Here is a 72,089-nt window from a genome sequence, read left to right as displayed (position 1 = left end):
ATGAGGTGACTCCTGGTAGGGTGGGGTTCTAATTGGGTGAGCATTACCTGTGTCAATGGAGTGGTATGCCCGTTCGGTCCGTCCTGGAGTGGCTGAGAAAATTGGTGCAAAGCTTGCGCACAGCTCCTTGATCTGCTGTCGCTGCAGACGTCCAAGGGTCATGGAGAGGTTCACCTCTTCCACACCACCATTCCTTTTTCCTTCATAGTAGACACCTTCAGGCCACTCCGCGTCATCTGTTTCCTGGGCTGTAAACTGGCAAACGTTTAATTCTCTGGAATAAAAGGGCTTAAGAGAATTAACATGGTATACCTTAGGCTTTATGTGGGAGGTGGGGGAGGCTATGAGATAGTTAACAGCTCCTAGGCGCTCCTGGACCGTGAATGGTCCTTCCCACAACGCTTCCATTTTATGGGCCTGGAGCGCCTTTAAGACCATGACTTGGTCTCCTACTTTGAAGGACCGTTCTCTGGAATGTTTATCATACCAGGCCTTTTGCTCTTCCTGAGCATCCTTTAGGTTTTCTTTAGCAAGGGCTAAAGAGTGTCGGAGGGTGCTTTGTAGGTTGCTTACAAAGTCTAGAATGTTAGTTCCTGGAGAAGGCGTAAACCCCTCCCATTGCTGCTTCACCAACTGTAATGGCCCCTTAACCTCGCGGCCATACACAAGTTCAAATGGTGAAAACCCTAAACTGGGATGTGGTACAGCCCTGTAGGCAAAAAGCAACTGCTGCAACACTAGGTCCCAATCATTGGAGTGTTCATTTACGAATTTACGTATCATGGCCCCCAAAGTTCCATTAAACCTCTCTCTTGTGGGCCCCCTCTTTGGCTTTTTCTTCTCTTTCTCTCAGCTCTATCTCTTTTTCTTTCAGCTCCATAGCTCTCTTGTGGGCCTCCTCTTTGGCTTTTTCTTCTTTTGTAGTAATTTTCCTGTTTTCTTGTGCTGGGTCACACCCCTCTGCAGTTGACTGAAACTGGGATGCACTCAGCTCTGGCTGCTGCTGAGTTAACAGAGACTTTCTAACTAGCTACTTCCGAGGATGTAAAAAGAAAAAAAAACAATTCAGCTTGTAAATTACCTTTACCAGATCAAAGTTTGCTCACTTATTGAACCGTTCTCTTAACAAAGGACCTTGTTAAAAAAACTTAACACCTCTGCCTTCAGGCAAGGAGAGATAAGATATGCATCTACCTTCAGCTCTGCTTTCCAAGCAGCTAGAAGGAAAAAAAAATCGTACTGGCTTTTGGGTTTAAAATGTTTCCCACCGCTATGCCACCATGTCAAGGCTGTATCCCCACTTTGAACTTTAGGGTACAACTGTGGGGGCCTGCATGAAGACTTCTAAGCTTAACTACCAGCTTAGATCTGGTCCGCTGCCACCATTCCCAAAGCTAATTCCCTTCCCTGGGAAGCCTTGAGAAACCTTTCACCAATTCCCTGGTGAATACAGATCCAAACCCCTGGGATTTTAAGACAAGGAGAAATTAACCATCCCCCTCCTTTCTCCCACCAACTCCTGGTGAATACAGATCCAACCCCCTTGGATCTAAAACAAGGAAAGATCAATCAGGTTCTTAAAAAGAAGGCTTTTAATTAAAGAAAAAGGTAAAAATCATCTCTGTAAAATCAGTATGGAAAATAACTTTACAGGGTAATCAAACTTAAAGAGCTCAGAGGACTCCCCTCTAGTCTTAGGTTCAAAGTACAGCAAACAAAGATAAACACTCTAGTAAAAGGTACATTTACAAGTTGAGAAAACAAAGTAAAACTAAGACGCCTTGCCTGGCTTTTTACTTACAAGTTTGAAATATGAGAGGCTTGTTTAGAAAGATGGGGAGAACCTGGATTGATGTCTGGTCCCTCTCAGTCCCAAGAGCGAACAACCCCCTAAACAAAGAGCACAAACAAAAGCCTTCCCCCCCCCCCAAGATTTGAAAGTATCTTGTCCCCTTATTGGTCCTTTGGGTCAGGTGTCAGCCAGGTTACCCGAGCTTCTTAACCCTTTACAGGTAAAAGGATTTTGGAGTCTCTGGCCAGGAGGGATTTTATAGTACTGTACACAGGAGAGCTGTTACCCTTCCCTTTATAGTTATGACAGACAGTGATTGAAATGACAACTTCCAATAGATCACAGAATGCTCAGATAGTATGAGCTGTCTCCGTTTGGTAGTTAAAGGATAAAAAAGCTCACCATCTGCAATCGCCTCAGGATCCATTCAATATTGCTGCTATTCCCAATGTTGAAATTCACCTGAGCTTTTAAAAATGTTTCTCATCTGCCACTTTACACGCTAACACTTATTTCCTATTTCCTGTTAGTAAAACCATGCTGGTTATCTAGAAAATCCAAGTTATCATTTACTCAGAGCAAAACAAACACATGATAAACCACAATGATATATTCTATGTAAAGCTTTTTACTCAGAAGAGCTAAAAGTCTGCTGTTTTTCATCATGAGCAATGCAATTATAAGCAGGTAATGCTAGGACTACTTTACGAAAATGTATCTACTAGATCAGATAATGTTACCAGTCTTACCTACTCGCACTTCTCAATCAGCAAAAACTGATTATTATCTGCAATGTTTTATTAGGGATATTTTGTCTTTTTTTATTGATTTGCATGATACACCATACATCCTTTGTTTGGAGATGACTCAAAGGGGTGGGAAGTTCAGTTCATCAGGGTGCAAATAGTTATTACATGACAATGCATTTTATTAAATATTTAGCCAGTTCAGGCTGTTTGAATATATTAAAGTCTATGCCAATGACAGACCTACTCATTACACATGAGTTAAAGAGATATTAATGCACTATGTAAAATTGGGAGATTTATTAATTCTGAATTTTAGTAATATACCAGATCAAACAAAAATTGTGTCAGTGTCAAATAAATTGTGTGGATACTTTCCCTACCCTGGAACCCCAGTTCACAGGAGCAGTCTCCCTGACTTCAAGGGTATTACTAATTTACTACTTTTTCTTTTCTTCAGATTTAAGTTATCTGCAAGTGTCCATCCCCCGAATTAAAATACACGGTACTGCTGTGTCTTTGGCCCCGGCAGTTAGTCAGAATTCAGGGCCTTGCAGGGTTGTTTCCATCTGGAGGAGAAATCGATGATGCAGGTCAGGTATATTGTTGGTGTGCCAGTCCTATTTCCCTGACAACTGGAGAAACAACCAACAGCAAAGAGTTCAGAAATCCCCATGTCTGCTACTCCAGCAAGTTTAGTGCCTGAGGAGCCGTGGCTCTTTGCTTCCTGTCAGGTTCACACTCATCACAACTCTGTCTCCTAGCTTTCTGCCTCCAGACACGCAGCCTGCAATCAATATCCTAGTGACGTCCCTGTGTTTGCAACCAGGGAAACCACTCAATCCGCAGGGCTTAGCTCTGACCTGCCATGTGCCTATTGCCTTGGGCGGTCATCCCCATGTTCTGCAGCTGTTTGTACTACACAAAGGGGCTTGATTGCTCCTTCTGTTGAACCTGAAAGAGTGCTTGGGACTCTTCATTCATTTAACAAGGCCCAGGATTGTCTTTGGCTCCATGACTCAGGTACTGGCAGTCATTAGCAACTTTCAGTGTAACAGTACTATGCTATACTATACAGGACTGCCATACATAAGTGAGCATCTACTGAATCCCTGAGACCCTCAGCTCACCCACCACCTTCTCAGAAGCCAGAGGAAACATTTTTGGCATTGCAACATACCAGGGAAGATTAAAAAAATCTGGACAGTGACAGACCAAAGGAGGAAGCTAGTTCCAAAGGCCACCATCAGGGAGCACACCTTGCCGTCAGCTCCCTCTTGTTTACATCGACCTGGATTCAGCTCAAGCACTTCCATTGACCATGGCTGTGGTAGGAGCACCCAGGGAGAGAAGTGACCTCTCAAGCAGGAGTCCCAGACCATTTAGGGCTTTCAACCTTCATGTACAGGCCCCAAACCCTGCTGGTATAAATTGGAGGAATGCCATTGACCTCAGTGGAGTTACACCAGTTTATACTCTTTGAGGATCTCGCCCCGGCACGTATGTCAGGATTGCTCTGATGAGTGGAGAATGCAGGGTCAAACAGTATGATTTCATTTAGAGTTTTCATCAGGGTTTTCTCCCCCTTGCAATTCTCTTATTTGCCACCATTTACTGAATCCCAATCATACTGCAAGTCAGCTTTGGAGAGGACAAAATAACTGGCCTCCAAGCAGAACCTCAGTCTACAATTATAGCGTGCAGCCCACAGATGACGACAATGTGAATTGCTGCCCAATGCCCACAGTAGCTTCAGACACTGCATTATTCCAAAATGACTTAGCTCAAACCACCAGTCAGATCCGTAACAGAAATCCAGCTCAGTGGGGCTGATGTAGCTGGAGCCAGGTTCTTAAGGAGTCACCATTAAAGCCAGTTGAAATTTAACAGGAAAAAATGGGATTTTCTGACTAGCTCTAATTACCACCTAAACCAGAACCCTCATCATCAAACCAAGAGACCAAGATTTTGAAAAAAACAGGGGTCTAAAGTTAGGCTGCTAAGGACATGTTTAGGCATTTCAGTGCTGGGTACTCAGCACTTGTCCAAGTCAGGCCACTGTGCACATCAAAAATATCTAAAATGCAGGAAATTGCACCAGCATTTCACAGGTGTCCAGGGATGGGCCATCCCCACAGCAGCTCTTTTGCAGCAGACATACACCCGAGTCCCCTCTGTCCTGCATCCTGTCTCATCATTTGCACCTGTGCCAGGTGTAAAATGTTAGCATATGAGAATGACAGCATTTTACACCGACTTCGGTGCTCACCTTGCCCAGGGTATGTGATGATCACAAGGTGCAGAGATGCAGGGCTAGGGTGTCTATAAATGCTTTTCCTCTAATGCCATGGAGAGATGGGGATAATTTCATATCCTCTCTTGAGTCTCTGAAGTATTGGTATGGAATTTCAGGAAACACATGGCATGCCTCCAAGTGTGGAATAGGGTTACCAACCGTTCCTTATTACAAGGGATGTCCCTTATTTTTTCCATCTCTGTACAACAAGGTCAGGAGTTGCTGAATGCTGCAAAAAGCAGCAAGAAATACCCCTGGTGAATGTAGGTGAGTACTGCTTATTATTAATAATGATGACAATAATAAATAATAATAATAATGGGAGGAGGGCTGGGGTGGGAGTGCTAAGAAAATAGTCCGCTTTTTTAAAAATACAATGTTGGCAACCCTAAATAACAGGCAAAGCAGTTCAGAGAACCTGTCCCATCACACTTTCTCTGACAGATTTAATTCAGGCCACATGCTGCTCTGCACAGCTATGGAAACAGCGTTGCTATGTTAACAGAGAAACAGTCCCATTAATATCTATGTACTGAGAGCCTGCCCTCCAAACCTTACACACACTGAGTAGTGCTTATGTGCCAGAATAGATTGTAACTCTCCACTCTGCCCGGACTGAGGGATGGCACGTAGCTGCTTCATGCCAGTTGCAGTGCAGAGAATGAGTTGTAGAGTCACAATTCTTCCCCTGTTTGTGTGGAGCCATTTATCACACCCTCTTAGACACAGTGCTGTGTCCCATCTGCCCCATCCCATTTGCTCACAGGGAGAACTATCATCCAAGTAGGTTCTACTGTCCCTCTCTCTTTCTGTCCCAGGGCCCGAGTTACAACCTTAGCAGGGCCAAGTAAGAGACTAAAGGGGGCCCCTATTCCCCTGCATAGCCAAGCAAGGGCTATGCCAATTTAGCCCGCTGTGAGTAGTGCCACTGAATTCACTGGGACGACCCACATGAGTAAGGGCTGCAGAACCGAGCCCCACAGGAGGCCCTAGCGCATTGGAGTCTTCCCTGTACTTTTTAAAACCAGAGTTTGTACATGAGGTTGCCAATGAACAAGGTCACTGCTGGGGTAATGGGATCACTAACAGATTTTCATTGTTTACTTTGGCAACAATAGAAACTCTCTATAAGCCAGAGTCCTATGACATCATTCCCTTTGTCTGCTGATTGGAAACAGCTCACTCCCTTCTAGTCCAGAAACAGAGGAGCATGGGTGGGAAGGAGACATGGGTGGGTTCAACTCAGCTCTGCTTGTCGTGATAAAGCAACATACATTCCAGGCCTGTGTTTTTTCTGCCTTCTTTTAGAAGCAGCACTGAGAAAAGTCAGGACTGTAATATGGATGAAGGATTTCTGGCTGTGTAATGTGAACCAGGCCCAGGCTGATGTGGCGATTTTAGAGCCTCATTCTTCACGGACAGTTTTGCATTCCCCAAATATCTGCAGAGACTGTCCCTCCCAGGAACAGGCTGCATTCGGCACCCAAAGCACTAGATCTGTTCTGCATGACAGCGCTGCCAGGCCCGCCAAAAACAGAGGGCCCAATCCAGCTCTCACTTGCACCTGTTTGACACAAGTGCAACTCCACTGAGCTCAGCCCCGTCTATCCTGATTTACACCAGTGTAACTGTAAGGAGAAGCAGAGCCCTTAGATCTCTCCCCTTCCCAAATCTTATATATGTTGATTAATATTTGGTGCATAAACCTAGCCTTAGCAAAATTTCCTCTGTCAAAATGTAGAAAGGAAAAGCAAACTCAGATAGCAAATTAACCTTGTTTTAGGAGGCTATTGACTCTGGGTCAGTCTGCAATGCATTATAAACCTGGGTCTCTGGGACCCAGGCTTGTGGACTCGGGTTCCCAAGCCTGTGCTTGAGTGTCCAACACGGCACTGTAAACCTGGGCTTACAATTGTGGGACGTGGGCCGCATAACCATGCCAATGCTTCCACACTGCACTTCGCAGACCTTTTGACTTGGGACTGTGGGTTGGGCATTTTTATTCATGACCTGGAAGAAAACATGAACACATCAGTGATAAAGCTGGCAGACAACACAAAAATTGTGGGAGTGATAAATAATGAAGAAGACAGGGCACTCATTCAGAGTGATGTGGACTGCTAGGTAAACTGAGCGCAATCAAACAATATGCATTTTAGTATGGCTAAAAGTAAACATCCGGGAACAAAGAACATAGGCTTTACTTACAGGATGGGGGCCTCTATCCTGGGGAGCAGTGACTCAAAAGAGATTTGGGGATCGTGGTGGATAATCAGCTGAACATGAGTTCCCAATGTGACACTGTGGCCAAAAGAGCTAATGAAATCATGGGATGCATAAACAAGGGAATCTCGAGTAAGAGTAGAGAGATTATTTTACTCTATATTTGGCACTGCTGGAATTCTGTGTCCAGTTCTGGTGAATTCAAGAAGGATGTTGATAAATTGGAGAGGGTTTCAGAGAGGAGTCACAAGAATGATTAAAGAATTAGAAAACATGCCTTATAATGATGGACTCAAAGCTTAGCCTATTTAGCTTAACAAAAAGAAAGTTCAGCAGTGACTTGAGTACAGTCTATAAGTATCTACTTGAGGAACAAATATTTAATAATGGGCTCTTCAATCTAGCTGAGAAAGACATAACATGGTTCTATGGTTGGAAGTTGAAGCCAGACAAATTCAGCATGGAAATAAAGCATACATTTTAACAGTGAGAGTAATCAAGCATTGGAACAATTTCCAAGGGTCGTGGTGGATTCTCCGTCACTGACAATTTCTAAACCAAGACTGGATGTTTTTCTAAAAGATCTGCTCTAGGAATTATTTCAGGGAAGTTCTCTGGCCTGTGTGATACGGGAGCTCAGATTGATTGATCACAGTGGTCCCTTCTGGCCTTGGAATCTATGAAAACCTGAGCCAGAGCCCAGGTATTATGTTTAATGGAGATAATGAAAGCCCTTACATACTTGTGGCTGAGTTGGTAGTGTTTCATTTACTCCCACCCATGTAAGAAATAGGGGAAAGAGAAGGGAATCAAACCAGAAACAAGAAATACTACATTGTATGTTAATTGCACTTTGGAAGATTATTATAATGGCTTCCACTGTCAAACCACCTGAGGTTGACACTGTGGCATGTCCTATGGAGGGATCAGCAATGCCACATGTACAGTTGTCCATCTGGAGCACAGGCGTTTGATTCTGTACTTGCCAGCTAGGCAGCGGCTGCTCGATTCAGAAGGGAAATCACGCACAGCTGCCACACAGTCAAAGGAACAAGTAGTCCCACTGGGACTAATTATCATCCCCAATAAGCTAATGCTTGAATCAGAACCACTACGCTCAACTTCTCCTACTCCAAAGTGATGAGTCATTTTGAGATTCTCTACCCTTCTTCACATTTCTTACATGGGCAGGAAGAGAAATGGGTATGGCTGGAAATAGAAAGACCACAGATGACTCAGCAAGTTACCCCTTAAACCAGATAGCTGGGAAAGCTTTTGCATGTTCTTTAGCTCTCTCTAGCTCTGTTTCTCTCAGGTTGGCCCCTTGCACTGGTGGTGGCTGAACTTCAGAGGTGTTCATTTGCAGGAGAGCCATCCGCTGACAAAAGCTGCAGGCATAGAAAAGGTCCAGATTCTGTCACTGTGAGTGATGTTACTGTGAGTGTAGTCCCTGAAGGATTCGCAACTATGATGGTGGCCATGGCCATTCACTCTCCCCTGGGATTTTCTCATTTCCTTGACGCTTGAGACTGAAGTGGAGCTTTGTTTCCGACTGACAGCCAGTGAGAATGACCAGGCTCAGATCCAGCCGTGGAATGTTACACACATACATAAAAGGCTAAAAAGAAAGTCAAGACCCATCTTGTGCTTTTACTGTACACGGGAGTGGAGAGGCCTGCACATAAGTTGGGGAAGTCAGTGGGGCTACTCTTATGAGGAAGGTAAGCAGGACCTGGCCCTTGGCTTGGAGAAGACTTCTCCTGGTTTTCGTTTTTAGGGCTGTCAAGCGATTAAAAGAATTAATTGTGATTAATTGCGCGACTTAAAAAATTAATTGAGATTAAGCGCAGTGTTAAACAATAAGAGCATAACATTTATTTAAATATTTTTGGATGTTTTCTACATTTTCAAATATATTGATTTCAATTATAACACAGAATACAAAGTGTACAGTGCTCACTTTATATTTATTTTTGATTACAAGTATTTGCACGGTAAAAAAAACAAAAGAAATAGTATTTTTCAATTCACCTAATTCAAGTACTGTAGTACAACCTCTTTATCATGAAAGTTGAACTTACAAATGTAGCATTATGTACAAAAATAACTGCATTCAAAAAATAAAACAACGTAAAACTTTGGCGCCTGCAAGTCCACTCAGTCCTACTTCTTGTTCAGCCAATCGCTCAGACAAACACGTTTGTTTACATTTGCAGGAGATAATGCTGCCCGCTTCTTATTTACAATATCACCTGAAAGTGAGAACAGGCATTCACATGGCACTGTTGTAGCTGGTGTCTCAAGATACTTACGTGCCAGATGTACTAAAGATTCATATGTCCTTTCAGGCTTCAATCACCATTCCAGGGGACATGCATCCATGCTGATGATGGGTTCTGCTCGATAACAATCCAAACCAGAGCAGACTGACGCATGTTCATTTTCATTAACTTAGTCAGATGCCACCAGCAGAAAGTTGATTTTGTTTTTTGGTGGTTCGGGTTCTGTAGTTTCTGCATCTGTGTGTTGCTCTTTTAAGACTTCCGAAAGCATGCTCCACATCTCGTCCCTCTCAGATTTTGGAAGGCATTTCAGATTCTTAAACCTTGGATCGAGTGCTGTGCTATTTTTAGAAATCTCACATTGGTACCTTCTTTGCGTTTTGTCAAATCTGCATTGAAAGTGTTCTTAAAATGAACATGTGCCGGGTCATCATCCGAGACTGCTATAACATGAAATATATGGCAGAATGTGGGTAAAACAGAGCAGGGGACATACAATTCTCCCCCAAGGAGTTCAGTCACAAATTTAATTAAAGCATTTAACGAGCGTCATCAGCATGGAAGCATGTCCTCTGGAATGGTGGCGGAAGCATGAAGGGGCATATGAAAGTTTAGCATATCTGGCATGTAAATACCTTGCAATGCTGGCTACAAAAGTGCCATGCAAATGCCTGTTCTCACTTTCAGGTGACATTGTAAATAAGAAGAGGGCAGCATTATCTCCTTTAAATATAAACAAACTTGTTTGTCTTAGCGATTGGCTGAACAAGAAGTAGGACTGAGAGGACTTGTAGGCTCTAAATTTTACATTGCACTCAAAAACAAAACAGTTATGTAATAAAATAAAATCTACATTTGTACGTTGCACTTTCACGACAAAGAGATTGCACTACAGTACTTGTATGAGGTGAAGTGGAGAATACTATTTCTTTTGTTTATCATTTTTACAGTGCAAATATTTGTAATCAAAAATAATATTCACTGATTTCAATTACAACACAGAATACAATATCTATGAAAATGTAGAAAAACATCCAAAATATGTAATAAATTTCAATTGGTATTCTATTGTTTAACAGTGTGATTAAAACTGCGATTAATCGCGATTAATTTTTTTAATCACAATTATTTTTTTTGAGTTAATTGCATGAGTAAACTGCAATTAATTGACAGCCCTAATTTTTTTCCATTTGCAATAACAATGTACCAAATGCTAATCCAGGTCCTCTAGTTACCCCCTCATTTCGCACTAGCAAAAGGAGCGGGAGTACCATCACCTGAAATGAGGGTTGTCGTTTCAGCACAGCAGGAACTACAACCCTGCTTGAAAGAAATCCTTGCTACAGATTGAGGAGAAGTTGAATGGTCTAATATTTCCAGTCCACACAGGGGACAAGAAAGAAGACAACAAGCTACACGTACGAGAGTCTGAAATGATCCTTTAATAAAAGACATTCAGTCCGCACTGTGGGATAGATGAAGGAGCGTGTGAAATGCCTGGGATTACAATGAGGGCGTGTCCAGGATATCTGTTTTTGATCCATGTTTTGTTTCAGAACATTTGGAAATAATATTTCTTAGCACAAACACTGCAAAACAATTGACATTTAGTTTCTGGTTCAACAAGCAAATAACTTTAGATGGATAAGTTTTAAAACAGGGTTCTCAACCTTTTTCTTTCTGAGGCCCTTCCCCCCCCCCCCCCACATTATAAAATTTCCACAGCCCACCTGTGCCACAACAACTGTTTGTCTGCATATAAAAAAGCCAGAGACAGTGTTAGGGGGTAGCAGGCAGGGCAACTGCCCAGGGCCCCACGCCACAGGGGGCCTTGTGAAGCTAAGTTGCTCAGGCTTTGGTTTCAGCCCCAGATGGCGGGCCTCAGGGCCCCGGGCTTCAGCTTTCTGCCCTGGGCCCCAGCAAGTCTAATGCCAGCCCTGTTTGGTGGCCCCCCTGAAACCTGCTCATGGCCCCCGCACCCTTGATTGAGAACCACTGTTTTAAAAGACATATTAGGGTTTGGTTGCATGAAGATTCTTAGCCTAGTTTATAGTGGAGTGCTGTAGGGAGAGCTCAGATACTAGGAATTTAATTTCTTCTGTGACTATTCAGGCCTTACAAGAGTCAGAGGTATCATTTCTATGGAGCAAAATTACTTAAATGTTTAATTTTCATCCAGCCAGTGCTTGAAATCAAGTGGGTGTCTTCTATTCTTGATTCTCTTTCCTGACCGTAAGGGGAAATTTTAGGTGAACAATGTCAAAGGAACATACTAAATCCAGGACAACTTGTTAAAGCTGGAGAATTCTTGGGAACCAATTTCTGCTGAAGCTCTAGGTCAGAGGTGGGCAAACTACGGTCCCCGGGCCACATCTGGCCCACGGGACCCTCCTGCCTGGCCCCTGAGCTCCTAGCCCGGGAGGCTAGCCCCTGGCCCCTCCCCTGCTGTTCCCCCTCCCCTGCAGCCTCAGCTCGCCCCGCCGCCAGCGCAATGCTCTGGGTGGCGGGGCTGCGAGCTCCTGGGGCAGCACAGCTGCAGAGCAGCTCTGACCTAGTCTCTGTGCTGCGCGGTGTGTGGCTGTAGCGCCGCCAGTCACCGGTGCTCCAGGCAACGCGGTAAGGGGGCAGGGAGCGGGGGGAGGGGTGGATAGAGGGCAAGGGAGTTCGGGAGGTGGTCATGGGGCAGGGGTGTGGATTGGGGTCAGGGCAGTCAGAGGGCAGGGAACAGGGGGGTTGAATGGGGGCAGGGATCTGGGGGGCAGTCAGGAAGGAGGTGGGGGTTGGATGGGGCAGCAGGGGGCAGTTAAGGGCAGGGGTTCTGGGGGCAGTCAGGGGACAGGGAAAAGGGGTGGTTGGATGGGGCAGGGATCCGGCGGGGAGGCAGTCAGGAAGGAGGGGGGTGTTGGATGGGGCAGCAAGGGGCAGTTAGCGGCGGGGTTCCGGGGGCGGTCAGGGAGCGGGGGGTGTGTGTGAATGGGGTAGGGGTCCCGGGGGGCCGTCAGGGAAGAAGGGGTGGATGGGACAGTAGTCCTGGGGGTGGGCCATCAGGGGGCAAGAAATGGGGGAGGCGGATAGGGGGTGGGGGCTGGGCCACGCCCACCTCCCCTAACTGGCCCTCCATACAATTTTGGAAACCTGATGTGGCCCTCCGGTCAAAAGTTTGCCCGCCCCTGCTCTAGGAATTATTTAAATTACAACAAAACAAAACAAACCCATGCTTTCTCATGCGACAATAAAGACTTGCTCCATGACAATTCCATATGCAAAATGGTACCACCTGGGCAGTTTATTAGACTTAAGACTTAATTACTTTGTTGAAAGTTTAGTATTGAACGTGCAGTGTACACAATGGCCCAGATTCTAGTCTCACTCTGCACCAGGTGTAACTCCACTGACTGTGATGCAGTAACTTCGGATTGGTATTGGTGTAAGCGAGCTCAGAATCAGACCTAAAGTATTCAGAATAGAGGTTGTTAGGTATAACATAAATTAGGCCAGTTTTAATAAGGCTCAAGCTCAGAGCTTTGCACCCAGTTGTATTCCTATAAGCAGCCCAGAAGGCACGCACAGTTCAAAAGCTGTATACAGAGTTTCAAGGCAAGCATCGTATCTTCAGATACTTGGAAGAGTCCAGTGTCGCTCATATAATCGTCGTCAAAATTCACAAACTCAATGTCCCTTCTGTAGTGAATTTTACTCATTTTCCGTATGCAGCGTGTAAACGCATATTTGGCTGCAGTGCTGAAGGCTTCCCAGCTATAAACATGTTCAAAATGCATGTCAAATTTCGGGTAATCCTACAAATTAAAACAACAAGCATTATGTAATCCAAGAGCTGTCAGCCAGCTATGAGAAGTATAGCTATATAAGAAGTCTAGAGCCAATATGCAAGACACATGCTGACTGGTATTTCATATTTATATTACTGTAGCAACCAGAGGCCCCAGTCAAGATTAGGGCCACATTATGCTAGATGATATATCAAACACAGACAAAGGGCTTGTCTACATTACTGGCTGGATCGACGGGCAGCGATCGATCCAACGGGGGTTGATTTATCGCGTCTAGTCTAGACGTGATAAATCGACCGCCGAACGCTCTCCCGTCGACTCCGATACTACACCTGGGCGAAAGGAGCAGGCGGAGTCGACAGGAGTGTGTCAGATGTCGATTTACCACAGTGAAGACACCGCGGTAAGTAGATCTAAGTACGTCGCCTTCAGCTAAGTTATTCATGTAGCTGAAGTTGCGTAATGTAGATCGATCCCCCCCCCCCCCCCCCCAGTGTAGACCAGGCCAAAGATATAGTCTCTGCCCTGAAGAGTTTACCATTTCAGAGAGCGAGATCCTGGGCCCCCATTCCATCTAAGGCAATGCAAACCACCTGGAAAGCTGGGGTTCCCTTGCTGTAGGGGAATCCTCGTGGTGACACGCTGGCATAGCTGGCTCCATATACACCTCTACCCCAATATAACGCGGTCCTCGGGAGGCAAAAAATCTTACCGCGTTATAGGTGAAACCGCGTTATATCGAACTTGCTTTGATCCATGGAGTGCACAGCCCCGCCCCACTGGAACGCGGCTTTACCGCGTTATATCCGAATTCGTGTTATATCGGGGTAGAGGTGTACCTGCTCCTCTTGGTTTAAGGGGGATGGTGGAAGCAGGTTGGGGCAAAAGGGGAGCCAGGGAAGGTGGGACCAGAGCACAGCATGTAATTGTCGCTGAGCCTGCTCTAACTTGCGCTGGAGGCTGGTTTGAGTCCCGTACAGGGCCGGCTCCAGGCACCAGCTTCTCAAGCAGGTGCTTGGGGCGGCGGCTCCGGAGAGGGGCGGCACGTCCAGGTATTCTGCGGCAATTCGGCGGACGGTCCCTCACTCCGCCTGGGAGCGAAGGACCTCCTGTCGAATTGCCGCCGCAGATCGCGATCGCGGCTTTTTTTTTGTTTTGTTTTGTTTTGTTTTGGCTGCTTGGGGCGGCCAAAACCCTGGAGCCGGCCCTGGTCCCGTAGAACCATCTTTGCCTGCCCCCCTCCAGCTGAGGATTTAGACCTAAGGACAGAGTGACATGAAGAGATGGGCAGAAAGTCTTAGACATGTAGTCCAATGCATTGATTTGGGTTACTGCAGATTGTGGGCAGTAAACATATGGTTGATTGTATTCTGAATATTTACATCTGTTGTACGTGCATTGTTTTTTTTTTTTTCTTGTAGGTTTTTTCTTGTAGGTTTTCTTCCTCCATCCAAATGGGCAGAGTGGTGCATTAAATGTTCAAATGTTTCTTATCTTGTCTTCTTCCCCCGCCAAAGCAACCAATCAGTCGAAGTATCTCTTCACAGGCCAGCTGCTGACCAGGGTATGGGCTTTTCAGATCTTTTGAGCTGGAGTAGATTTCACACATGAACACCTGTGGGAAGAGCATGTGCTACCTTGGCTGTTTCCCCAATGAGACTACTTTATTCATGCCAGAAAAATCAATCACCTTTGGTATCTAGGATAAAGCCCAGGACTTAGTTTCTTAGGACAGTCAACACTAACGTGGCCATCCCACAATCTGTTCACCTGTAGGCTACAAATTCTGTTCCCTAGGAGGCCGATAGATCGATCGCTATCCGCCATTCCGGCAGGTAGTGTAGACGTACACTAAGGCACCTCTGAAAGTGGCATTTAGAAGCCAACTTAACTTAAGTGCTTTCGAACGTTTTACCTGGCACCTTGGCATGGAAAGAACTGGAGTGGGGGTGAGAGGCAGGCACACACTGAGATTTCATATTCCAAGACTAATATTCATACCAAAAAATATCTGAAAAGGCCCAACTCTCACCATTGTTAGACACCGCTTTTACCCAAATCAATGCAGCTGAAGTAGGTAACAACTGACAGACCTTTTTTTAATGCTAGGCCTCTCCTTGATAGAAAACCACAGTTAAGCATCTGTGACCCAGCAACCTCTTAGTGCCAACTGGCAGGGGGCACAGTGGGGGTCTATAGGGGTTACGGCCATCTCCGGCGTCTGACACGTGCATTCCAGTTCAAAGAGTGTCATGTGAAGTCTCAAATAAAAGCTGGCGTCACCCTGGTTATTAGCATTGTTGCGAAAGGCCGGCACGGATGTTGTGTAAAGACTTATGTACATACACCGAAAATTATGAGGTCTGTGTTTAGAGACTGGTCACCTGCAAAGGGGAAATCAGGTTTCCTGTCAGACAAGAAATGTTTATCTAGCTGGCTGTTTACATATAAATTACGTATTGTGTAGGCTGAACTGAATGTGTGGATTTCAGACAAACTAATAGGAAGAGAAAAACAGGAAGGGAGGGAAGAGAATCTTATCTGGAGGTCCCCATCAAAGACTTGCTCTACTGTACTTGGTGGATAAAGGAAAGGATACGCACCTTCACCCTTCATGGAGGAAGCAAAAGGACAGTGATTTTGCTTCATGACAAAGGGGTCTCAACCAGGCTTGGCTGGAAAAAATGCTGGAGAGAAATTCGGGTGAGACTTCTGCAGTCAGGAAGTTAACTTGTTAGTTAAATGTAATCTCTAGAAAGCATGTTAGGATTTTGCTTTATATGTAACCATTTGTTTCCAATACTCTTACTCACTATCGCTAGAATCTCTGTTCTTTGATGATATATTTGTAGTGAAAACAAGAATAAGTTTAAGTACTGTGGTGTTCAGCAACGTGCTGGTCCCCAGCCGTATCGTACAAGCTGGTGTGTCCTGTTCCTTTGGGAATAGCAGGCCTAGTGATTCTACGAGCGTTCAGTGAGAAAAGGGCTGGACGCTGCAGGGAATGCTGGAGTTGGTGTGTGCCTAGCACTACCTGTACGGAAAGAGCGAGGCCTGAAAGGCAGTGCTTGTGCTGCCACAGACTGGTGGTTTCTGGGAGCTGATCCACAGCACAGACAAGATTACTTCCTGCTAAGGGCAGGTGGTGGTGAGGTGCCTTACAAGAACCTTCACAGTATCCCCACAAATTATCTGTGAGGTAACCATCACAGAGCAATTCGACTTACTTGCATGGCCTCTTTTCCATCTATCAAGGTTAGATCTTTCAGCAGCCACATACAATCGATTTTGTACTGGATGCTTGTCTTCTTCTCTACAGTAATCAAATAAGTGATTTTCACATCTTTTTCTCTGGTAACTGGGATAGGAAACAACAACAAATAACATTAAATGTAGAACAAAGATAAGTACAAGTATTTAATTTAGTGAACATGGGGAATCTGGATTTTTAGGTGATTTCCCCTTTCAACTAGAGGGATGCATTGGCTGCATAGTGGTTAATGAAATGTGTCTCCACACACTACCGTCAAGCCAGGGTTTAACAAACCAGGTATCTGAACTTGCTTTCCATTTCTGGCATGGAAGGAAAGGGTGTGGTTCTTCTTCTGCCTACACACTGTAAGATAAGAGGATGCCTTTCCGGGGTAGAGATAGTCCACATGGCATCAGCATCTATTATGCACAGGAGCTGGCTGTTCAAACACAGTGAGAAAACTTCCTCACTGATGTAATAACAGCTCCTGTGCAATCTGAAAGCATTTTTACAAAGCTCCCCAAAGTCCTTTACGCGCACCCTCTGGCCCTATATGTATGGAGCCAGACGGACACTTGACCAGCCCAGGGTCAGTGTGGAGTCACACCACCCCATGTTAAGTGCCAGGAAGGATTGGGCTTCCTTCCAGAGCACCCAGGCACTCAAGAAATGGCGTAGCATGCACATTCCCTTGGAGGATGCAGCATGTACCCTCTGAATAGCTAGTTCTGGCATAGAGTAGGGAAGAGGGGCAGACAATCCCCGCCCCCCCCCCCCCCCACGCCTCTTCCTTTGAGTTGCCTAGTAGCCTGGGGTTTCAAGGACAGAATGGTCCCTATGCTCTGCTGAGTGCAAGGACTACAGTGTGCCTGGCTTCTGCATGAGGTCACCTGAGCAACAGTCAGCCACAATCCTACCCTGTAGGAAACACTTCACCCTTGAAATACAGCCAGATCTGGGGCAGGAGGAGACAACCCTATGGGAACCGGTGCACAGCCAGGAACTGCTGGCTACAGGTGAAGGGCAACTCCTGCTGTTACAAAGAGTGCCATGGGAACACTGAATTACATCCAGAACAGACATGACTTAGGTCTTTTAAAGTATCAGCTACATCCTTCCCAACAAAAGTAATGGAACTCAATCGAATGATGCTACTAACTGTGGCTTCCAATACCAGCCTTTTGGTGTTCAACCATCTCTCTTCTTCCTGTCCGCCAGCTTCTCATATGCTGGGCTATTGGTGGTGCTAGAAAACAAGTTCAGCTAAGTGATAAAGTGCACATTGCATGAAGTGAAGGTTATGAGAGGAGTAAGGCAGTCCAGTCACCAAAAGACTGACACCATCCACAGTTCTAGTGGATTTTAAGCAATTAAACACATTCAATTAATGCTGCCTGGTATTAACAAAAACAACCCAGCCATAAATTGCTGTTTATATCTGCTGTTGGAAACATCAAGCTTATTAAACTGTCACAAGATCATAACCTGCTATATAGTCATGTTAATGCAAACCATACCAAGCCTATTTTTACATGCTTGAGATGTTTGGGTATGAATATGGCGCTTGATCCACCTCCCTTCAGTGGTGTAACTTCCATCATCGTTAACAGGAGCTGGACAAGAGCTGGAAGTATGCAGCAAGAATGACACTCTTCTAAGTGGGGAAAACTGTGACTAACGTGCATAATTGGGCCCTTCCTAATGAATAGATGAGCACTGTTCGTGGATAGAGATAAATATTGTGTACATCACTATAACATCTGTCAATGTGCTGGGACTGTCGGCATCACAGGAAGATCACACTGAATGACAGAGGGAAAAAAGCTATTCAGTTATATCACTGAAACCAGTCCCTCCCTGGGACAGGCATAGTCCATAAATGCCTTTGTAGAGCTAGATAAAAGGCAAGTATCCAAGGCTGCCTTAGAGGGAACTGGTTTGCTTTTCTCAGACCCTTTAGTATAATTTTGCTTTTTGCATTTTTATGCATGTTTTTTATATCATCTTGCAGAACATATTGCTGTTTTATATTGATAAAGTAAAAACATTTACTTGTGGGATGGAGCTATTCTGCAGGCTTGTAGGGAAAAACCCCTCTTTGTTCAAAGTACACAGGCCATAATAAACTGGAAAATGATTTTATACCATGCTACATTTGCAATATGTCACTAGTGCTCACAACAGACAAGTGTGACTTGTATTGTATTAGCATGGATTGGGATTTAGCAACCAGTAATTGGTAACATTAGCCCAATTAGAAATAGGCTGTGCCTCAAATTTATACATCTTTAAAACCATTATTGTGTGATAATTCATGTGCATTACATATCAGTGTGTTTTATTAATCATGAATATAAAATAGCTGAGGAAAGAACATCTTTAGGATTAAATTATTGCTTTAATTTCACCTTTTAAGTATTCAAAAAACAACCCACCCCATCCAAAAAGCCCACCCCCTAGCATCAAATACTGCATTTTTCAATTAAAGTCAAAACCTGGCTGACATTGAAGATAGTTGGGAGCTTTAAGTAAATGCACATAGATTTCATTGAATTCTGTTCTGTGTTACTAAACTTTTGGTTTTTTCCCCTCCTCCCATTATCTTCTAGCAAATCTTCACTCTCTTTGGGTAGATGAATACACGAGATACAACTTTTAACACTAACTTTTTTTATCATCTTCTAAGGGTGGAGTATGTTTGCCTGGAACATTGCCAATAGTGAGGTTATTGAGAACCCTGAAAATAATTAGTTATGTTTGAAAAGACCAGGGAGCAGAATGGTGGATGCAGAGAGCTTTGATATTGCTACTCTAAATCGGCTTTGAGTAGTGGACAGGGAATTAATTTTAAATGCATTTTTTTAAATAAAAGACCACTTTCATAAGAATTGCCACCAGAGTCTTCTCATTATGAAGAATTTATCAGTAGCAATATGGAGAGTCAAAAGGTATTTGCCAGCTTAAACATAATGCTTTTCGTATTCACTCCAGAATGAAAATATATTCTCGCAGAGGTGAAGCAAGTAATTGGAATTGTGTGGCTCAGATCCCAGATATTCTCCACGAAGTGTCACCGGGTTTGTGATATCAATTCCATTGCAAAATTATATCATTATTAATCATTTATAGAACACTGCAAATCTCCACAGTGCTTCTACAGATTAAGAGAGACACAGTAGAGAATACTGTCATTTCCATCTAAATGTGCAATTAATTTCAAGGGGAAATGACATCTATTAAAAAGCAGTTAAGTGTCAAATGTATTACTTTAATATTGTTAACAGCTTCTTGTCAAATATTCTTTACATTTCTAGACAAACTTGGCTCTAAAAAAAAAAAAAAACCCCTCTTGTTTAAACCTGATGTACTAACGTCCCCAAATTACAATAATTATGGTAAATTGAAAATGTAAAAAAAAAAAAAAAATCCCATTCAGATTACTAGATAAAAATAGCTGCTGTTATGTGTTACACCCTGTGAAATATAGAAGCATGAGCAGCGCGTTTATGAGACAGAATTCTATCAGGTTAAAATAATTGTGTGAAGTAATCACCATACCTGTAACGCACAGATAGGATTGCTCCTCTCCCTGCATAGTGGAAGGCATTGATAATTCCAAGACATGCACAAGCTTCTCTCTTTTAGGTCTGAAAACAATGTCCTGGAGGCTCATTTTTAGGCTTGCTGACATAGTTAGTCTATCTTCTATAAAGCCAGGGAGCAGAATGGTGGATGCAATCTGACAAGCTATGCACACATCTCCAAGTGTACTGGACACCCAGGAGTTTGAAACATTGTTTTGCAGAAAAGCCCAGACTCTCCAGACCTAATAGAGCAATACTTTACAAATCAGATTAGCTATAAGAGAATACTGTACACAGTATAATGAAGGGCCATGTCCCGAGGGTTCAAACACTTTCATACACACTCATTCCACCTCTCTCTGCAGGAGAGGCTGGAGGCTAGGTGAGCGTATCCGTTATGTATTATACACATTTACCTGGAAAAACAGGAGCAAGTGAACAGAAGTCAGTTTGGTGTGTGAATTACCCATCTGTCTATCCCTGCCCTCTTGGTTGAGATGGTGTGACTTGCAGTTTTTGACTAGAGTTCTGGTCTGGTCTGTTGGAGCCTCTATACATACCATGGTGATGGTCATTCTAGAAATCTATAGCTACAATAGATAGATTCTTCTCCCACACCCTGAAATTCAAATGAGTTAAAAATCTTAGGTTTTGGCCCATCTCTGTTTCATCCAAATGTTTGTGGGTTTGCTATAGGCTGCGCACATTGTTATAAAATAAAGCACATAATTTCTTGTGTTTTTGTTGTGCTTAAGAGATTTTGCCAACATAGCTACAGCTCATCATCAGTGGAGTTTTCTGAAGAAACAGCCAGAAACCACAAGAACTCTTAGCAACTCTTGTGGACAAGAGCTGTGAAAGATTACAGAAAAACTACCAAATTGTAGTCAACAGTTCTGTGTAAAGGACACCGCAGATTAAAGGGGATTGCCCTCAGGATCAGATAAACAGGGGTTCTGTTCCTGTCTGCTACTGGACTCACTATGTGGGCTTGGGCAAGGCATATAGCCATTCTATGCCTCAGTTTCCATCTATAAAATTGGGACGACACTTACCCAGCTTTAAGAAACACTCCGATTTTCAAATGGAGAGTGTAGCATATTGCATTTATTACCATAGGTTTTGTGAAAGTGCTTATGATTTCACATTACTTACTGCAGCTGTTTGTAGGATAAAGAGATTTATTCACAAATAATTATTCAATGAACAACCCTTCCCATCCACATTGTTCACAATGAACGATTCAATCAGCTCTATTAGTTTATTTAACTTTCCAGCCTTCTCTTCAAGGGTGTATTTGCCTCTCATGGTGAAATTAAAACTTATGAGTACTTTATAGAATCAGGCCTAAGCATGTGCCAGACTTTAAGCATGTAATTCCATTGAATTCAATGGAAATATTTACATGCTAAAATGTAGGCACGTGGTGAAGCTTATTGCTGAATCAGAGCCACACTATCCTACCATCGTACCAGGGATGGTGATGTCCATTATACCTGCCATATGAAATCCAATACGCTCTAAATTGCTCTTTCCCTAAGAACACAATCTAGTAGGTGTAGTGCTTCCAGCCCTCAAGAGGATGTTGACAGATAATTGTTTTAAATATTAGTTCATTCAACAGTTACTTTACAAATGTACAATGGAGAAGAAATCAATGTTCATCTTATGATAACATTATGGATGCAATTAGACATTGCGAGTTAACTGAATTTTCTGTCTCTGAAGTCTGTTCTGAATGTCAATGCCATTACCATTAGCCCAATATATTCTTTAAGCAGTAATGTAGGTTTTTACGGTTCACTCTAAGGAGTTCACTTGAAATCACGAATACTCTAAAACATTCACCCTCATACCAGTACTGGCCAGAAGAACTCCCATTGAAGTCAACACCCCGGCACATCTGCACGAGAGTCAGCCACAATCTGGCTCGGTATTTCTTAATTTTTTCCTCAAAACATTTCTTCTCAATTCTGCTAGATCTTTTGTGCTATTAACTCCCCATAATTAATCATCTCCTACCTTCTGAAGTAATTGTAAAGCACCTAAATACAAATATTAGGCCCCAATTTCTACTGTCTTGTGCTTTGTGTAGTCTTATCCTTAGCCCTTGCCCCTTTATGAAACCATCGTGATTTGGAAGCACTTTACACTCCCTTCACATGTGTTAAGTGACCAACACAAGATGCAAGGCAGTTGGGAATCGGCTCCTTGTGTGTCTGGTACAGAAGAAAATGATAATAATGACCTGAGCACAAGAACACATGCCCCAATCTATCCAGATGCTTAAGCACATGCTTAAACTTTGCTAGTGAGTTGTCCCGTGGACTTCAAGCTAAGCATTTGCTTAAGTGCTTTATTAGATCAGAGGCTTCCTGCAGCAAAAAGGCACAGTACTATGCAATGGAAATGTCTACTTTTGGGATGAAAAAGTCACAAAAATTCAAAGGCTCCACACAAAAATAATGAAAATGTTTAAAATCGTAACTAGAGACTGTCATCAATCTACCTATGTATTTTTCAAAGATTTTAGGTCTCCCTTATACAATTATTTCCTAAAGATAACGGAAGCATAGGAGTTTATTGTGTTATACGTTTTTTTGTATTTCTTATTTTAAAAATGAAAGTGACAAGTCTACGTTAACTGGAGTAAGCTCGGGCCCAAATCCGGAGGTTCTTACTCAAGCAACGCATCCACTGACGTCAATTCAGACAAAGGCAAAATCCAGGCCAAGTCACACCATGATAAGCATGTGGTAAGATTTCAATACAGCTACACCCATTTACACAATGGGCTCAGTCTGGTTTCACTAGGAGGTGTGGGGGCTCAGCGCCTTGTGTGATCGAGCTCGGAAGTTCTAGTCCAAATCGGATCATAAACGTTTCTAAGTGAAGCAAATGGCCCAGACCCATAGATAAGCTATGATACAGCATTAGACACGAGCTCACAGTAGAGGACATCTTTTTTTTTTTTGAAACAGCATGTATTTGTTAAAACTTGCAATCCATAGAAATACAATAAATTTAACATGTACACCAAACTTTGGTTCGATGAAATATTTAACATCTAAAACATCTGAGGAATGAAAGGCACAAGACCAGGCGCTCAAATGCAGTGAATCACCAAAAGTGCTGTTTGCACTGCTATGACAGAAGAAAGAAATTGGGAGGGTGTGGTGAGAAGGTGAAACTGGGGGAGGGATGGGGAAAATAATAGTTACCAAGTACTGCCAAGTCATTAGAGCCTTTTGCTTCTTTCACTTATAGATGTGACATTCTTTTTAAAAAGTGCCAGAGCTCTTTCATAATAGAAGGTGGATCATTTCTTAGAAATGAACTGAAAGAGAAAGAGAAGGAAAGGGACAAAAGGAAGAGCTGGTAGCAGGCTGGATTTCAGTCAACCTCTGTTGAGCCACAAGGTCTTAAGAACTCATTCCCTCTTTCGTGGAACCATTTGTTTGAAACTGTGGAACAAAGAGATAAATTAGTTAGAACTGTACATGGAGCCTGCATGTAACCTTCAAAGTTTGGTTTCTAGGGATGAAATTTTGTTTGGATTAACAAAATAAGGTGGTTGAACTGGATGGTTGTGTTCCTCCTTCTCCCACACGAGAGCTAAAGAGACTCAGGGGAGGGAGTGCAAGGTACCTTTCCAATTCCGGGGCCAGTCTTCACTTACAGCAATGGTGGCAACATTCCCCTTTGCATTATTCTGCCAATTTGGGATCACCCCGCCGTGTGGGGTGCTCTGGTAATTCTCCCTCTGCAATGCCCTTTATGCTGGAGTGGGAGAATGGGTGGTGTAGACCTCTGTGCAGCCTGGTGTATTCCCATAAATATTCTCAGCTAATGAATCCACCTTCTATATTCCAGCACAAAGCAGCTGGATAGAGGATTGAGGATGTGAACTTTTGTTCACAGGCTGTGGAGGTGAACATCTGAGGCCCAAAGGTAGAATTCACTTTCCATTGGCCTGACAACGTCAGAATCTATTTACTTCCAGAACCTGTTGTAAAACTGTCTATTTTGAATAGGTGATGATGAAAAAGATATTCCAGTGCAAGGTTAGAATTAGCTGGGGGACACACACATGCCAATTGCTTTACTTAGGGTGATCTGAAAGTAACCAGTTCCTAAGTACACTGCAGAAAAAGCTCTTCTCTTTGGGTTCCATTTGATCTTCTCTTAATTGTGTTATGTCTCGTAAGTGCTCTGGAAGTGTCAGTACAGTAGAAGTTATTCAGATACTATTTAGTCAAAACTACATTGTCACTTTCCAGGCCACCAGTTCAGCTAACGAGTCCACTTTCTATATTCCAGGCAGAGTATGTCACCTGGGGATATGACCACAAAGGGACCTCTGTAATTACTTAGGTCCCTATCCTGCAAACACTTATACATGTGTTTAACTTTTAAGCAGGTAAGTAGTCACACCGACCTCAGTGGGACTACTTGCACATTTAAAGTTAAGTCCATCTATATGTTTTCGTAGGATCAGTGCCTTGAACCCCAATCATCCTTGATTTTCACGGCATCTGGATCTAGAGATGTACCATATTGAATCAGCAGCCTTATAAGTGTTCTCAACATGAAAAAAAAGGACATTCACAACATTGACCAGAGAATGCAATAACTGGGTGTCATGTGTGATTTTTATTTGATGCAACACTGGTGGAGTGATGTATATTTATGACTCAAAATGGCAAAAGTGAAAATAGCAATGCCAAAACTACAGAATCCTTTTTGAAGGAAGTTCAAATAATATTATCTTTTCACTGAAAGGGGAATTTATTAGTCAGCTTGCAATTTTTGTTACTAAAGGCAAGTAGAGGACAATGACTTACCCCATTTGCACCCTACTAATACTGGGCAAGCTGCATGCCTTGTTCGATAATCACCCTCGCCACTTCTGAAAAGATTGTACCAAAACACTGCTGTCCCCTGAAAACGGAAGTCTGGATTAAACAAAGTTCAACGCAACTATTCAGAATGTGTACATGTGAGAGTGGGTATGAGAGAGAGAAAGTAAAAACACCAAGTACCTGGCTCTTAGTAACTTCACACTTGTGGCTCACTGCTGACAGTATATCAAAATTAAATAATTTAAACTCCAACCATTCATTTATCTCACCTTTCTCTTTGCTCTTCTGAGCTTCACATCTGTTAAATAAAAAGCCTCCCATTCCGTCCCTGGCATAGTGCACTCTGGGTTTATGGGACTGTCTATATCTTTATTTAAATTGATCCAAGGTTTCCCTGTTTTATTCCTATGACAGGATGTCAGGAGCTACAACTCTGCATAGGAGAGCCACAGCTGCTGTGCTAATTCACTTGGGCAGCCAAGTCTTAGCTCAAACGCATGCATATAAATTGTTTGGGACTCTTTTTCAGTCAGAGGAAACTAGGGACAGGGACCAGGGAGTCCTGAAAGGAGAAAACCTAAGTACTGCCACGCTAAAGGGGAAACTCAAGATGACGTTGCTTTTTGTTCTTATTTAAGATAACAAAGGAAAACCCTAAGGAACGGGCAGATGATGTGTTTAATATCTAGTATGGGTGTACTGTGTCTGGAGCAGGGAGTAATCTTACCTCCATGCAATTCCTTTCCTATTAAAAGCTGCCCTTTGTAGAATTTGTTCACATTGTGTACAGATTGACATTCTACAGCCACCCAGAACCAGGTTTCATTGCTTTCTATAATGGCAATATGTAGGCCCATAATCTAGTGCAGCCCTAAGTAAGTCACTACTACCACTGGTTCCATATAAGTGTATGAAAGCAACAATGTTTTCACTAACTTTAGTGTGCATGTGGGGAAAGAGGAGAGGGAGTATATACAAATAAAGCAATTGTTACCTTTTGGGGCCAAATTGCAGCCCCAAAATCTGGGAAAACTGTAGCACCTCCAGCTTCTACATCACTCATCTGGGAAAATAAGTTAACAAAGTCACCATAACACAAACATTTTATGATGCAATGTCAGAGCATGCAAATCACAACCACTGAACCGTTATAAAAGTCCCCAAAGCACCAGTGGTAACACAAAGTTATAACTCATATACTGTATAAACAGACAATTAATGACATGGAGGATGCTGAATTTGAAGTGTGAACAGAACACACAAAACTTGTGTGACAATCAGGGTCCCGACACCCCAAAGGGAGAAGAGGGAGTCTGAACCCCAAAGAATGAGCAGTTGTTGTATACGTTATTGTGTATAAAAATATGCCAATTAAGGTTGATGGGCATTATGAGATATGTATACAGGCTATGGTTATGAATCTATGTATTCATGTATGTACAATAATATGCTCCTGACTATGGATATGATTTTGTTACGGTAAAATTAAGCAAAATTAACAGAACAGTCTTGGTAGAAAGGACAAAGTCAGCGTATGGTCACGGCAGAGCTGAAGCCAAAGTCTGGGGCTGACAGCCTGAGCCCCACCATCCGGGGCTGAAGCCGAAGCCAAAGCTGAAGCCAAAAGTCATGGAGATGTGTTAAAGTCGCGGAATCCGTGACCTCCGTGACCAAATCATATCCTTGCTCATGACTAGTACTACAATTTCATGTATACCTCCCAAGCTAGTTGTTTACACAAAACTAACTTCAAGTACCCATCCATTGTCCAGCCAGGCAAAGATAAGGGTGGACCATTAGAGTTAATGGGAAAACACTGAAACAACTTGAAATTGAAAAGAAAACCCGTCTTGCCAAACTGAAAAAGGAGGAAATTTCCCTCACCATAAATGAACACAGTCTGAGGACAGATCTACACTTAAAATGCTACAGCTTGCGCCACTGTAGCATTTTAATGAAGATACTCTATCGCAATGGGAGAGAGCTCTCCTGTCAGTGTAGTTAATCCACCTCCCCGAGAAGCGGTAGCTATGTTGGTGGGAGAGGTTCTCCAACATGGTGCCATCTACACAGGGGTTAGGTCGATATAACTACGTTGCTCAGGATTGTGGATTTTTCACATCCCTGAGCAATGTAGTTCTCCCGGTCCTGGTATAGGTCTGTAGTGTAGACCAGATCTGAGAGAAAGAACCCCTACCCCCGCAAACCGTTAAAAGGAAAAGGGTTTGAAGTGAAAGGATCCAGAACTGAGGGACAGTCTTGAAGGCATGGGGCTGTTTGTGAACATTGGATTCCCCCCTTAGAGGTAGCGGGCATGCTAGGAAACTGAGCAAAGGCAATAGGCAGTTGTATTAGAAAAGGGATTTTTATCTGATGTATAAATGTAAAGACCTGAGGCTGGGTCTTTAAGTTTATTTTCTGTGTAACTTGTATGTGTTTGTCTTCCTTACTATTTCATCTTTGAATCTGTGGTTTTTCCATTAAATAAACCTTTTATTTTTACCCCCAAACAGGTTGTGCAAACTGTGTGGCGTGTGTCCCCCAAAGTTAGCTGGTAACGGGGGAGCAGGTTTCACTCCTTCGTGGGTGACAAACCACAGGGGAAGAGTCTTAGCCCTGGTCTATACTGGGGGTGGGGGGTTCTGACCTAAGATATGCAACTTCAGCTACGCGAATAGCGTAGCTGAAGTTGGCGTATCTTAGGTCGACTTACCTGGTTGTGAGGACGGCAGCGAGTCGACCACTGCCGCTCCCCCGTCGACTCCGCTTCCATCTCTCGCGAGCTAGAGTTCCAGAGTCGACGAGGAGTGCGTTCGGGGATCGATTTATCCGCATCTAGACCAGACGCGATAAATCTATCCCCGATAGAGCGATCTCTACCTGCCGATCCGGTGGGTAGTGAAGACCTGCCCTTAGTGTCTGGTAGTTAAGAACTTGGAGTGGATGGATTTGGGGACTCAGAATGGGAAGGGTTGCTGAGAGTAAGTAGGCTGGTGGTAGGCAGGGTGAGATCTTTAAGCGTGCTGTTGGTGTCAGGGCTTTGAGCTACAGCAGCATAGCAGTAAGGCACCTGAAGTTATAAGGCAGGAAAGTGAGAGAACCCCTTACTGGTCTGGGAGATCCTCAGAACGTCTCAGCTTGGTCCATTCTTTAAGGCTCTTAAAGCAGCCAAAGATTTTTGTTCACTTCACATGTATATGTTATAGAGAGAGATAAGGTGGGTGAGGTAGTATCTTTTATTGGACCAACTGCTGTTGGTGAGAGAGACAAGCTTTCGAGCCACACAGAGCTCTTCTTCAGGTCTGGGAAAGGTACTGTGAGTGTCACAGTTAAACCCAAGGTGGAACAGATAGTTTAGCATAAGCTGAACAGCACAAGAGTGGCCTGTTAACACCTCTGCAATCATAGGACAAAAAGAGGGCATTAGTGCATTTCAGGTTGTTGTAATAAGCCATAAACTCAGCGTCTCTGTTCAGTCCATCTGTTCAGGCTCATCTTTTGAAAGGTTGTGCAGGTTTCCTTTGTGGACGAACACTGATAGGTCAGAAATGTCTCTATGTATTTCCATTGATTTCAATGGGCTTTAGATCAGGCCCCCGGTGAAGAGGTATAAAACTGGGTTTGACTTCAAAGAGAGCAGAATCAACAGCCAAACCACTATTGCCATCAATGGGAGCAGGATTGGATCTTGTGTTTTGTAAATATTAACGCCCCAAATACCATCACACTTTCTCATTTTGATTTGGTCATTATGATTACTTTGGTGTCCAGCTTGGTACCTACAATAAAAGGGCACAGGATGCCATTGGCATTAGGGGCCAATTCCCTCTCTCCCCAATCTAGAAAGCATAGTGCATGCAGCTTTGCAAATTAAAAACCTACATTTCATCAACAAAACAATCTTTTATAATAGGCACCTTGAACATACTGACATGCTGTACATGTCATATACTAAGGGAAATTTGCTGTTGTACATGTAGAACTGACAATGTATTTCATTATTATTATTTTTAATCTCAGTCAAGGCTGTTCAGAAAATGTGAAACGCCCAATATGAGCTATGGCCACTGAAATTTCATCCTAACTAACAGACCCATCTGGGACCACTGTTTCAGACAACTGTTTCATTGTTTCAGTCAAGTTGTTTCTGGTTGTTTTTATAAGCTGCACTTGTCATTTGAAATACCAGCTCATTCAAAACATTTTGCAAATGGGGTGACACCTACCCTGTATCACCCACAAACTATACTATATAACAGGACTGAAGACCCAAACTATTGAGATAGTTATCAGATAACCTCTATGTCACTGTCAGAATAAAACAGCCACGAAAACATAGCCAGGGCAATATACAACTTGGAATCTGCTTGCAGAACTCTCATTAATTTCAGTGGGGATGATTCAGGGAAATCTAGTGTATATGGCCCTTAGGTTCCATGCTGGAAATGCCCCATACTAACATTACTTTATTTTCAGTACTTGCATTTGTAGCAGAGTTTCTTAACTGGAGTAGCGTTTTGTTAGTCATATCTCCATTTGCAAAGGTAATAACTACACTACAGTATACTAGCTTTGAGCGGAGAGTTACAAAGAGGAAACTGCCAGAAAATCCACAACATCAAGTGCTATCAGACACCGGTGAAAAAGATGGAAGTCCCCTTGGCAAACATCTGATGGCTAGGATGCTGAGTGAAAGGTTATGTTTGAAGTCACTCAGCCTCTTTCAAAGTTTCACTTTGAAACTTCTGAGTCAAATTCTCCTCTCGCACCCGTGCAAATCCAGTGAAGTCAATGGATTTGTTCCGGTGTAAACAAGAGAAACATTTAGTCTCTATTCAAATTATGTTTTCCACATTGGGGTTAAACGATACTGAACAGTGATAGCAGCAGATGGTGTGAGAACAAGGAAATACCCATTTTCAGATGCTATAGCTTTTTAGTGAGTCTGTACTACAGCTTGTGCAACTGGTTATTTGTAAAAGTGATGCTTCAGAAAGCATCACTCGACACGTACAGGATTATCATACTTACATAGTTTAAAAAAGTGGCCACACGATTTCCAGTCCCTAAACGCTTGAAAGCATCAGGTTCATCTTTCTATAAAATTAAATGAGAATCAACTGCAAACTTCAAGAGCACAAACAACAAGGACGCAGAGGTACTTACATAGTTAAGAAACGTTGCTAGCCTATTTCCTTCCGTTTTGAGTGTGCTGTCAAAGGGTCGCTGTAATAGATAACAACTTTAACCCAAGTTCCAAACAGGCTCACACTAATGTTACATGCGTGTAACTCTCTGCAGAAACAATTCCAGTAGTTTGACACAAAATGTGGACACTTTATATGGAGTCGCATATAAAGGCATTACGTCTTGTAGCCAAACTACGTTTTGCAAAAGCATGCAATGTGCACGTTGAGAAAGTATACGTAGAATTGAATCAATGCAGTTCTTCAGCAATCAGAAGCGTCTGAATGGAAATATTAGGGCATAGAGCACAAACATTCTGCAAATAAATATTATAACCCTTATGAAATTTTCAGTGTGAATAGCAGCTGTATTGGTATTACTGGGCCTGATCCAAAGCCTACTGAAGTCAATGGAAAGATCCCCATTCACTTCGGCAGGCTTTGTATCAGACCCCTGGTTCTCCTAAATGTCTGATGCAGCAGCAACAGTACAGGTCTAACCAATTGTTCCCACATATAATATACTCTGCTCCGGGAAAAGGAGCAGAGTATTTTTAGCTAACTGTGACAGGTTGTAATAGCAATAATGACACCAGCCAGACACTGCCAACTGTCTGGGATTAATGAATGGAACAAGAATCCCAATTTATCATTAATCCCCAGAAAATGCTTGGGGGCCTCATTCATTATTGTTTAGGATCACATACTGAAGTCAGTTTAGGAGTGGCATCAATCACCTCCCATCGCACGATACAAGTGACAATTTATTTTAACGTCTCAAGTGCCAAAAGCAATAAGGAGCTTCAGCCAGGAGATGTTAAGATGCATTGTTATGAAGGAACAACAAGAAAGTCCTGAAGATTAGACAGGTAATGGAGGAAATCAGGATTTAAAAAAAGGCCACTCAAAAATATAAACTATTTCAAATCAATTTTGGATGCAAGAATACATGTCTGTCCTGAAATGGGTTCACAAAAGGCACTGTGATTTAAAACATACACAATCAAATTGAAACCAACAATGTTTAAAATTTGGACCATCACAGGCTTCCAGCATTTCTGCCAAACGCAGCCTATGTGAAGATTTTGGAGTTTTGGTTCCTAAAAACAGGTCTGAAAGTTTTGAGTGATTGACATTAGTGCTCAAAGTGGGACATACTTTTATATTAAAAAATAATAAAAATCACTGTACAAAGTTCTGTGAGGAAACAAAGAGCTGCAAACTTGTGTGGAGATTGCAAAATATGGAAATCTGCAATGCACATAGAGCGGAGAGGACCAGTCCAAACCCATACTGAGTCTAATTGTTGCCTTGCCTGAACTTTGGCAGCAATTACTAGCTAAATTCCAAGTGCAGCTCCTTCCTAAATGCCTAATCCAAGAGTAAAGGTTATGCTGGCCAATTTGATGGATAATTTGCGTTCTTTATTGAGATTCTATCAACCTCCTTTAGTTCAAAGTCTTTAAAGAGAATATAAATGTATTTATTTGCATCAAGAAATTACACAGACTCCAAGTTAACAGGAAAGTGATGTTCAGTAAAGCTAACAAGCCAAAACTTGTTTATGAGCAGTAAAAGTTTGGTAATGAACATGAGCCGTCAGTGTTAAAGTTTTGTTTTAATGCTGACGAAGGCCCCGATCCTGTATTCAGAAATATTACTGTGGAACTATGTGCTCATAAAATCAGTGGGATTCTGATGGGTGCAGGGAGTCCATGCTAGTGGGTCCAAATACAGGACCAAAATCTGAATTCGGATTTAACCGTAACACACTAACAAAACATTGGTTTAAACCAAGCAGTTATAAATGGAATACATCCAAAAAGGACAGCCACCCATAGCTCCCCAGTAGGGTTGGCATGGTCATTGACTGTGTTTAGGTGGCACTCGTGGACTCCTACTGTCTCTTTCTGCCTGGTACTCAGAGACCCAATCCTGCAAGTTTCCAAATACCTCCTGCAAGCTGTTAAATACCCAAGCGAACAGGAGCAGAGGTCACTGGCCACCTTGCATGGTCAGGCCCTAGGTTAATATTAAAATCATTGTTCATGAAAACAAACATTATATCATCTCTCAAAATGAACCTTATTTTAAAGTACTATTTGCATTTATCATTAATGTAGAATGAATTTGACACTGTGATCTTACCCTTGAGAAATCAAAATGTGGTTCATACTGTCCTCCCATTCCATAATTAGCAACCTAGGGTGTGGGGGGAAACAAACACATTTAATTGCAAATTAGATAGTTGGGAGGACAAATATTTTCTTCTTGAAGGCAAAGACCCAAACCATATCCACACATGTAGAGGATGTGGCTCTTGAAAGGAATGCATTGCACTCTTATGTTGTCACATGTTATGTTTAGTCCACCCTTTTTCTATCCCAAAATAAACACATGAATAAATACAAAGTAAGAGGGGAAATGTTTTATTACAGTGAAGGGATATCTAATCAATTGAATGTGGTCACTATAACCGTCTTCTCTTGCTGGATAATTCAGAAACTATTTTAAAATATTAAGCAGAAACTATTTAAAAAAAAAAAATAAAGCTGGAAGTGCTGGTCCTTTGGCAATGTTCTGTTAGAATGTTTGACTATTATAGCAAGAGGCTAACAAATGAAAGAATAGAAACAATGATTTTTCACATGCTTGTCCACCACCTCTTTCCACTTCAATATAACACATATAATCCACTGGCCAGGGTGTATTATGTGCTCCTCTATGTGCCTGATCCACAGAGGTTGTGAGTCTGTTAAAGCTCCAGCTAGAGAGCCTGGCTTTAGAAGGTGCATGGCCAGTTTCATTCATGGACGTGTAGAGGGACAGGGAGTACCAAAGGTGGATTTAAACCGCCCTTTGCCTCCTGACATGATTTAGTGCAGCCTCAGGGCTGTTCTATACTCTACTCAGCTGCCACAGCCGCTAAGCGGCTATCTGGCACCTGAGAATAGCCAGAGAGCAGCAGTGCTCCAGCCATGTTCTGACACTCCTCCAAAACTGCAGTCTACAAGGGGGAGGTAGAGCTGTTCTGGCAGCTCTGTGCCACTTATGGAACCCCTTACTGCAGGGCCATTCCCTAGGAACAAGATGCAGACAATTCACATTCCCTCTGTATCATCAGAATAGTGCAAAAGGGCTGGAGCAGGGCTCACAGTCTTCATAGCCTTCTCTAGAGGGTCCTAAAGGCAACAGCAATAAGGACGTTATTTTCCTCCCAACCAGGAAACTTCACTTAAAGACTTTTTATTTTTGCCAAATCTTGGATCCCTGCCCAAAGCCCAAGTACAGAGAACTCTTTAAATCAGTGGTTCCCAAACTAGGGGAGCAGCTTGTTCAGAGTAAGGCCCTGGCGGGCTGGGCCGATTTGTTTACCTGCCGCGTCCACAGGTTCGGCTGATCACAGCTCCCAGTGGCTGCGGTTTGCAGGAAGCGGTGCGGGCCGAGGGACGGGCCTGGAGCGGCGAACCACGGCCACTGGGAGCTGCGATCGGCCGAACCTGCGGACGCGGCAGGTAAACAAATCGGCCCGGCCCGCCAGGGCCTTACTCTGAACAAGCCGCGCCCCTAGTTTGGGAACCACTGCTTTAAATGGACCTACATCGCTGCTGAACTAAGAAAAAGAATCCCCCTCTTGGGTGGGGCTGCTGCACCTCCCTCTAAATGGTAGTACTGGCTAATGGATTGCCAGTGATGCAGATTCTCTGGCTCCACGTCTTATTCCTTGGCTGCCCTCTATCCTTCCATGTTTGCTATCCACAGGGAGAACAAACTGCCCCATTGCACGGCTCTGTAGCAGGAAGTGGAATGCCTACGCTGACACTCTTCATGGGGTCCCTGCCCACCCACACCATGGGAATGTGCTGGCTCTGCGTTGCTTAGGCCTTCTGATACCTGTTGAGTGAGATGGTTGGGAAAATATCCCCTTCCTATACTCACTTCCATGTAAGGCCAAATCCTGCCCCACCCGACTGACTGGCGCGCGTGGAAGCTGCTTACAGAACATTGCGATGTTAACCCAGGTAAGAAATATCAGAACCAACCTGCAATAGTTCAGCTGTTTTTACTGTTAGTCCCGTGATATGCTGCATTCGGTGATTCACTCTGGCAACAACAGGGTCATCGTGTTCCTCCAACCATGAACTGGGTACAGAGGCGAGGGGAAAAGAGCAAAAAATAAATGAGAAATCCAACGTTAGACTCACAACAGCCCTACTTCATTATTTTACCTCACCCACCTTGTCTTTCTAATATCCTGGGACCAACCCGACTCCCACTACACTGCATACTCCTTCACTCTGCCAGACACAGCTTTACCACATGTGACTCTATACCAGAACCTTTGGTGGTTTCTGCAAGGTTTTGCCACCTGCGAAGTACTTCAAATTTAGTTTCGTTCACAGACAGCAGAGGCAGGTGTGAAAGCTTTGGTTTTGGTTTTTGCACAGATATAGTAAAACTTTTACTAATAAAAACTGCAAAAAGTGGGTGCTCTTTCTCGAAACTAGAAGGTGAGAATACAGTAAAGAGCTTCCAGGCCTAGCAAAGGGCCATCAACATTCTTATTCACACACGTAAGCCAAAACTTTCTCATTTTCTCTGAGTTTAGTTCCCCAATTTGAGACATTTTAGGCTTCATTGTCTGAGGTGCTGGCCACTTGCTGACACTATTTATTTGTTGAAAAGTGTGACAGAGCATATATGCAAAGAACAGTCAAAGGCAGTAACTTTTGAAAAGCTGGAGCAACGCCAGCTTATGTGGCTTATGCAAATCAGCGGCAAAAGTGCTCCCTTATATAAAATCTTGATAGGTGAAAAAGCTGAGCGATTTGCAGCTTTTCAAGAGCTATAGTGATTTCAAAGATTCTGATAGGTTTTTATGGTGCATCCAGAACCACCGTGGCAGTTATGGAGTTAACTGTAATGAGGAACCAGCTACAGATCTTGTGATCATCTAAAAAAAACAACAACCCACAAACTTGGGAGAATGCAGTTTTGCAGGCTTGTGATGCTGATGAAGTTGGTTTGTTTTGAAAAATGTTACTCTCATATACACTGGCAAAGAGGACTGAAGAGACTGCAACTACGGGGTACAGACGGTAAAGACAAGCACATGGATTTTTTGGGCCAGTGCAACCCATCACCATCAGCTGAAGCTGTACTGACCTGGCTGCTATGCAAACCTTTGTTGTGTTAAGCACATAAACATGTCTGCTGTTCCTGAAATGTGCAGTTATTCTGCCAACCGCTAGATAACAGGAACCCATTCTACTCACTAGTTTAAAAAAAAAAAAAAAAATGTGCCTTCCGTTAAAACCTGTCCTGCAACCACAGACTGCCCTGTCCATCAGATATCTCTGCCCAAGATAACACAAGATGGAGACATCACCGTGATTCCCTCCTCCCCTTATCAAATCACTATATTCTGTTTTTAGCACATGACTCAGTTTGTGATCTCGGCCTTTAAGCAAAACTTCCAGGGAACATTTCCACCTTGAGATTTAGCATTGGAAATCTAGGTGCATGTTTCTGGTTGTCTAGGTGCAAAATCTGATTGATTTTTGGATTTCAAAAAAGACTTTCCCTCAGAAGATGCTGTGTGACAGTGTTGCAGGATGCTGGATACTCTCTATATAGGTCTGATTTTCCTGAACAAGAAAAATGAAAACAGAGCCAGCAAAGGAGGCGGAAAACATCATGCAAGGAAGTAGGGTAGAGGTAATAATCAGAAGACTAGGAGATTGAAAATGTTCATGCTGCAGTTGAAACGTAGCACAACCAGCCTTTAAGCCTGAGGAAACCCACAGTCCTGGCCCTCCTGATACTGGGGGAAGGGAACGGGAAATAACAAACGTCCTTTTCCTTGAGAAGATGAACTTAACATGTGAACTGATGCAATAGAGAGAAGCAACTGGGCTCACTGGACCTGACATAAAGCCCACTGAAGTCAATGGAAATCTTGCCTTGAAATGCTGGAAGATTTTCCTGCCCTTCCCCATCACGTTTACAATCTACTGGCTTACTCCGGCAGCAACCAGCCTTAGTGTAGCACAGATTAGTGCCTAGCACTCATCCAGAAACTGAGCAAATGCTCTGCAGGAACTTGACGAGGGAGGGACAGGAGATAAGACTGATTAACCTTAAAAAGGAAATATAATATGCATAGGTGTGCACACAGGGTGTGCCCAGGCACACCCTAATGCAGGGGTGGGGAAATGGCCCCATTCTCCCAGTGTACCAAGCCCCGAGGTCCGCGCTCCCAGGCCGGAATGCCGGGCCGAGCACAGCAAGTCGTCGGCCTCTCATGCCGCCGCGCGCGCAGCACTCTCAGTGCTGGGGCTGCGTGCTCCCGCGGGGCAGTGTTTGGCTCTGCGCGGAGGCAGACACGCTCCCCGCTCATCCGGAGCCATGCCGCCACGCGTGCAGCATTCTGAGGGGCGGGGCAGCCCGCTCCCGCTGGGCAGCATGTCTGGCTCTGCGCGGAGCCAAACATGCTGCTAGGAGCCTCATGTTAAGGGGTCCGGGGTTGGGGGGGTTGGATAAGGGGTGGGGGCAGTCAGGGAACAGGGTGGATTGGATAGGGGGTGGGATCCCGGGGGGTGGTTAGGAGTGAGGGGGTTCGATGGGGCATGGGAGTCCTGGGGTCTGTCAGGGGGCAGGGAGTGGATAGGGGTCAGGGCAGTCAGGGGACAAGGAGCTGGGGGGAGGGTTGGATGAGTCGGGAGTTCTGGGGGGGCCTGTCAGGAGGCAGGGGTGTGGAGAGGGGGCCCAAAAATCATGACTGTCCCTATAAAATCAGGACATCTGGTCACCCTAAGTGTAGACCCTCAAACTTGATACAGTAGAGTGAAGGCAATGGAGGGATTTAAAAGGGTGTTGACGTGGTTACATTGTATAGTCTCCAAACCTCTCTATTCACCATTAAAAGTTTTTCTAAAAAGATATGCTCTCGTTCAGGGGTTCTCAAACTTCATTGCACCGCGACCCCCTTCTGACAACAAAAATTACTACACGACCCCAGAAGTGGGGACCGAAGCCTGAGCCTGCCCAAGCCCCTCTGCCCTAGGTGAGGGGCAAAGCCAAAGCCCCAATGCCCTGGGCAGGAAGGGGGGTTAAAGCCCAAGCGCTTCAGCCCCAGGCAGGGGACCTATAACTTGAACCCTGCCGTCCAGGTTTGAAGTCCTTGGGCTTTGGCTTCAGCCCTGGGCGGTGGAGCTCGGGCTTTGGCTTCGGCCTTGGGCCCCAGCAAGTCTAAGCCAGCCCTGGTGACCCCATTAAAATGGGGTCGCGATCCACAGTTTGAGAACCGCTGCTCTAGTTCAACTACAGGTATTGAACTTAAAGAAGTAATTAATTCAGGGAAGTTCTATAGCCTGGCTTATGCAAAAGATCAGACCAGATGACCACATGGACCCTTTTGATCTTTAAAATATATTAATCTATGAAGGTTTAACCTTTCTAGAGACATAACTGTTATAACAATTTTCAACGTCAGCAAGGTGTTGTGAGACTTTATGTGCAAAGTATTATAATACTGCTCGATATTCCAAACTGTATATTTTGAGTTTTGTTTGAAAACCATTTGGTACAGGTCTTCTTGTCGCCAAAAGGAAAGGGACAAAAATATTTGTGTTTTTAGATCAGTAAAGCTGGACAGATGCTCCACACACAAAAATCCTGCATATTAAATTTCTATTATATTATTCTAAATTGTACATTTAACATAAGGATTCATAAATCCTTAAGTTCAGAATTAAAGTAAAGTATCTTTAGAGTTAATATTAGTGTTATTGCTATTTAAAGTAATAGAGGCTCTTGTCTATATGAGTCTCATAAAGCACCTAAGGCACCAGAATTTGCACACATTCAACCTCCAGAATTCAAAAACAAAAAGCATTAATTAAAGGCCATAAAACTCACTGCCTAATCTTAGATGTAGTATAAAATACAGTACATGCAATTAAAGCGATCTAATCAGATAGATAGCATTCTTCATTCTAAATTGTCAATTAAAGCAGGCAGACAAGGGAAGAATGTTAAGAAGAGCATGTGGACTAGTGACAGCTACAGCACTGCCTTCAGGTTGAGTGGAGTTTGAAGACAAAACAGTAGGATGCAAGCTCTTTCACAGTCATCTTACCTTTTTGATACCCTGTAGTTGGCCACTGTGAGGACACCTGTTTTGGGGTCACGTACTGTGGCTCGTGCCAACTGTGTCAAAAGAAATGCCAGGGACAAAATTATCAAAGAATAAATAGTTTAAAAAAAAAAAAAAACAACGCTGTTTCAAAATTCTACCAATTGTCTATTTCCCTCCCCAATTGCCAGACTCCGAATTCCTGGGTTAGATATATTTCTCAGTGAAATTCTTAGCTCCAATCTGGAGCTTATTCTGATTTCACACTAGAACAGTCTATGATGCAAAGTGTATCAGATAGAGCGGTCACCCTCCTGATTAGAATCTGGCTAAGGGGCTGCATAAACCATGGTATCCATTAAAGCTATAATTTGACGTTGCTTGACGAATAGGTTTGGAAACTCCTGTTGTCTGGAGTATGGCTTGGGTCACGATCAGCAAGAAGAAACAACAGAAAATTAATGACCCATGAAGTTTGCATCCTTACTGACAGAGAAGAAAGCAAGTTAACTCTTGGATATTCTATGGATTCAGCCAGACTATTTGAAAGGTGGGCTGGGGTAGATCACAAGAATTGCATTCAGTATTCTCAAGGAGCAGGTGAGAAAAACAATGACTTTGTTATGAAGTAGGTTAGGCATTACAGTGCAGGCAGCTAAGGAATTCACAAGATCCAGCTCACTGACATCACAAGGGAGCATGCTCATCAGAGCAAGAAAGTCCTCAACCTGTGTACTTGATGGATATTGCCTCGCTGGAAGTGCACAGGCTCATTTCCAGCTCTTATTTCTCTTAGTGTTGGGTTTACTAGGCACAAGTGCTGGGAACAAGAGTATTGGGCTGGGGATGTATCTGCTGCTGGATCAGGTGAGAATGTTCCGCACTGTGGCCTAGCAGAATGAACACTGAACTCCTGAGTTCTAATCACAGCTCTAACATGGTCTTATTGTGTGACCGTGGGCAAGTCACTTCACTTCACTGTGCCTCAGTTTCTCCATCTGTAAGACGCATAATTTTTGCCTACACTACAGGGATGCTGTTGGGATGAACAAGTTACATCACTTTGAAGATGAAGAGTGCCAAACCCACTTACTTACATGTCACCCCCCCATTCAATCACAATCTTTCTACACGTTTGTATCTTTTTCCAATCCATAATCACATTTTCCTTCATATTTCCCCAAATGCGTCATTCTCCTGTTTCCCTTCCAATCTGCTTGTTAGGTTTCTTGTCTCTACCCGCAGCTCTTGGCACAATTTTCCCCATAATTCTGACTAATTTGGTATTTTGTTCCAGAATCCTGCTCCATAATTCACAGCAGGGAAGTCAGGCTGACAATGTTTTTCTTTATTTGGACAATGAAGTTGCTTTCTGTAATATAATTTAGCTTGCCAAACTCCTCATTACCCTCTATTTCCTTTGGGTTCCCCATATGGTTTCTTTCTATGGTCACCAGTTGACCTGAACAAGAAGAGAAGTTAAAATATGCCTGGCTACAAACTTATTAATTGGTATCTCATTTGTGTGGTGCTAGAATACTCCATTTCTCTGTAAAAGCTGGTCTTCTTGACTTTAACTGTTTATTCAGCTCACAGTAGACCTGACAACAACATATAATTAATAATAGCGGATTAAAAACAAAACAAAAACACCCCAGATTTCATTCCTAAACCAATACACAATGTGTGCAATATATGGTTTCTGGGCTTTATAGCATCTTTATTAAAATTCTGCTTTACTATAAATTCCATTCTTTCCTACTTAACAGCACAACAGCTTTTCTTTTCACGCAGAAGTCTCAGTTCACTTTCAGTTTTCTCTCTCTCCAGCCCCACCCCAGGCTGCTTCTTCAGTATTTCAACAGCACAGCTTTTCCTAGAACCCAGCCTGACTGTGCATTATAAATCTGAGTTCAGTAAGGCTCTATACATTCCTCTCTATGATGCACCTTTGTCTAATCTGGTACATCTGTATTATGAAGAAGCCATTATTAAAATTTAAGATTACATTCTATATGCTTCCATGCGACACCTGTCCCAGTGCAATCCAGGCCTGTACAATTAACAGTTTTATTGATGCTTCCAGTGGTTCACAGCTGACAGTTAGGAACAGATTCATTTAGTTTAGAAGGCAATTTTAACATTTGACTAAAAAATGACTGTATGTTGCAAATTGAGCGTGAAAAACACCTCGTCACTCTGAACAGCTATCCCGTCTCAAACACGCATGTTGCTTTTCTTCAAAGACAAAGTCTTGGAACATTTAAACCTGCAGATAATGTTTGGAACTGGGAGGAGAGATTTCTTGAGGAGATATTCTAGAATATTAGGGATAACATGGGAGCTCCCAACCTTTCCAAATCCAAGACAGTAACACACTACCTCACAGAGCTCTGCCTGTAAAACTTTAATGATTACTGAATAAAGTTTCCTGGCTGAAATTACAATAATTTTATTTAGGAATTATCCCATCATAATGTTATATTTTCCACCCTTCTGGGCATAACACCATGGGTTTCAAAGTAAGTCCAGCAGTTAGGTTTGAGACAGATGCTGAAAAATTAAGTTTGTGAACAACTATGCGGGAATATTTATAAACTCATCTAATATGATTACATTTACCTACACACCCTGGGCCTGATCCTGATCTCACATATACTGGTGACGAATGGGGAGTAGTTTCACTGAAGTTAATGGAGCTACACTGATGTAAAATTGGTGAGAGAGACCGGGAAGTGATTTCATAAATGAAATCCTGAACTGCGCAAACACTAAATTAAGTCAATTGTTGATTATTGTCTTATTATATTTATAGCCCATTTGCTTTGCCAGACTAGAAAAAACTTCCAGTGGTAGAGGCTAGTTTGAATTTTTGTTTTATCTGAAGGTTTTGAAGTCCCAAGGACAGTTTTACAGCATGAAGTCATGGTGAAGCATCAGGAAAAAGATTTAAGTTAATGGAGGTGCGAGTCTTCAAAGAGAAATAACATTTTCTGCCACGACACTTGGCTGATACACACAGAAATCTAGCTTCAGAAACGTACTAAATATAATTCATGTTCCTAAAAGGTATCGATTTCTCACTCCATTTCCAATTATATCTTAAAATATTTCATTCAGAAATACATGCAGAAAGGTTATCCTGACTGGTATTTTAATTGCATAGTTTACAGCAATAGCTAGAAGAAACGATTAACATGAATAATTCATTATATAACAATCAATATAAATGCTTTTAATTTTAGTGTCTTGCCAGACTTTGCAAAGCAGAATGAATCTAGCTTAACATCTATAATTGGTCTTGAACTGCCATTATTTTCCCTTTTGCAGTTTAGCAAGTAAAGGAAGACAATTGCAGCACCAGAAACGTTAGGTTCATAAAAATAACAGGAGTACTTGTGGCACCTTAGAGACTAACAAATTTATTAGAGCATAAGCTTTCGTGGGCTACAACCCACTTCTTCGGATGCATCAGAAGATGATGTCTGTCTGTATCTGTACGAGTTTTTTGTTAGTCTCTAAGGTGCCACAAGTACTCCTGTTATTTTTGCGGATACAGACTAACACGGCTGCTACTCTGAAACCTGTCGTTAGGTTCATATTAGCTGTACTACACAATATATCATCGTTTATGATATATGGTGTCACTACAACTTAAAAGTGTCTGGGTAAAAAGGTACCACACCAAGACTTGAGCCCATAATCAACGCTGGCACTGCATTTGATATGCACCTAAGGGCAGAGAAGGGGGTGCTGAAGAACCAAGCCCTCTTCTTCCCAGCTGTCCAGGTAGAAGTTAGAGATCCTAAAGCACCTTTGGAAATGAAGGAGGTCGAGCCCTCACCTTGACCAATACTCCTCTTTCATAACAGGTTCCAGCATTCAGGACTGTAAGCTGTTGTTGAGCACACAAAAGCATGCTCTATTTGTTATATTTTATGCAATGCAATAATCCTGTACCAATAACTTCAGAAGAACACTGCAGCTCCATTCATCAATGGAAACACAGCCTAGATCAGACTGAGATCCTGGTTAACATACTTTGTTTTAGGGTGGAATACATTGCTTTTACAACCAAAAAAAAAAACATAAAAAAAACCCCATCAAATAAACCCAATAAAAATATACCTCCAAAGAAACAAAAGAGGAAGCGTTTAACAACCGAAGCAATGTTATTTCTCCGATTCTTGTTTGATATGCCCTAGAGTAAAATCTTCAAAAGCATAGTATTCAAAAAAGTGATTTAGGAGCCTAAGTCTCCACTGAAAATTAATGGGACTTAGGCTCTTTATGAATCACTTTTGAAAATGAAACTTAGGCCCCGCAACACTGAGCAAAGCAACGCCTAAAAACCTTTACAAATCTGGGCATTAGGCTCCTAAATCACTTAGGTTGCTTTTGAAAGTTTTACCCTTAAGTTCATCGCACGTAGTTTAGCTGCACTGTATAGTCCAGGATGTGAAATTAGACATTTTGAATCCACTTGCTCAGTTTTCCTTGTTAGAGATAAAATGCTGAAACAGCAAGCGTTGGTGAGATGGAAACAGTAGAAGAGGGGACACCTACTTTTGGTTTAGCCAGCTCCTTAATTTTCTCTATTTCTTCATCAGACATGACATCATAGTATCGGACGATATGGGGGCTGTCCCATTCATCTTCTTCCTTAAAGGGAGCTATGAGCAGATGGGGATTTCTGTTTCCATTGTGGTACCTGCAGAACAGCCTCTTCTGTCGCCGAGGTGTCTGAAATATAAGTCCCCAAACACACACACACATATTTGTTTTCTTTAAATGTTTAAGACCAAAACCAAAGTGTCCTCTATACTGTGTTACCGAAGATATTGGGAAACTGAATGTCCACACTATCTGGCTTAGAAAATTTAAAGGCCCAGATTGTTATTTTACAATCTTCTGTGAGTAAAGAGTAGCGAATAGTCTTTTCTCCCCTATGTTACCAAGTAACAGCTGTGACATTCTACCCTCTATAAATTACAGGTTATGGAAACCAAATGACAAAGCAAGTAGCCAACTCGCTAGAATTCTGTATTTTATGTGTAAGGCTTTGCAGCAAGACTGCTGAAACAAAGAAAAGAAAGGTTTCAGAGTAGCAGCCGTGTTAGTCTGTATCCGCAAAAAGAACAGGAGTACTTGTGGCACCTTAGAGGCTAACACATTTATTTGAGCATAAGCTTTCGTGGGCTACAGCCCACTTCATCGGATGCATAGAATGGAACATATAGTAGGAGATATATATACATACAGAGAACATGAAAAGGTGGGAGTTACCTTACCAAATCTAAGAGGCTAATTAAATAAGATGAGCTGTTATCAGCAGGAGAAAAAAAACTTTTGTAGTGATAATCAAGATAGCCCATTTCAGACTGTTTGACAAGAAGGTGGGAGGATACTTAACATGGGAAAACAGATTCAATGTGTGTAATGGCTCAGCCATTCCCAGTCTCTATTTAAGCCTAAGTTGATGGTATCTAGTTTGCATATTAATTCAAGTTCAGCAATTTCCCGTTGGAGTCTGTTTTTGAAGTTTTCTGTTGCAAAATTGCCACCTTTAAGTCTGTTACTGAGTGACCAGAGAGGTTGAAGTGTTCTCCTACTGGTTTTTGAATGTTATGATTCCTGATGTCAGATTTGTGTCCATTTATTCTTTTGCGTAGAGACTGTCCGGTTTGGCCAATGTACATGGCAGAGGGGCATTGCTGGCACATGATGGCATATATCACATTGGTAGATGCGCAGGTGAACGAACCCCTGATGGCATGGCTGATGTGATTAGGTCCTATGATGGTGTCACTTGAATAGATATGTGGACAGAGTTGGCATCGGGCTTTGTTGCAAGGATAGGTTCCTGGGTTAGTGTTTTTGTTCTGTGGTGTGTGGTTGCTGGTGAGTATTTGCTTCAGGTTGGGAGGTTGTCTGTAAGCGAGGACAGGTCTGTCTCCCAAGATTTGTGAGAGTGAGGGATCATCTTTCAGGATAGGTTGTAGATCTTTGATGATGCGCTGAAGAGGTTTTAGTTAGGGGCTGAAGGTGACGGCTAGTGGCGTTCTGTTATTAACCTCTCCAGTGCATCATCAAAAGCCCACGAAAGCTTATGCTCAAATAAATTTGTTGGTCTCTAAGGTGCCACAAGTACTCCTGTTCTTTTTAAAGAAAAGAAAAGTCTAGAAGACCCCAAAGCAGTGTCCAACCTAGGAATTACAGCCACGTTGGAAGACAGGTATCAGAGACTACTCCCCTTCTGCCCTCTATAATGGCGATTAAAATGGTTGCCCCACAGAGACAACTGATTTCAACAATAGTTAAAGCATGATAGACCCTTGATAGAAAAAAGCTTCTAGCACACCCAGCTACAATGAGTGTTCAGAATGGCTGACCGGACACACTGGAAGGACAATCGTTTGCAACACCCTGTGAATGAGCAGCGGAGAGCACTTTTTTCTATGTAGGTTTATATTATGACTTCCGAACGCTTAGTTGTTAAACAGCTGGAAGTTCCAGTGTGGACTTAATTAAGAAACATGCTCTCAACTCTTCCAAGTGCAATATCTAAATGACTCCGCATTAGGAAGAACCTAAGCCCTGCATCAGTGAGCCTACTTATACATACAGAAACCCAGCCCAGTCAGAAAGGGCTGCTGCTACCTAAGGGGGACAAGAAACCACAGCCTACAGGCTTCCTATGTACCGCAGAAGCAGAGTCATCAAAACTATGTTCCTTTCACCATCTACAGGCAGAGAAAAGTAAACATCTGGGCTAGTCTATAGGAGAATGATGGGGATAGAGAAAGAGGAGAATTTTTTAAAAATTGATACTATGCAGATTGCTTAAATAATAGTAATTTAAAAAAGAATAATGACTTCCATTTACTCAGGGGCCGACACGAGATGGAACAGCTAGAAAGTTAATGGATTCTGTTTCTATACAAAGGCCACCATTAAGAGGTCAATATTCACCAGCAGATACCTCTTAGGGATAATCACAGAGTTCCCACTATTCTGAATCCCAAATGCAGAGTTAGAGAAACTCCAATGATATCATGGTAAAGAGATTCCAGTGAGTCACCTAAATTCTACCACAACCACTGTGGTTGATTCAATTTACCTACTGCATCTTTCCCCTCACAGGCAGACATTTTCTATTCCTTTATTAATTTTCCCCCAGAATATTTCTGAATAGAAAGGGATGATTTTTGAAAACAGACCCCTTGCTGATGGCACAGTTACATACTTGCTGGGGCAGTGGCATCTGGCAGGGAGCATGTGTTCTGGAAAGTAGCTTTGGAAGGGAACACTACAAATCAAACTGCAAACTTTATTATAAGCCATAGGAACTACCAGGACACAGTCTATACAGCAACGTGTACTGTAGGAAGAACATCCCAAGTCAGCACTTTGTACTTCTCTCACCATTTTCACACCTTCGCCTCTGCAGAGAGCCTCATAGGTATCACGCTCTGGCAGGTAATCAGCAGGTCTCTCATAAACCCCACCTTGTATTGCCGATTCTCTTATAGTTGACGTCTTATTTAATAGCTTTGCCACTCTCTCTTTCTCCAGCAACTTCTCAAAATATCGCAGGTTGCTGCCTGCCCTCTCGTGAGCAGAATCTTGATTGGGGGGAATGAAAAGAAAAAAAAATGGAATTAATTCGTCCTAACTCAGTAACCTAGTCAGAGAAAGCCTTGATCCCATCAACACTGCACCAGCAATCCTGCCCGTGCCAGCATCCTCCAGATATAGATTGTTTTAGACCAGAGGCACAAACATACACAATGGGCTCCCCTCTCTGAAATCCATGAGAACTGAAAGCCAGATCGGCTGCATAAATCGGAGGGAGAGCTCAAGGTGTTTCTTCACCTCTTTTGTCCTCTTGCAGAAGTGGCTGTAATCCTTTTAATTTTATTTGTATGTTTTTATATAAAATATAAACACAACAAAAACAAAATATATGTAAGTATACGCACAAGATGTAAGTAGCATATAAATAAAAGAATTCATCGTTCTTTACTTGCAAAACCTGAAGAACCACCCCCCTGCAAAACTCTGAACCCATAAGAAGTCATTCAAGGCATCAATTATTAAAGTAACTAAATAGACAAATAAGTGAGAATATGACCTATAAATATCAGGGACTAATATCAACTAAACTGCAAAAGGATGCAAAAAAGTTTCATGTGTGACGAAGCCACCTCATATTTTTTTCCCAACCATTTCTATTAAACAGACTAATTTTTTCCATTAATGCAATAGTAGAGAGCTCACTAAGCCAGTCTGTGTATGAGGGAGGAATTGCAGATTACCATTTTCTTAAAATAACTCTTTTGCCCATTAGTTACTGTAATCCATTTCTTAATGTTAACTGGCAATACCAACTCATCCAGCACCCCTAAAATGCACAAGCTTGGAGAAGGAAAGATAGTGACATTAAAGTTTTTGAGAGAGCACTGAACGTGATGTTGCAGACCACATGCATTGTTTGACAGGTATAGGATATATGAAAGGTTGGCATGTGGCTGTTTGAATCTCCAATATGAGCTGTACATTGCAATCCAGCTTTAAACTAACGTTCTGGAGTCCAGTTGTACCTGTTTAATATCTTGTTCTGGACGAATCACAAGGAAGAAGAACCTGAAGTATCTTTCACGTTAAGCCAGATATCCTCCTAGGTTTCTGTTGAAATGGTAAGGCTAAATTCTTTTTCCCATTTCAATTTGAGACTGAGATTAAGAAGGTACTGCAAAGTATTAAGCCACCTAAAAGTGATTCTTACAAAGTGACTTTTGCTTACATATTTCTGAACATGTTCTTCTAGAGATGAGAGAGTTGAAACAGACTAATTGTCCCCTATCCTGACATGAATCCTTGCGCACAGCCACTGAAAGAAGGAACTGTGAGAATTGGCTGTTATCCTGTTGGAGAACACGGTCCCCACCAGCACCCACACAGGCACTGCAAGTTTCAAAGAGAGTGGGAATGTCTGGGGTAAGGTCCGAGCCCTGACCTTCACTCCCACTTTGCTCCGCCAGGCCAAGTTGGCAATATGCTGCATCCTCTCCACAGATAGCAGAGTTCCCTCTGAGGTGGGTGCATGCTGAAGGTACGAGGAGGAGGTCTGGCTGAGTTAGTCCAGTTACTGCACTGCCCCTTTCCCCCGCCCCTCCCATGCTCCATGTGCAAGGCACAATGTTGCCTTGAGTGAAGGCTAAAGATGGATCAGAGCTGCAAAGTTCAAATCTGGACAAGAATATCTCCAGAAGTTTGCGGATGGTCAACACTGGGGTTTTGGTAAGAGCCAATCTCTAGCAAAAATTTCAGGACTGTGCCATGTAGTAGGTTTATTAAAGGAGTTATCTTGCAATACTAACAGCATTAGACCTCTTCCATCTTGTGAGGATTTAGGTTAAATCAATTCTGATGTGTCTACAGGCATCATCAATAGATTTTAACTGTCTGAACCAAGAAATAAATAATTCCCTGGTCCTCATTAATAGCTTAAGGCAGTTTTGAGACAGACACGAAGAACAATTCTCCCTCTGCCCAGTTTTTATTTTATACTGTAAATAATTCTGAGCTTTCCTGAGAGCACTTATTTATAGAGTTCTGCTCGGATACAAACATGGTCTGCAGATACGGATATCCACGGTTGCAGATATTCGTGGATATCAAGCGGATATCCAAAATTTGCAGGGCTCTAGATATAAAATTTGGATCTGCATCTGCAGATATCCGCAGATTTGCAGGGCTCTACTTATTTAACCACACAGGATAGCATCAAAGAGTGCAGGTAAGTATTGGCCAAGCCTCCTTATACTGATAACACCACTGAGCCTCTCTGAGCAGCCACTGCCAAATCTGTCCCATTGTGTGATGGTGATAAGGACGATTTATTTGTGCTTTGCAGACATTGCCCAGGCCCTGGCACAGAAGATTGTATTTATATTTAACAGTAATACACATTCACATTTATATGGGGATTTTGATCCCCAAGATCTTTCCAAAGTTAAGCTGGGGATTGGGGGGAGGTGTAAATAAAGATCACTTTACCCCCTATTGTGGTGCAGCCAACATTGGGGTAAAAGACAGCAACTGTTTACCAGTGTATAGCCACATAACACAGCTGATTAGGGCATGACCTGGAGAAGAATACATACCTTGCATTTCAGATTGGCTAGGTCACACAGCCAGGTACAATCATTCCTTCCCATTTGACTTAACCTGTAGCTCACTCTCTTACTAAGAAGGAAGAAATGAAAGTTGATCTGCTATGAGCTAAAGACAGTGGTTTTTAAAAGCCTAATTAACCAAGTTCGTTTAAGAATTTGAAAAATCCAGTCCCTTGAAAACCTGTGGGCAAAAGCCTTTTCTTTTGGCATAAAGAAGCATTAAAAACAATGAAGGAACCTCGTAACGAAGCAGAGAATTCGGTAAGATTTAGTAGAGAAAACAGCATCCTGAGAGAGTCAGCTGAATATGGAGAGAAAGGCCTCAGACAATACAAACTTCCGCCACTAACAACAAAAAGCCTCTTTCCATGACAGACAGTACACACAATTGATGCTGCACCACGTCAGACGTGTGTTTGCTTTTGGGGTCAGCTTTGAGTGAACTGAAGAGGGCTTTCTATACAAACAGGCTGTCGTACCCAATATTAATGTTATTGTGTGTCACAGGGTAGGACATTTCTCCGTAAATCTTATTGTGCTGACTGGAGCATGGGTGTTCTTGGCACTGCCACTTACGGTACATCCCATTCCTCCCTGGCTTTAGAAAAATGAATCATTTGTACTTCTCACCGAGAGAAATCAGGCGCCTGGTGAGCTCCACGGCCCTGTGTAAGTCACCGAGCTGGAAGACGGCATAGCTGAGATAGTCCAGGATCTCCACTTTGGTGATGGTTGCATCTTCCCCTTCATCGTGCTGCTTCAATGTCTGCTGCATCCACAGCACCGTATGATAGTAATCTCCTTCATTGTAAGCAGTCTTCCCCATGCCAAAGCAGTCGTCCACTGTCAAAGAAGATCTGTATTTTGTTCCTAAATTTATCAATAAAACAAACTATAAGTGCTCTTTGCAAATCTTGAGTGAAAATATTTTTGGCTGGGAGATATTTATAAATACTGATCTCGTTTGAAAAGGTTTTTAAAAGGGGACACCCTGCCAAGATTTCAGATCCTCTACCACTCTCCAAAATCCATTTACCTTAAAGAGTTAAGAGCCATATCCTGACATAGCTCCATGTGATTATTTCCTGTGGAAGTCAATGGGAGTTTTGTATAAAAATAGAATTGTGAGCTCTAGCCTACATTCCATCTATGATACTTACCTGACTCCCAAATAGCATATCTGAGCACCTCATAATCATTAATGTTTCTCCTCACCACACCCCTGTAAGGTAGGGAAGTGCTATTATTCCCATTTCACAGATGGGGAACTGCAGCACAGAGAGACTATGAGCTTGTCTACACTTACCAGGGGTTCAACACGCAGCGATCGATGCATCAGTGGTCGATTTAGCGGGTCTAGTGAAGACCCGCTAAATCAACCGCCGTTTGCTCTCCCGTCAACTCCTGTACTCCACCTGAACAAGAAACGAAAGGGGGAGTCGATGGGAGAGTGTCTCCGGTTGACATTGCGTAGTGTGGACCCCGCGGTAAGTAGATCCAAGAACGTCAACTTCAGCTACGTTATTCACGTAGCTGAAGTTGCGTAACTTAGATCGATCTCCCCCCCGTAGTGTAGACAAGACCTAAGGGTACTACTACACAGCAAGCAGCAGTGAGGCTCAGAGCTGAGAGACTTGGGTTGGTGCTACAGCACTAAAAACAGCTGTGTAGATGTTTGGGCCTGGGCTGGAGCTTGGGCTCTGAACCCCAGGATGAGGGGTGGGCTTCAGGGTCTGCGCTCCAGCCCCAGCTGCAATGTCTACACGTTTATTTTTAGCGCCACAGCACAAGCCTGCAGACCTGGGCTCTGAGACTTGCTGTCGTGGGTTTTAAAACACAGTGTAGACATACCCTAGGTCAGTGGTTCTCAAACTAGGGCCACCGCTTGTTCAGGGAAAGTCCTTGGCGGGCCAGGCTGGTTTGTTTACCTGCCACGTCCGCAGGTTCAGCTGATCGCGGCTCCCACTGGCTGCGGTTCGCCACTCCAGGCCAATGGGGGCTGCAGGAAGGGCGGCTAGCATGTCCCCCGGCCCAGCCCGCCACGGGCTTTCCCTGAACAAGCGGCGGACCTACTTTGAGAACCACTGCCCTAGGTGACCTGCTCGTTGTCACACAGGAAGTCTGTAGCAGAGCAGGGAATTTAACCCAGGTTTCCCAAGTCCAAGCCTAACACCCTGCCCACCAAGCCATCCTTCCTCTCATTGGGAGCTCTCCGGGGTATGGGCTATCTCTGTGTATTTGCTTGTACAGCGACTACAATATCAATGAGAACCTAACCCCTGTTTCTGGTCCTTACCTACTACAATAATAATTATGGCAGGATGGGGCTCCAATTACTGTAATTAGCATTTTCTTTTGAAAGTAAAGCAAGAGTTTGTGCCCGCACAAATCTATTTCTACTAGTCACTGAAGACATTAGTTAAAAGACATAACACACAAGCCATCTTGTCTGACCTACGTATGCACAAATCTGACACCACGATAAGGGTCGCTCACATTCTCAGCCCCACACGTGTGTAGTCGGCACAAGAAGGCATATTTATGCTACTGCTGTAATATACTATGCTCTCAAAATGAGCTGGAAAAGATTACTTGGCTTTGGTGGAGATGCCTGCTCTGGGAATGCATACAGAAACTAGGGACAGTAGCTACACTTGCACTCCTAGGCTTAGTGAAAATAATTTCTTTGCAAAATGTTATGGATGTGACTGGATGGCGGCCTGAGGCTTTCATGGCAACAAAATTCATGACCTTCCACCAGGATTTCTCAATCACTTTCACGGTATGGACCTTATCTTAATTGTGAGAGTGTCATCTCCACCCACTGCCAAGCAGATAACATCCCTATGGTAGTAGCTGCTTACAGGGAAAGGTAATATTAGGAAATTATATAGGATAATTTTAGCTGCTCTTAATTTGATTTAGCAGCTGGATGCAAGAAGGAGCAAGTGCTCAGACATTTAGGAAACCTCCATTTTGAACTGTGTGATGGTCTTAAAGGCCCTCTCCCTTTCTCTCTCAGCAAGCCCTTTAAGTTCCACCGGTCCAGCTTCAGCAGGGCTGACCATAGAAGTCTTTCAAAAAAGAGAGCTCTCAACCAAAAGAGCCTTGACAGCAAAAGTCCTTCCGCCCTGTGTCTCCTGGGTGGTGGGGTTCCATTCCCCTTGCACTGCCTGGAAAGGAGATGCTGGGTCATCCCTTGTCCTCCTGGGGCTCAACAGTGCACTGGCAAACAGACTGCCTCTATTTCTTCCCTCTGCCCAGTGAGAACAGGGACCCTTTTGTTTCTGCCCAGGGTGTCAGGTTGCCAGTTTGGTGACTGACTGAGTGGACGAGGGGGGAGCCTACCCTCACTGTATACCACAAGGCTCCCAGTCCTGGGTCTATAAAGAAACAGTAACCTAGTTTTGCCCCAGATACTAACTACTCCTTCTCAGGGCCATTTCCTGTCTCCCAATACCTGCTCTCTACCATTTCCAGGCCCTTGTTTGCGTCAGAATTCCTGGAATGGGGTAGCCCGGTCTTAAAGGGCTAGTACTCACAAACTTGTCTTTTTTTTTTTTTTTTTTTTATAGAATATCAGGGTTGGAGGGGACCTCAGAAGGTCATCTAGTCCAACCCCCTGCTCAAAGCAGGCTCAATCCCCAAACAGATTTTTGCCCCGATCCCTAAGTGACCCCCTCAAGGATTGAACTCACAACCCTGGGTTTAGCAGGCCAATGCTCAAACCACTGAGCTATCCCTCCCCCAAATGCACGTGTCTGTGTTCACAGATGTTAAGGCCAGTTACATATTAAGGTCTGCAGCGGATTAAACCCAATTTCAACTTGCAACCAGTAGTACAGAATGCACGACACTTTCCACTGCTCTTCTAAGCTTCTGTGTATAATTTGCACTTCTGTCTCCAGGGCCCCCAGAAAACTTAAACTTGGGACATCTGACACTGTCAGAAGGAGACATACCTTAAAACACTATGCTAACTATCTGATGTGTTAATATAGAAATTATATTAGATGAAAGGAGGGATTATCAATAGTGCTCAGAATTGGCCAGACTGTGCTCCCACTGCAGTCAACAGCAAAAGTCACAGCAGAGCAGAGCTAGGCTAATGCTGAGCACAACTGAAAAAGGTTAGAATTAATAACTAAAGATCTTTAAAAAGTGGAAAGGCAGTAAGAAGCCCTGATTCCCAAAGTTTTCATTTTATTCTCAGAGCCTGACACTCAATGACTGACTGATAATAATAAGAACTATAAACAGAAGAGATAGGAGGCTGTTTAGCCATTTTCTGGAGGGATTCCTGTCATGTCTGCTGATGAGCTGCTCAATGAAAACTCCATTTAAACCACTTTATTATTTGTTTAGTTTGTTCAGAATGTGCTAACTGGTGCAGAATTTTATTCCATTGGAGACAAATACAACACAAGGTTTCATAACACTACCCATCCTTTTCTGAATAGGGGACAAGCTAATGAGGAAAATTTTCAAGAGCAGTAAATAACTTCAGAGCCTAAATCCCACTGACTTTCAATGAGATTCAGGCTTGCAAGTGCTTCTAAGGGATGTTTGAAAAGGGACTTCTCAGTTGCTTTTGAAATTTTTGCCCAGTCTCCTGGAACGCTGCCATCATGAACATGTCAATAAAATCACTTCTTTAATACAAGCTGAATCTTCAAGCAGAGGAGACTGCGGTACCATTACCTGGTAGTTTTCCCTTAGACATGGTCTCAGGGTCCAGTCTGTATGTGTCCTGTAGACGCATTAGAGCCTTAGCAGCGCCTGTCTCATCTTCCTCAGTTGGGAAGAACTGGCGTTGAACTGTGAGGTTCGCGATAAAACCTTTAAAAGAAGTTAAAAGAAGAAACAGTTAACATGACTCCACAACTCAATTGCATATAATCAATACCAGATTGGCCCAGGATTGGGAACATGCGTTTTGTTTTGCAACACATCCTCAATGGGAATCAAACAGTGGAGATTTAAACATAAACAACCCTCTTGTCAGACTCTTCAGTTATATACATATCTTGGTTTAAAGGCAAAGCTTATGAGCTCAAATCAGAGGCATTAACAGAAGATGGCTCAGTTCTTGTGTGATTCGCCATTAACAAAGTAAGGTGATGGATATTATAGCCTCAACCTAATAATTTTCATTTTCCCTTAATGCCTTTTCTTAACACCCCTCCCGCTCCCACAATATCCTCCCTCACGTCTTCTTTGGCAACACTCCACCAAGGCAGACGTAGGATCTCAACATTCTCTGCTGAACCTTTGCAGGCCTCCAAACTTTGTGAACGTCAAGCATCTGCTAATCCATAGGAGCTCTGTGAGATGTGAAGACCTCAGATGACCCAAGAGAGGCTCCCAGACCTTCCCAGATCCCACTGATGACTTTTCAAAGGGGCTGTTTGGGGAGAGACTGAGTACTTATCTCATTTTAGTTTGGTACGTGGGCTGAGGTTCAGGCCTGATTATGTATTTTCAAACTGCTTCAACCCATCTCTAACAAAGAGTGAAAATGTCAGAAAGTAAAGAAACTTAGGTCAAGTTAAGTGTTCATTTGGGGTCATCTTAATAGCAAAAAATGAAACAGAGAGGGCTGGACCAACATCATACAAGGTGATAAGAGCAGAGCCACAGTGCATTCATTTTAAAGGGATACTCTCAATAGTCTCTCTGTTCTTTCAACACAGTAACTAACAAAACAGGTTGCATAAAGGAAGAACTTCAAGTGCATTAAGCAAAATAATTTAAGTGTTGAGCTATCCAAAATTATATGAAAGGTTGTAAAAAAATAAGAAAAAAATAAGGGAAGAAAATGAAAGTTCTGACTTCTATTTTAAGTGTTATGTCAATCACAATAGTATTGATTTTACAAAATATTAGAGAGAAATCTTCAAGAGCAAAATTAAAGACAGGGGTAAGTGCTTAGTGGAATCAGTGATCTAGTCGTTAGAAAAGTTCACAATTTTATTTCTTCCAGGACCGCTATAAAACTCTTGGCTGAACAGACAGACTTCAAAGCATCTAAACTTTTAGCATAAGCAGAATGGAAAGAGAAAACATGCAGTGGAGTTCAAAGAAAAATATTTCCTCCTTTTCTTCTTTCACTTTCAGAAAGTTCAATAAAAATAAACTGACATTAAAAATGTTTAAGTTTAAGGAAGCAAGATTAAGACAGGTTCTCTGTGAAGAATATGCAGTAAGAGGCAGGGTTAGCTATGGAACAGTTTTAGAAGGATAAACTCATGAATAATAGAGGAATATATAGACATTAACTCTATAATGTTTGCCAACTGTTTATGTTGGAGCAGATCAGAAGCCCCTGGAGATCCAGTCTGGGCAGCAGAGTTTATAAGTTTCACACAACTCAGGCAACAGTATTTGAAATCACAACAATTAAGTTTGCAGATTTCCAGTATATGAGCAAGGGAAGGAAAAAGCAGATTTGCAGCAAAGTTACAGAAACTATTTTCTTCCCTTTAACACCTTACCACTTGTTGAGTCCTGAAGAACTAGATTCTCTAATTCCAGCCAATCAGTATTTAAACGCTTCACCAATTTATATGCATTTACTGGGTGTGCAAGATAACCTTCTGGGTCGGAAGCTGATTTCATGGTCAGTGCATCCATTTTTTCAGCCCAGCTGGAAAAAGAATAGCATGTCTCAATCTGAGATCATTTTATGAATGCATGTCTTCCTTATTGTCATCACATCTAAAAACAAATTGCTCCTTCTGCTATATATAGCCAGCTGTCTTTGCTATATATAGCCAGCCACTTACTTTTAACTCTGTAAGGGTGAATCATGGCACAATTGATTTTTTTAACTGCAATAAAATATAATATTTCCTACCTTTAAGGCCACTGGGCACAAATGTTATTTGCATTAATGTCTCAGCCAACAATTTATATCATGTTGAATTTTGAAAAAGATACATAGTGCAAGATGAACTACACTGTAATTCTTAAAAGGTCGCTCTCATTTACTAACACCACAAAATCTGTTTGCTTTTCCAAAAGCTGTTTAGGCTCTTATGGGAGTCATCCATGCACACCGATGGGAAGACAGACCTCTTAATTTTTCAAGTTATTAGGATTCTTTTCTTCTAATAGGTTAATGAACATAGTTCCATCATACGCTCATGCAGCAGTAAGTTGGCAAATTCAAAAATGATAGTGATGAGTCCTAATATTCTTTTGAGTGTCATAGATGAACTCTTATTTTAGTCAGCTATATGGTACTTCACTAATGATACAGTCGTGCCCTCATCCCTCTCTTTATTTGATCTCTTAGCTGAACCATTGCGCATGCACCAGAGCTTCACATTTCTCTCTCCAATATGCAGTGGGAACTGAGCACGCTACCGAGGCAAAACTAACAAGTGGACAATAAAAGAGCTTTGCTCAAAGCAAGATCCTTGACTACAGTCCATAAGCTTCCACTTGCAAGCTTGCAGTTTCATAATCACTGGGTCATGAATGTAATAATGGTTCCAACTGAAGTAGGGATAATTTAGTATAAACTTTTGCAATTATCCCCAAGTAACATTCTTTAGATTTTTCATATTCTTTCAATTTTAGTAATTTAATTTTCTCTATTTACGTTGTTTGGGGGGGTTTTGCTGTACAAAAGGTGGGCCAAATTTTCATACTCTTAATCACGTTGAGTAGTATCTTACTTCATAAACAGCCCCAGTGAAACCAATGAGACCAACTGAATAGTAAAGTAACACTTTAAGTGAGTAAAGGTGGCAGAATCTGGCCCTTATTTTATCACAATATGGCAGTTTCATTTTTGCCTATAATTAGTATCTAATGAGCTCTGGTTTCTTGTTCTCGTATATTAGTAGAATGCTGCAACATTTAGGCTGCAAACACTGGGGGGGATTTTTTTTTTAAATTAACTATTTCTATTGAAATTAAATTTCAGCTGAAATTTTAAAACATACACAAAAGACATTTCTGCTGACATTCATGCAAAAGCTGTTGTAACCAAAACCTACATCTGAAATCTAAACTGACCTGACCATCTCCCTTTAAAGGAAAATATATTGACTGGATTTCAAAACTTGTAAGGGATGTAGATTACTTTTCCCCTAATGGCCAGATTTTCAAGAGAGCTCAATAGCCATTGGAGCACTTAAATAAGTGGCAAGATTTTCATAAATTCTCAGCACCCAGAAGTTCCCATTGAGAATAAGCTCCGAGTACTTTAGAAAATCTGGCCCCAATTATAGGTGAATAGCACTTCTAAAATCTAGCCCTGAAAAAATGGCTTTAAATCTTGTACAGAACTATCTGAGTGTTGTTCCTCTATCTGTGATGCTGTAATCCCTATTCACAAAACACATGCCAACACTCAATGCTCTGGGTGAACTTAACTTTTTTCTTTTTTAAATAGATGAATAGGAACAAATTCATACAATCTGCTTTCAGGGACATTTAAACAGGGATGATCGGCAGGAACATCTCAGCTGTCATGTACAAGGAGACAAGTGCCTTCTGAGGCAGCCAGGGCCCAGAATATATAAGACTTTATAGATCAGAAGCCACCTTGAGCTGCATTGGAAGTAAATATAAGGTCAGTGCAGCATGGAACACATGGGGTGCAAAGTGCTCATTGTGGGCCTGCTAAACAGCAGCCTGCCATGTTCTGCCTTAAGGTTACTGCTTCTGAGTGGTCTACAAGGGTAGCTCAACCATAACATGTTGACACAGTCCAGCTGAGAGGGGCATAGATAACTAGGGCAAAGTCTTCTTGCAAGAGGAAAAGGTCCAACATCTCAACTCATGGAAAATGCACTCCTGGCCATTGCCAGTACTTGAGAGTACAACAAAGGTCCAAAAGAACACCTAAAGCGGGGATCTCTCTCACCCCTGCTTTTGCTAGAATAAGCCTCAGCCTGCTTGCTCTTATTTATCCCTCTGCCTTGGTCAGGCACTGGGGAAAGCAGGGGCAGTACTATCCAGGCCAGCAAAAGAGAGATGGAGAAAAGACGATATTGTACAGTCAACATATAAAATATGGAGAAGTGCAGATTTGTTATGCAATCCTTCCCCTTACCTTTTAACCTTAGAGAGTTTAGATTCTTCTGCTTGAATATATTCCTTTAAAGACTGCACCAGATCTTTCTCTGCATAAATCAGGTCTGTCATCTGACCTACAATGGAAGGAGAAACTTTATTACACAAGTAAAACAAGGGACTACCCTTTCCCACGGGCACAGAGGGGAAACATCCCAGACACTCTACAGCTAGTAAAACGGCTTGAAGAATCAGCATATTCAGGCTCAAGCAATTTACTACCTTGAGGCTAAAACGAGAAAAGCCGAGAGACTGGGACACAGAACTCCTGTTAAAACCAGGTGTCCAAATCCTCTAGGTGGCTTTGAAAATGTCAGCCTTAGTGTCTTCTGGAGGAACTTTGCTGTGACCCCTTCATTGCCTTTGAATGATTTTAATATTAGTTACTTGCACCTGTGTGCAGTCAAAAGAGATTTGGCATAATTACAGCTAGAAGCAACACAGTTAGTGGTCAAAATAATTGTCATGGCATCTGCTCTGCATGTGGACACAGATTAGGTCCTAGTGCGAGTTTATTAGTCAATGCCACATGCACTAGTTAGAATTGCAGTTCCTTGGTATGTGGCTTGCAAATGGTAACTGTGGAAACAATAAATATAAAAGACTTACAGTCTGACGCTCTCAGTCTAACCGACGTGCAGACAGTCTCCTAATGGAGATTGCTAGTATACAAATCTTACTTCATTTTGCGTTTTACTGAGAAGCCCTTGATTTTTTGGCAACCAAAGCTGAACACACACATAGATGATTTGATTGGACTGACAAACATAGCTGCAGATTTCTTTTCAGCATTACTAAGTAATTATGACTGATGCATAATTAAGCAGCAGTCCTAGGTAAAATCCAGAAATAAGTTCTGTTCAGCCTGAGTCAGACTGGCAAATGGGGAAATATAAGACCAGGAGAAGGTCATTCACAACAACTGCATATCAAAAGTTAGCTTTAACTGCCAAGAAAAAAAAAAAGACTACCAATCAGTTTCTATCTATTTTCATCACAGATATTTAAATGCAGCTTAGAGCAATCTGTTTTGTATGAGACTCAATAGGTTTTCTTCTGAGGAATTTTACAAAATTAAGCAGAAGTCTAATCAAGGCATGATGTCCATCCAGTGTAACTCCAGTGATTTAAATGGGGCATAAATCTTTTTGAAGCCATTAAAATCACAATTGAATATTGAGCACTATTCACAGTACAGCATTATAGATACAGAAGCATAAGTCCCACTGAAAGTTAACAGGACCTTGTCCGTCTCAATCTCTGAGGTGCTTTTGAACAATCTACCTGCATAAGCAACAGTGTTCTGAGGTCTGTATACTGAGACAGTGCTATTAAACAGAAGAAACTAATGAAGCCTGGGCTAGAACCATTAGTCTGATTGTTTTCAAAGTTTCCAGCTATTCTATGTGACATTTTTGATTAATTTACTGTACAATTTATAGGAGGACTTGAAAAGACTTGTTGTAAAGTAGGGGGCAGGGGGGGGAAAAAAACCACATGATTTTATTTTTGCCCTCTTTTTGCACCCAGCATGTGCAGTAACTGACATCTGTTGCAAAACAGCTTAAAGTAATTCTCATTGCAGAATGTTGTTTGTTTGTTTTTTAAAATCAGGTCACACTGAAGAGAGGGAAGCAGAAACAATTCAGCCATAGTATACGAATTCCACTTTAATCATACAGGTAAAATACATTCTGTAACTTTTCATCTGTGTGCAGTTCAAATGAGGGAACACAGATTTACTAGAAGCAATTATCAATCCTGTCTGTGGCTCATCTTCATCTGTCCATAAATGGAACTTTTCAAAAACAATCTATTTAAATTGGGCAATGTGTAGGCCCAGTCATTGTATCCGAGGTCAGAGAGAAACAGTCATAATGATATTGGCAAGAAATGCTAGTGAATTTACCCTGAAGCTTTGTTACATGTTGTTAAATTTCATGTGAAGTAGTGTGAAAAGGATACAAGTCATCACTCTTTGTGTATTCAAAACTACCATATTAGGCTCCCAAATTCTAAGAAGTTCTTACACGTAAAAAGATTTTTTTTTTTATTAAAAAGGTTTCCTAGCTACTCAGTGATTTAGCATTAAACCTTCAGGGGTAAGGTTTAAGTGCCATCCTCAAGCCAGAATAGGTTCGCAACGCCAATTAACAGCAAAGAATGAGTCATCTTTTCACTTTGCATGGTTTATTCAAAACTGAGGCCCTCTCTGTATGAGAGAAATCTGCACCAGTTTGCTCATCACTGGTGAGCAAGCAGTAAGTGGCCCCGGCACAAAACCTGCTCTACACTATTGCATTAGGCTTGCAGTGGTGTAACATTCTCTAACGTAAACCCTGTCGGATGGGGTTACAGTTTGAGGCTTACCAAAAGAGAACCTTCTTTGTGTGCATTAAAGAATTTTATACACTGTGCTCCAACATCAAGTTATTTTGTACTGACTCTTTCCTTACCGATAGAGGTGAAAAATTCAGCTTGCGTGTGCCATGTGCAGCTAATGCAGGTCAAGAGCAGTGATAGTATCCAAGACTTCATCTTCAATAAGGCTGGGATCTGCAGGATATTAGGAGAGGAAAAAAATCAATACCCTGTGTACAAATAACTCTCAGATACCCTAATGAGGATGAGTCAAAAATCCCTAATTATAATAGAAACAGGATCTAGGTGAGTGGTGGGCAACCTGCGGCCTGTCAGGGTAATCCACTGGTGGGCCATGAGAACATATTTACATTGGCCGTCCACAGGCACAGCCGCCCGCAGCTCCCAATGGCCGTGGTTCACCTTTCCCAGCCAATGGGAGCTGCGGGAAGTGGTGGCCAGCACATCTCTGAGGCCCGCGCCGCTTCCCGCAGCTCCCACTCCTTAAAAATCCCTTCCTCAAATGTAGAGGCTCTGTTATTCAAAAATACAGCCAACAGGATGATAGCTGGCACCCCCCTCATGATCACTGCTGGAAACGCTACAGTAGCACTGTTCTGCACGGCCCCACGCAAGGCCTGGTTTGGTCTATATAGTGACAGAGATAAGGCAGGACACAGAAGAGATGCACCTGTCTGAAGGGAAATGAGATCAAGTGTCACACAGATTCCAGACCTGGAGGAAGTTTTTATTTTTTTAAACAAGAACAGGATTAAAAGGGTGGGGGGTTAGCAATAGGAGAGGTGCATTTCAAGGAGAATGGTATCCTGGGAAGAAGTGTCGCTCTCACCCCTATTCCAGTGCACGGGGACTCAAGACTGCAAAAGCATCATTTAAAAAAAAAAAAAAAAAAAGTACTAGTCAAGTATTTAAAATCCGAATGTTTTATTTTTATGCACCTGAAGCTAATTTTAGCTCTGATGAAAGCAAAAGCAAATTCTTTTGACTTCAGTGATGCAGTCTAATGGCCTCTGCATGAGATTAAGGATCTGATATTTCTCCCGCTAAAGTAAATGGTAAAACTCCCTTTGATTTCAGTGTATGATTTTGAGCATTGGCTTTGCCTTTGATTCACTGGTGAACTTCTTAACCTCTGCATGTCTGTTTTTCCCACCCACGTAAAGCATGCACCTCGCAGGCTTGTGGAGAGAATTAGCTCTGCCCCTCTTCACCTACCCCTCTACTACCAGCCTGTCTTCTTGCTCCAGCCGCACGGCCGCTTTCCAGCCTCTCCCCACCCAACAATCAGGAGCTCCATGCAGAGTTGGGCTGAGGGCTAGTAGGGGGGAAGGCTGGCTGCATAGGGTGTGCCACCACTTAAAGTTGGAAAACAGGGCAGGACTCACTGCAGGCAAAAGCCCAACCTTCCCTCACGGTCTTCCAGGGAGTGCATGACAGGGGGGGGAGCAGGATGCAACCAAAGCAGGCCGAAAGGCAGCGGGCAAGTGACCACAAATGCCTATCCCAGCCAGCACGCTCATTGCAAAGACTCTGAGGCTCAACAAACCTCAAAATTAGCTTTAAAAAGGGGGTTACTTTAGACTCATCATAAGCTATGGACTATCCTGTTTGCAACTGTTCCTTTTTGTGCCCCATCTGATATGAAATAATTTGCAAATACAACCTGCTTTGAAAATACAATACCCCTTCAACAATATAGAAAAATAATGACTAAGACAAAGATAGGGTTACCATACGTCCGGATTTTCCCGGACATGTCCAGCTTTTTGGGCCTCAAATCCCCGTCCGGGAGGAAATCCCAAAAAGCCGGATATGTCCGGGAAAATAGGGAGAGAGGGGTCGTGGGACTTGGGTCCGGGCCGGAGCCTGGGGCCGGCGGTGCTCGGCTGGGGGCCGGCAGTGCTCGGCCGGGGCCGCTGGGGCTGGCGGTGCTCGGCCAGGGCCGGCGGTGCTCGGCCGGGGCCGCTGGGGCCGCCGGGGCCAGGGCGGGCCGGAGCCGCTCAGCCGGAACCAGGGCCAGTGCCCCAGGGCCCGAGCCAAGCCGGGCGGGAGACGCTGGGGCCAGAGCCTCTTGGCCTGGGCCGGACGGCCGCCGGAGGGAGCTGCTCGGCTGGGGGGGCTGGATTGGGCCGCGCCGCGCCCTGCCCCAGCCCCAGCTTACCTGCTGCCTCCCTGTTTCAGGCTTCCCGCGGACATTTGATTCGCGGGAAGCAGGGGAGGGGGAGGAGCAGGGGGGCGGAGCGTTTAGGGGAGGGGGCAGAGTTGGGGCGGGGACTTTGGGGAAGGGGCGGGGAAGGGGTGGAGTTGGGGCGGGGCCGGAGTGTCCTTTTTTTAATGGTAACCCTAGACAAAGAGTCACTTAAGTTTGCACACTTACTGCAAAAACCCCGGACAAAGTGCCACTGCACTGCTCTCAGACTAAGAAATGAGCAAACAGCAAAGTAAGATGATTCAATGCCAAATGGTTGAGTTAATACCACAGTAATACCATGCAGAGAACCAATTAAATGCCAGCTCCGTTTTCTGCTGTTTATATTATTATATTCATAAACTATTGTTCAGTTTTTAAAACAAACCTCCCCCCATCCCCTCTGCAAATCTATTGGAAGAATCTGAAATATTTACTGCAATATGTATATCGGGTGTATACATGTGCAAGTGTGAGAACATCGTCTCAATTGCATCATGCTGAATATTTTTTCAATGCCATGTGTTTTAGAGCTGTTATGTTTCAGAAACATGTTTTACTGCAAAGCTAATACACAGGTAATCTGAGCACTAAGCAAAGTTGAATGAGTAGTGCCATGAAGAGGTCTGCCAATACTAAAGCCACAATAAGTGAAATAGCAGAATAGAAGAGTGAGTCAAGAGCACTCAGAAGATACATGCACTTGGATATATTAAACCCTGGCTGTCCAGCTGCATAGCTTGTTCTTGTTTCCCAGAGCGGTTTTCTGGATTCATCACACACAGTTTGGCCAAGTGACTATGAACGAATTTTCCACTTAAAACAGCATAACCCTCCATTCCCTACTCCCAACATTCTCTTGTTGTTCAGGACATCTGCCAAGAACAATAAAATTTACCAAATCTGGCAGCTTTGCCATCACACGCAGAGAAAGAATCAGTAAACAGGAACACTCAATAAACACAGAAATCAATTCTTGCTTGAACAAGAGAAAGATACCTGTCTGTAGGGGGTTAAATATTGTTTACAGGCATTCTTTGCACAGCTGCTACATCTCAAACACCAGAGCCAACACCTCCTCACTGCAGCCTGAAAACAATTCTTGCAAATATGTTTTTGGAGAGAAGACTGTACACCCACACACATTACAGCTCAAACATCTTAGGGATTCAGAAACCCTGTAACCGAGACCAAGACACTTGGAAATAAAACTAACCTGTTCGTTCAAGCCGAGAGAGAAACACAAAACTCTGGTTTTCAAGAAATGCTTAGAATTCAGCAATAAGGAGAAAGCTATTTCGGGCAACTATTTCCCATATAGACCCTTTCTCTTAGGCTGGCTTTGTATCAAAATTATCTTTGAAAGCAGAAAATGTCACATTCGTTGAGGTAACATTTAGGATTTCCTTTTATTTGCTTAAACCTTCTAACCTTCATCTGTAACAGACTTGGGAAAGACTTCAAAAGCATGCTCTTATTGGCCCCAGTTCATCCACAGGCCTGTGCAAACCCCAGTGCAATAAGAAGAGGAGAGGCATCTTGTATCTCCCCTGTGCTGGGGCTACTGAACGACAGTTTGATCCTGGGTGTAGTTTAGGGCAATTGTACCCAAGCTGCCATGGGTCTTGTGGCAGCTGGGAAAATGGCCAAGCTGTCATGGCAAGTGTTGCTGGCAGAGGGACTCTGGAAGGCATGTTCACCCAACAACTGATGCCTATTCCCCTACCTCATTTGAGGTACGGTTCTGATCTCACACTGGTGAGAATCAGAAGTAACTCCACTGAAGTCAATGGAGCTGCACCGCCGTAACACCAGTGTAAGGGCAATCAGAGTCAGGCCTTAGTATCTTGAATTTTTCCTTCCACCCCAAACACCCCTGGATAACTGCACTCAACAGTCAAACCTAAAGGATGTTGCGCAAACACTTGGCTTCTCTGTAACTGCTAAATCTCAGTGAATCACTGCTCCTGCTGAGAAGAATGCTCTGTTGTACTTCTGAAACTGCTGGCAGAAAGAAAGAGGCTTTCATATACAGTCAGGAGTAGGAAGGCCACAGAGGAGGCAGGAATAGAATTCTCTACCCAAGTTACAGAATTGAATTCTCCCCATAATGTTACTTTGAAATGCTACCGAAATTAGGGATGTAAATATCATTTAAAAAGTTAACCATTTAAATGATTAAAATTATATCATTTAACCGATTAGCTGATTAAAGGGAGAGGGGCTAGGGCTACTCCAGCCGGCGTGACCCGGGGCTGCTCCAACCAGCGCAGCGGGGGCTGGGGTTGACTGGCCCGGGGCAGCTGGGGGTTAACGGTTAGGGTGGGTTAATGGTAAGACTAATGCTTACCAGTTAACCGGTTAACTGTTTAATATTTTACATCCCTAATTGAAATGTGGATCTGACCTGCAAAGGGCACGTCACTTTGGTGTCCAGGAGGGCTATGCACACTGAATTCTTCCTGACTTTCAGGGCCAATAACCACAAGTGGCTCAATCCAACTCCCATTCATCCCAATGGAAGGACTCCCATTGATCAGCTGGGCTCAAGAAAATCACATAGCTGCTAAGTATTCTGCTTCTTTGGGGTCTTGTGCCTGCCTGCAACTCAAACGTACTCTCCCCCCTTCTCAGGCAGTAGAATCAGACAGGGAAGCCACAACTCAATCACCAGAGACCCTCGCCCTAGTAAGGAGGCAGCAGCTCAGAGCACAAACATCCCTCGCTCTTCCTTGGAGTACTGCAAGACTTTCAGCTACCGAGTTAAAACAGTTTAAGTAGCTTTAGGATGAATTTCACAAGTGCATTTGAAGTAAGACACACAGGAGAAAGTTAATAAAAAAAAACGATTTTTTCCCCTTGATACATCAGCAATCTTTCATTTCGTTGTTACAATGATTCATCTTCAGATGGTTTGCATTATACTCTGTATTTACTTTACTTTTTGAAACCGCATTATAAAACAAGCTGCAACGGGATACTTATGGTGCCGCTAGTATCCTGGACTTTCAAATTAATTATCTTTTGGCTGATGATTCAGGCTCCTTGGTGTCAATTTTCTCTTTCCAGTCAGAGAGAATGTCGTGCACAGATGAACAAGATGTAAGTCGGAGAAAATCTCCCCCTTCACTGATAAGTTAGCACCATCTTAGTGCTTAGCCAAATGTTAATTCCTTCAACCAGCCTCAGAATTTACGTGGCTTTCACATGGAGGCCAACCAATTTATCAGATTACATGAAGATATATAGAAATTGGGTCATAATGAGGTCAGTTTATGTAAAATTTAAAAACACAATCTCACTTCATGCCACAAACCAAAAGGTAACACCAGAGTGACAACTTCTGCGGTTTGAAATGCTCCCCATAGTCACACAGGCCAGAAGATTCTTCGACTCTTAATGTGAGCAGAGAGTAGAAAGTAATACACCCGGCATATATCAAGTGTTGCTCCCTGACTCTGTTCATGAGCAAGACTCTTTAAAAAGACCATACATTTTCTCATCTTATCTGCTGAAACCTATAGAAACACAAATGTCCACATGCACTCCGTATATGTCCTCCCTTTATATATATATTTAAAACACATTTGGTTTTACCTGTGGCTCAATTTTCAGCACCAATTTTGGGCACCCAGAACTGCACCACCTGAAATTATTGGGAGTAGGTGTGTGAAGCCATTCTGAAAACCAGGCCCCAGAACTTTACTCCTTCAACTAGACAATGTGGCAGAAAACTTTTTTCAGTTACCTCCTTTGTCTCAGGAACATGACTGTCCTACTTAAATCATGGCACAAGAACTGGGAGGTGGGCGTTCGAGAATTCAAAAGCCGGCTACCCACAGATTTGGGAGGCCAGGGTTCAATTCCCTGCTCCACCATAGACTTCCTGTATGACTTTGGGCAAGTCACTTAATCTCTGTGCCTCAGTTTGCCATCTGTAAAATAGAGATAATAGGACTTCCCTCCCTCACAGAGAGTTGGGAAGATACATACTGAAGATTGTGAGGCTCTCAGATACTATGGCAATGGAGGTGGTCGAAGTACCTAAAATAGATAGAAGAGCCAGACAGATGTGGACAAGAGAGTACTACAGATGTAACAAATCTATGGCAAATAAGGAACTTTACAACTGTCAGGAACTGTGCACCAACACCACTCATCAGGAATAGAACTCAGATTCTCCTGCTTCAAAAAGCACAGATGTCTAGAAGAGAATCTGTGTTAGCTCTTAGCAGTACAGGGCCTAAGTCACAGAGTTGAGTAGTTCCAATTCTATCCAGCAGAGGGCTACAGTGCATATACATCCCAACTAAGTCACTGCACATTCTTGGTTAAAGTAGTTTTCGTAATAAAAATCACATCACGTACACAACATATGATCTATTCATTTCTTCCACATTTATTTTAGAGCACAGATTTTTTCTGTAATGATATAAAATTAACTATGCTGCAAAAGAGACTGCAGTTCTCTTGCTGTTAGTTAGGTCCCAATCTTGCACTCCCAGCGTACGCAATGTACAAAGGTAGAGGGCATTACAAGATAGATTGTTTCTTGTTATATGGTATCCTAAGCATGGCTTTGGAGCTGTGCTCTGGCTCCGCTCCAGCTGCAGGCAAAAACATGCAGCTCCACTGCTCTGGAGCTCCGGGCTCTAGCTCTGGGCTCTGCTCCAAAGCCCTGATCCTAAGTCCCATTAATACCCCGGATCAGCGGGTAGCGATCGATCTATCGCGTGTAGTGTAGACATGATAAATCGATCCCCGATCGCTCTCCCGTCGACTGCTGAACTCCACAGGGGAGCCGCGGCCGTCGATCCAGCGCAGCGAGGACACGAAGTAAGTAATTTTAATTCGATCTAAGATACGTCGACTTCAGCTACGCTATTCTCGTAGCTGAAGTTGCGTATCTTAGATCGATCCCCCCCCTCCCCGCCCCCAAGTGTAGACCAGGCCTTACTTTACTCACCCAACTGCAGTAAGCCAGCACTGAACAGCAAGTAAAGGTTGAAGTTTGGGCTCTATTCTGTACTTACTCAACAGACTTGAAATTTACCTCAAAACCAAAGCCAAAATAAATGTTACTTCCAACGTGTATCTAAATTTAAACTATCATGGTGCACTCTAACCAGCCTGACAAACAAAGAACTAACTGTTTCAAAGGCATACATGGCTACAGACTGCCTGCTGGTATTTACTTCAGAGGCGTGGCCCAAATACAAAGCCATGAAGAGAGGTCAACACTTGTACAAATAGCAATTTAAGGTTGAACTGTTGTCTGAGCCAACTCTGCACACTTTCCCCACATGCCATTGCTGCATCCGATGCATCAGCACTCTCACTTACAGGAGCAGAAAGGACAAACAGTGAAGTACTAAACTAGGGTTACCATCCGTCCGTATTTCCCCGGACATGTCCGGCTTTTGCGTCTCTAAATAGCCGTCCGGGAGGAATTGGTAACAAGGTTAAAATGTCCGGGGGGGTTTTCTCCCTCGCCTCCCTCCCTCCCTTCCATGCAGAGTGCGGCTGCTGATTGGGCGGCTGGGCCGATTGAGCTGCTCCCATTGGCCTCCAGCAGCCAGACCCCACCCCTGCTCCCCCCTCCCTCTGTCTGCAGCCCTGTGTAACACACAAACCGACCCACCGGGCAGCGTGTTTTGCCTACACGTGGAGACAGAATGGTAAGGGGAGTCCGGGGGGGGCAGTCAGGGAGCGCGGGAGTGTTGGATGGGTCCCCGGCCTCCACCTGCCACCCCCCCTCCGCGCGTCCCCCCCTGTGGGTTCCCCCCTCCCTTCCTGCCTCTCCCTTGCCTGCTTGTACTGCCAGAGCCAGCAGCAACTGCTGTCTGCTGCCCCCGGGTCCTAGCGTCCCCCATCCACTAATGGGAAGACAGGCTGCCTTTACCCTGCCCTTCTACCCTAGCCCCGAGCCTCTCCAACGCCGCAAACCCCTCAGCCCCAGCCCTCATCCCCCCGCACCCTAATCCTCTGCCCCAGCCCTGAGCCTCCTCCTGCATCATGAACCCCTCATCCCCAGCCCCAGCCAGAGCCCTCATCCCCCCACACCCTAATCCTCTGCTCCATCCCTGAGCGCCCTCCTGCATCATGAACCCCTCATCCTCAGACCCACAGCCCTCACCCCTGCATCCCCTCCTATCCCCAAACTCCCTCCCAAACCCCCTCCCTCCTTCCCACACACACCCTCCTGTCTTCAAACTGCCTCCCAAAGCCTGCACCCCCTCCCTTTGCACCGGCTCCCACCCCCAAACTCCATCCCAGAGCCTGCACCCCTCGCCCCCTCCTGCACACCCACCCCCTGCCCCAGCCTGCACCCAGCACCCAAACTCTATCCCAGAGCCTGCACCCTGCACCCCTGCTGCACCCTAATCCCCAGCCCGGACCCTGCACCCCAGACCTCCTCCCCCCACCCAACCCCCCTCCCAGAGCCTTAGGCAGGTGGGGGGGGGGGTTCTGGGCACCACCAAAATTTCTACAACCTTGCCACCCATGCGAGTGGATAAGGGTCGGGGCAGTCAGGAGACAAGAAGCAGGGGGGGGGTTCTGAGGGGGGCAGTCAGGGGGTGGGAAGTGGGAGGGAGTGGATGGGGGTGGGGCGGGGCTTCCCCCCCAGTGTCCTCTTTTTTGATTGTGGAAATATGGTAACCCTAACTAAACCCACCACGTAATTTCATTTTTCCTCCATCTACAGACAATAGATTTTCTCTGCTTCGAAAGCAAATGCCATCAAATGCCAACCTGCTGTCAATCTGGGTGGATTCGGCTACAAGACTAATGATTTTTAAACGGATAATACAGACAAAATATGAATGTCCCGCACACAGCCAAATGCCAAGGGCTGTGCTGAATCGTAGTTAGGATTTTAGGATGTTGGGAGGTGAGTATACTATGCTTAGAAAGCTCAAAAAGCAAAGCAATCACAAAATACTCCACTTAGCAGGATTTTAATGAGGTCAGCTGAAAAGCATTTGCAAACTAGAGCAAATCATATTAAGCATCTTCTTTAAGTTACAACTTTGCTATCATATGCACTAATTGCCAATAGATTAGATAGCACAGAAGCCCTCATTATTATTATGATCTCCATCCAGGGGGTGGTCCCTAAGGCTATAAGGTGAGCCTAGGACAAATTCATTACTGCTGTAATTCAGATGTACTCAAGAGACTTACACTTGCCTGGGCCAACTGTAAATTTGCTCACAGCAATGGAAACGGAGTCTGGATTTATCACACCGCAGTGCAGAACTCTAGCCACCAGACTGTACTTTAGAACCCTCTATTGAGGCAGTTCATAGCATGAGATCATCCAGCTGCATGCAGGCAGCTCTCATTAACAAAAATGGGGTCTTGTTGGCTCTTGATGTCATCTGCTTCTGCACTGATGATCCTTCCCCCACCCAACCCCTAGATAACCATTTTCTGGCTGACACTTCCTTTGCATCGAAGGCATCACACTCTTCTCCACATGCCTGCATCACCAGCTTCCTTGCCAAAGCCTCTAATGTGCATCTGCAAATAATTAAAAACTACATGCCCAACAACCAATAAAGTAACTTGCTTGCCTTTGTTTTTCAAAACAGACCGAAGAAAAATGCTGTTTGTTTGCATGCACTGATATTGACAGTGTCTTTATTCAAATCTGCATTGGCTTCCTTCAGTGTAAAACAGATCTTGTGATATCCCTAGTTATGTAACCTTAAGAAATAGCAACATCTGGATTAACTTCTGATAGCTCCTTTAAATCATAGCTGAAAAAATATTTAATTCTTGGCAGTAAAAAAAAAAAAGAGAGAGAGAGAGAGAGAGAAGTCACGCCAATCTTAGGAGCAGGAGTCCTGCCCATCATTTCCCCTTTGATACCAGCAAGCTCATCTCATATTCAACACAATCATCTGTAGAGTGTTAAATGCCCCCAAACAAGCTGTACCATAAGTGGAGAGGTTGTTGACCAAACTACATGTTGTTAACCCCTGTTGCAGCTTGCCAAGTCTTTTCAATCCTGAAGTGTAACTGAGTTCCTGCGCATAGCCCATAATTTTAATGGATCAAAATCTCTCCGATAAACTTACAAATTCTCTGGGAACGTTCAAAATAAAAGCTCATTTGAAACTGCATTAAGTGTTCAGTAAAGGTTAATTTAAAACATACCAGGAAGCATTTATTTTTCTTTCTACGTTATCAGGAGGACAAAGCAAAATAAAGAAACTGACACTTTTAGGACAGCACAGAGTCTGAGTCTATTCCAGCATGGCAGCATCCTACTTCCCCACAAATATAAAATCCTATACACAGAACCAGTCACAGAAAATAAAACCTATCTACATGTTTATATTTTACTCCTTAGAAATCTGCCATCACGAACAGTGTGGCAAATATAAATGTACCAGTTGTCTTATGTAAACAAGTCTAGAAATAGAAAATTCTTTGGACTAATAGCCCATATGTTACCCTTGACTATTAACTCCTTTAATATTTGTGGTAAATAAAGGCCCAAATTTTCAATGATGCATGAATTTGAGTCAGGGCTGCAGCAAAATAAAGTTAAAGAAGTTAAGGAGTAAGCAAAAGGCCAGACCTTCATCCATTAAACTTCAGTGCTATGCTGATTTACAGCAGTCCAGGACCTCTGCCTGTCAAGTACTAGCTATAGCCAGCAGTCACTGTGTACACAAGAGGGATTGTTTCCTGGGTTGCACAATGTCACACAGCTGCAGGAATTGGTGCCTGTGGGGTCCTTTTCAGCTTACTTCTATCCTCCCAGTGCATCTATAAAGTGAAGCTATCAGGAGTTTTATTATGGGAAATGCTTTGCATCAAAGTCTATTTGGAGTACTGAACCTTCAGGTCTGATAATGTGGGGGATTAACTGGCAACGATATGAAACCCAAGTAAAAAGTGTCCTGAACTGACGGACTCGCCACTGCATACAGAAATCCAAATATTCAGGCTATCTGATTTGCCTCTTACTGATACCATTGCTCACAGTAGCAGTTGGGGGAGCACATCATTATTTCTAGGCCTGGACGGCAGCCAGCTTTTCATCTTCCACTGCTCAAACATTTTCTACACACTATTCCAAACAGAAGATAGCCTACTACTGCAACCAGCTAGCAGAGTTACTCCTTTAACTCACGTTGCAGAGATCTTTGCCGTGGTTCAGTGTTCAGAATGGGTGTGATAGGAGAGCCTCCTATCACACTACTCCTCTCTCCCCTCCCCCCTTTGGAATGTGGGGGTATTTGGGTGGACAGTTCCCCCTATGCAGCGAGCAGCGGCCCCCAGGAGCCGGCAAACAGGGCTGCTAACAGGGGAGTTTAAGTGGGAGTTTACAGGGGGAGGTGGAAGGGGAGGCAGGAGGGCGCGGTGGTCGGTGTGCTCTGTTTCCCCAGAGGCTGCAGGCAGAGACCATAGCGGCCATGAGCCAAGCAGCAGGGGACACAATGCAGATGAAAGCATGTAGCAGCTGCGGTATGTATATAGTCCTAGCAGGGGCACCTGAACAGAGGTATGTCTGTATGAAATGCCGCCTAATTGCCCTCTTAGAGGAAAAGGTCCGAGGGTTGGAGATGCAGGTAGAGACCCTGGTAGAGTTTAGAAGGGGGTTCGAGCAGCTAATGGAGCAAAGGCAAGGGGTGGCTGAAGGGGAATGCTCGGGGGTGCAGATGGAAGCGGGGGCTATGGTCTGTGAGGGGGGAATGTCGGGGGGAGAACAAGAGCAGTGGAAGCATGTGACCGTGAGAAGCAGGCCAAGGAAAAGGAGGACTAGTGAGGGGGAAATAGAACTCAGGAACAGGTTTGGGTGTTTGGCTAACGAGGAGGGGACGCAGCAGGTGGTAACTGATGGTGGGAGGCAGAGGAAGAAAAGAAGGGCAGCTAGTCCAATAGACAGGGGGGAGGAGTTGATGGAAACAGCATCAATACTCGGCCCCAGGAGGATACAGGATGGCAATAGGGGGACTATAAGGGAAAATAGAGACAGACAGGAGTTACGGCCCCAGGGAACAGGGGATATATTAGTAGATTGCGCTGCCACCAGGCAAAGGCAGGTTTATGTGATTGGGGACTCCTTACTGAGGAGGTTAGA

The 72,089-nt window shown here is 43.4% G+C and overlaps 2 protein-coding genes across 3 annotated transcripts; both read right to left on the bottom strand.

Annotated features, from left to right (window-relative positions):
- Positions 1-12,705: 12,705 nt before the first annotated feature.
- On the bottom strand, positions 12,706-20,074 carry LOC135882968 (exocyst complex component 1-like). The gene is made up of 4 exons (XM_065409989.1): positions 19,942-20,074; positions 16,358-16,488; positions 12,908-13,136; positions 12,706-12,788 (listed from the first exon to the last, which is right to left on the bottom strand). Exons 1-4 carry the CDS (start codon positions 20,072-20,074, stop codon positions 12,706-12,708), a joined length of 576 nt encoding a protein of 191 aa, XP_065266061.1.
- Positions 20,075-23,360: 3,286 nt separating this feature from the next.
- On the bottom strand, positions 23,361-59,958 carry P4HA2 (prolyl 4-hydroxylase subunit alpha 2). 2 transcript variants are annotated; one of them, XM_065409612.1, is made up of 14 exons: positions 59,877-59,958; positions 57,401-57,497; positions 54,828-54,979; positions 53,035-53,172; positions 48,964-49,203; positions 45,578-45,777; positions 42,719-42,895; positions 38,156-38,226; positions 34,059-34,158; positions 32,164-32,217; positions 29,996-30,055; positions 25,824-25,892; positions 24,812-24,908; positions 23,361-23,431 (listed from the first exon to the last, which is right to left on the bottom strand). In XM_065409612.1, the coding sequence occupies exons 1-14, from the start codon at positions 59,956-59,958 to the stop codon at positions 23,361-23,363; spliced, it is 1,608 nt and encodes a 535-aa protein (XP_065265684.1). The 2 variants fall into 2 exon arrangements, with proteins under 2 accessions (XP_065265684.1, XP_065265685.1); XM_065409613.1 differs by lacking the exon at positions 29,996-30,055 and adding an exon at positions 29,861-29,926.
- Positions 59,959-72,089: the final 12,131 nt, after the last annotated feature.

This window comes from Emys orbicularis, chromosome 8 (assembly GCF_028017835.1).
Source record: "Emys orbicularis isolate rEmyOrb1 chromosome 8, rEmyOrb1.hap1, whole genome shotgun sequence".
Taxonomy (NCBI): domain Eukaryota; kingdom Metazoa; phylum Chordata; order Testudines; family Emydidae; genus Emys; species Emys orbicularis.
This window is presented reverse-complemented; position numbering and strand designations above follow the sequence as displayed.

Coding starts and splice junctions, on each gene's coding strand:
- LOC135882968 (XM_065409989.1), bottom strand. CDS start 20,074: ATGTCAGCAAGCCTAAAAATGAGCCTCCAGGACATTGTTTTCAGACCT. Junction 16,489..19,941: donor ATCCTATCTGTGCGTTACAG/GTATGGTGATTA, acceptor TTCCTATCCCAG/TTACCAGAGAAAAAGATGTG. Junction 12,789..12,907: donor CTGTATACAGCTTTTGAACT/GTGCGTGCCTTC, acceptor TGAATACTTTAG/GTCTGATTCTGAGCTCGCTT.
- P4HA2 (XM_065409613.1), bottom strand. CDS start 59,958: ATGAAGTCTTGGATACTATCACTGCTCTTGACCTGCATTAGCTGCACA. Junction 54,980..57,400: donor AAACTCTCTAAGGTTAAAAG/GTAAGGGGAAGG, acceptor TTCTTTTTCCAG/CTGGGCTGAAAAAATGGATG. Junction 29,927..32,163: donor CACATTTTGATTTCTCAAGG/GTAAGATCACAG, acceptor TTAATTTTATAG/AAAGATGAACCTGATGCTTT.